Source organism: Psittacula echo, assembly GCF_963264785.1.
Source record: "Psittacula echo genome assembly, chromosome: 6".
In the NCBI taxonomy this organism is placed as follows: domain Eukaryota; kingdom Metazoa; phylum Chordata; class Aves; order Psittaciformes; family Psittacidae; genus Psittacula; species Psittacula echo.
The window spans coordinates 19,061,997-19,134,085 of record NC_137743.1 but is presented as its reverse complement, the minus strand read 5'-3'; the positions used below and the strand labels follow the sequence as shown (position 1 = coordinate 19,134,085).

Below are 72,089 nucleotides of genomic sequence, written 5' to 3'. Positions count from 1 at the left end.
GTGTTCAAGGCCAGGTTGGACAAGAGCCTTGGGTGGCATGGTTTATTGTGAGGTGTCCCTGCCCATGGCAGGGGGGTTGTAACTAGATGATCTTATGGTCCTTTCCAACCCTAACTATTCTATGATTCTGTGATTCTATCTTCAACAGTGTGCAAATATAATCTCCAATTCTCTTCCTTGAAAAGAAATTTGAGGAATAATTTGAGTGAGCTGTTGAGATTTTTTTAAATCAGTGCATACTTCTGAGCTTGAGCAAATACTTAGACTTTTGAGTTCATTTAATTATATATTCCCTTGATTTATGTTCTTGAATTCCATAAATACCTGTCAGATAACTGCTATTTAAAAATTTGCACATATTTACAGCTTGTTCGCAGTTTGTTTTTCCAAATTAAAATCTGTAATAGCAAAACTTCTCAGTTTGAAGATAGGAGTTTGGTTTCTTAAGAGAGAAGGGAACTGATTAACTGAATTTCTGAGATCACATTTTTTGTAGTGATCTTCACTCTATCATACAACTGATCAAAGGAACCATCCAGAAATTACAGTCTAAGCGCAGTCTGCTGTTTCTATGGCTCCAGGTGCTTAATTAAGCACAGGATAGTTTGCCAAAGAAAGAGAGAATCCTCATCGTTTGGGGTTTTTAAGAACAAGATTTGCAAAGACCTTTAGGAGAAAAAGGCAAGTAGAATTCATGCAATGGTTTCCTTGTGCTGCCTGCAATTCTGTAATTCTATGATGCAATCACTAATAGATCATTAGGAGTAGTTCAATAAAAATAAACCAGGTTTTGCATTGCATAGACAAGCATATATGCATTCCTTCTACAAATTACAATGAAAAAAATTGTAGTTTCTAAGCGATATTAGTAACTAGTTTGGTTTGGATTTTGATGGGGTTTTTTTGGTTTAGGTTTTTTGTTGTTGTTGTTTTTGTTTTCTTACAGCAAAAAGTACTGTGATTCCTTATTTCTTCAAACACTGAGCCCAAAAGTTCATACTGTAATCAGAACTAATACAGGCATTTGCAATTTTCTGTGAAGAAAAACTTCTTATCTAATAGTTTTTTCTTTCTGGTGAAATATTAGTAGAAATTGTTCTGGATTCATCAGATTTATAATGCATGAAAGACGTGAATTGATAGAGGTCATAATAGGCAACACAGAAAATTGTAAGAAAGATCAACATATAATACACATAATGACAGTCTTTATGGCAGTGTTCCCCCAATTTTTAGGATTTTTTCCCCTTTCTTTCAGCATCAGGGAGCATGCATAGCTGTGCTGGTGTGTTGGGTTTGTCCTTTAGACAGGCTGGCTCGCTCAGGAGGCTCTCTGTATTAGCAGCTGCTCCACTGAATCCAGATGCCTAGTGCTAGTGATCAACACCAATGGAATTTCATGCGTGGAGGCAGAAGGTCCAAGTGTAACATGCTTGTTAGTGTTTAAACTCTGCCCTTCAGTGCCTTTGTGCCATACAATGCCAAATGATATGATTCCTGGTACATAAAACCTAGAAGGTGAACTAGAAGCAGTCAGAAAGTATCTCCTTCGGTGTGTATCTTATGTGAGAAAATTAGCAACTCCACTTATTAGTACACTGAAGAATCCATTCGAAATAGCTTTTACTGAAAATCTATTCAAGTCATACCATAATATCTCTTAATTAATGTATGTAACCCACGTTATTGTTAGCAACCATAAGAAAATATACAGCTCAGTTGCAATGTAGAAATTGAGAAGAACTGAACCTATGTGCAGGATTTTACTGTGTAATCCAGAGAGGGAGATATATATATATATATATATATATATATATATATCTCATGTTTAATATGAAAGCCATGAAGGAAGGAAGAAAATGGCAGTTTTTGCCTTTTAAAATACAACAGACAGTAAAACTGGATGCTGGGAATGATTCAAGGCATGTGTTAGAGTATGGGGCAGGGGGGGAAGTCTGTAATTATGAGCAGATTGACAGTTGTGTGCACAGTAATTCCTTCCTGATAGATAGCCAAAGTGCTATACTGGCGAGCATACTTGAAGAAATATATGAAGAACAGACCAAGGAAACCTTTTCCTGGATCTGATCCCTGTAACCAAACAAGCTTTGTGAGTTGCTTCCTATAATTAAAGCATTCACAGATACATTTTTTCTCTCCAATGGTTCTAGATTGGTTTCATTGCTTTTAAAATTAATTAATTAGTCTTTTCTAATATAAATTTTGTGGTTAATTTTTAAAATATATCCTATAAAATATACAGAGATGAACTTTCAAGGATCATGAATTGCTGGGCCAGAATTGGCAACACTGAAATATAGTTCTTCCATTTGGCCACAAAAATCTTTATATTCTAGTTGTCATCAGTTTAAAGAGATGATTTAAAAGCAGTCAATTGGCCTTTAAATGCCTTCAGAGATCCCACATAATTACACAGATGCCAACATCTACCCACAGGCAATCTGCAAAATTTCCTAATGCTCATAAATTTCCTCCATCTAGACTAAAAAAGAAACTATTATTCTTGTTAATGTATCTGATTTTAAAATTACCTAAATCTCATAATAAATCAATTTTAACTTCCCTTCCTTGTTAATCTTTAAAATAATAAAATTTATAGGATATTTAAGATCTTAAATTAAAAGCATTTATCCATTAAGATAATTTATTAAGAATGGAAGTCAATATTACATTATAGGTGTCTCTTTATCAGTTGAGAAGTACTTCTTGGTCAATGAGGAGGGCAGTTACAGACTTCATCAGCTTTGTACAGAACAGAGAGCTTTTCTATTTCAGGAATATCTGAGAAGAGTGTTATGAAGTATCCTGTAAGAACACTTAGTCTAAATTTCCTATGTCTTGTTTTGATCCCATCCTATCTGCTTGCTTTGTAAGATGCATGGGTCATATGTTGTCACGTTTACTGTTATTTTACAAGTGTCATCTCTTATCCTCAGCTTAAATGAGTGACTGCCCTTGACAGCCTGGGGGGTTTAAAGGATGCAGACGTATAGCTGATTAGTAAAGAGTGAAGCTTGATCCTCATCTCCAAAGCACACAGGACTGAAAACGGAAATAGAGAAGGTATTTGACACAGTGCATGGGAAGTGCTGAAAAGGCTTTTGCACTAGTATAAATACAGAAGCACAGAAATACGTATGCAGTTTCAAATACTAAATATTTAATATCATGGCTGTGGAAAAGAAGGCTCCATCTAGACACTATAGTCACATTTTCCACATGTGAATGTATCTGGCTTGCTAAACAACTCTGTATTGTATACATTTAAAGTAGCACTAGCACAAATCATACCACACCTATCTAATTTGTCAAGTTAAATAAAAACATTAGAGGACTGCGTATTATTTGCAGAGCTTTGGGTTTTTAGTTTCTTTTCCCAAATGATGTGTTGGTTTTGCATTTGTTGGGTTTTGAAAATGAAAGAAACCACAAAATTGATCTGAAGGAAATCCCAAAACAAAAAGCAGGGTTAAATATGCAGATGATCATTGATCAGAAAATGCAGAATATTTGGAAACATGGCAAAGAAGCTGACCCTCCGAGTCATCAGGTAGCATGCACACTAGGACTCTCAGTAGTTCAATTTCTAATTTGTAGAAGTAAATTTAAGTTGTGGATCTTTACATCACATCCTACATTAAAACAATCTCGGACAACATGTGTTTATCTTAATTCAGGAGCCAGACGAATCCTACTTTTCTGGGTTTATGATGCTACTTTTACATTTAAAAAGGCCAAGTTGACATGCCTGTGAAACCAGAGCTGTCTTCTCAACTACCTCTGAGGTTTCAGCTAACCTCCTTCTGAGGTCAGCAGTTTGTGAATAAGTGGTAGCTTGCTGCTGCTACTATGTGTCATTACTGAAGAACCCAAATCTCTGGCTAACAGCCTTGACTATTTCACCACATAGCTAAACAGTAAAATTAAGATTACAACTTGCTCCATAACACTCTGAAAGAAAAAAGCTATTTATCAGTTGTACCATTTAGAAGAAATGAAACATAAACACACTTTTTAAAGTTGTAACAATGCTATTATCTTAAACTTACAAGAACAGGAGGGAAAAATGCTAAAGAACAGTAGTAACTCAAAGTGGGAATAAAAGAGATCTTGCAAATAAGAGGTGAAAAGGCACCACTTATTTATAATGATTTCAGGGTATAGGTATAGTACATTTTGTAAGAGAACAGGAAGGGAAAATAGTCACTATATGTTTGTTCAGCTGAGAATTGCAAGTTCTTAAAGAGAATAATGTGGCTAATATACTCTTTCATAAATCTAAACCAGAATAAGATTTTTTCAGCACTTCACTATTTTTAAAAATTCTCTCATGATAATTTTTAAATGTTCTCTTGTATCCACTTCTTCACTGTGGGATTTATTTATACACTTATTTATATGTAAGATTAAAAGACCTGAGAATTATATACTGAAGGTAACGCTCAATAACCCCTTGTTTATGCTTTTTTTTTGGTGATCTTTTTACCAAGGGCTGGACTCTCTGGACAGCCTGTAAGACTGTCAGCCAGGCAGGCATTCAGATCAACGTGTTCTGGCTGATTGTCAAGAGCTGTGTTAAGGCTCTGCTGATTCACAGGCCCTCAAACGGTTTGCATTTGGGAAAAAACAGAGCTGCTCTTTAAGTTTAGGGGTTTGGATTTGTTTGGTGGATTTTCTGTGTCTAAGAATGTATGCCCACTCCTCCCTGACAAGTGGATATAATCTCCAACTCAGCAGTGTGGCAAGTCTCAGGGCCACAGCAAAACTATTCTGCACATTCATCCGAAGTTGCTCTATACTGATCTTTGCATTAGGCTAAATGAGTTTTCTCGGGTCCAGTCTTTCACCTAAAAGTGAAATTTCAGCCTGGTGAATCACCATGATTACAGCCATGAGTCAAGGAGTCTCAGTGCCCAGTCTGTTACCAGCCTGAAAGAGAAACCTCTCATTTCTCCTTTCTCCTTTCCTTCGGGTTGTCTACATGAGTCCTTCTTAGGACATCTGATTGACAAAACCTGTGGTTTTGGAAGCAACATGAGTACTTTCAGTGCAACATTTCTGTAGTTTGCAGGAAACAAATCTTGGATTTGTACCTTATGACGCTCCTCAGCCACAGAATAAATAAAGACAGTAAAATGTTCTGCAATTTATGTGATGCAATGCTACTAATCTTGCCCCATGCCTCCAAAAGTACAGGCAGTCAAGAGATGGAAACAAACTCCAAATTATTTTCTGAGTTGACATGGTCTCATGAGCTACTATTATAAAACAGCAAACCTGGAATTTGAAACAGTCTAAGATGTCTGCTTCTGGGATAGCTCTGTTCATTTTCTTGACTTGCTTTAGCAAAAAGGCATTCTTATTTTCTGATCTTATGGTTCTAAACTGTGTAGGCTGCCAACTCAAGTTGCAGTAGGAAGATCACCTATTAATCTGCATTAGTCAGAGGCTCTCTGTCAGCCAAAGGGAAAATTCTATCAGGGAAAACCGATAGAACTTCCAAGAGTCAGGGTGAATTTGCAAATCAGACACAAAAATGTAGAAAAAAGAGGGAAATATGTGATTTAGGATTGTTTTGAAAGACCTGAATGTTGATGATGTGTAATATTGTTACAGATTAGCATTTCTGCAGTTCTCTCCCACATGGAATGATTGCTTGAGCCTATTCCTGTAAATAGTTCTTTAAGCTCAGCTTAAAATAACATTTTTGCAATTTCTTACATAAATTTATAGTTTCCTCTTTTGCTGCTGCCCACAAGAACATCTGACTATTGGTGTTCGCAGCAATCTCTGTGGGAATAAAATCGCAACTAGCATTGTGCTCTGTCTGAGCTCATTCACTTGATTACTGTTTTTGACTTCTGATTGCTAATGAGCTTGTAACAATAAAGCCATACAAAAGAAATGAGAAAAATGTCAGGGCCAGATCAACCAGTCCCACCTGAGGCCTGCAGGATTGACAGAAATACCCAATACAGCTGATGAAATGAGAAAAATGCCTTGTCTTTGAGCTCTGAGCTATAAACCTTCCTACTCAGCTGAGCTCACATTTAGCAGGATTGTTTGTTAAAGCATCCTCTGTTTCTGTGCTGCCTCTCAAATGCAGCTTAATCGCATTTATTTTCTTTATATTTTAGAAAGATAAGTTCTTAACATTAGGGAAAACTGGTACGTTGGGTTTTATTTGACGGTTTAGTATATTGCAAAGGACATGGCATTTCATGGAAAGCTGACCTGGGGACATCAATGAGTGGTTCTGAGTGCCAATTTTAAGCTTCCGAGCTTCTCTGTAAGTGAAACTTTTCTAGCACAGTTTCAATTCAATAGCAGTTCCAGCTAGCATCTCATCTATGTCCACTTCCCAAATCAAATTGCCTTACAATTTTTTGCTTAATTTTTGCAATGTTTTAAGTGTCCAATGTGATTTTCAGCTGCTGTAAATCTTCCTACACACCGTTCTCAAAAAATGCCTTAATGTTCACTGACGGAATTGGGCTTCTCTCAAAATAATACTAATAATAATAGCTTCTCCCTTCTTGACTCTTTACTGCAAAATCCATTAACGTGGCTTTTAGAGAACTTCAATGTAGGAAAGAGAACTTCAGTTATCAAATCCAAGAGAATTAAACTCCCTTCTTCCAGCCTACAGGAAGATTGTTCAGGTCATATACTGTAGTTAGAGTGGGAGCACCTCCCTTCTCCACTTTCATCTGTTCTCCTGTGTAGAAAATGATTCAATGGACTGAAAGTGCAGTCAAGTCAGATCAGATTATTATAGACCAGTAGTTAAGGCATTTAGCCTGGAGAAAAGAGTCCATGGTTCCAGTTCCTTTAAGTACTTTTTAAGAAATTAAATGAAATATTTCTTGAAGAGAAACCATAAACTAGCTTCAGAGCTTCAAAGTATTTGACCCTGGCTAGACTCTGGCTAAAAGGCATTTCCTACTTTCCAGTGAATAAGGGAGTCAAAGTTAATGCTCATGCTTGCCATCATTTTCTGGTTTCACAAAGACAGGCAACAAAGCATATCAAGGTTTCCATAACTGGAAAACAGAGTAAGATGAACTGGTTAAAACTCTGTTTAGGTACTGCATGTGGATTTGTATTAAGGCAATTTAAATTCTCAAGCGCAGTTACAATGTATGTCTTCTGTGGAGACAGGATTAAGCTGGAAATACCATTATGATAAATGATAATAACAACAGTAAAGAATGGTGCTTCTGATATCTAAACACTTTTTTTTTTTTTTCTCCTTATGACTTCACTTTTCAGTTTTACAGACAGAGAAGTTATTGCAGAGGGGTTACGGATTATTTCTGAAAGCATTTATTTTGAAAGTCAATTATTTTCAGTGCTAGCTTCTTAGGTTCCACAGATCAGGATTTAGATAAAAAGCTTCTTGTCTTGCCAGGGAATTTGTGTGTTTTGAGAGGTAGTACTCATCCATAAACACTGCTTCTATTTGGCTTTACAGGCAAGATACTTTTAAGGGTATTCTGAGGTGCTGCAATTTTAGGTTAGAGTTGTAGAATTGTTAGACCTTCTCTGCTGTCATGGTTTAAGCCCAGCTGGTAACCCAGAACCATGCATCTGCTTGCTCACTCCCAGCCTTCTTCCTCCTCCTGCTTCAGGAGGGATAGGGAGGAGAATCGAAAGAATGTAACTCCCATGGGTTGAGATAAGAGCAGTCCAGTAACTAAGGTATAACACAAACCACCGCTGCTACCACCAATAGTAATAATGATAAAGGGAATAACAAGAGGAGAGAATACAACTGCTCACCGCCCGCCAATCGATATCCAGCCCGATCCGAGCAGTGATCTAGCCCTGCCGGGTAACTGCCCCCAGTTCTACATCCTGGGCATGATGTGCTGTGGTATGGAATACCTCTTTGGTTAGTTTGGGTCAGGTGTCCTGTCTCTGCTTTCTCCCAGATTCCCCTCCTCCCTGGCAGAGCATGAGACTCAGAAAGTCCTTGGTCAGAGTAAACATTACTGAGCAACAACTAAAACCATCGGTGTTATCAGCACTGTTCCCAGGCTGAAAGTCAAAACCACAGCACTGCACCAGCTACTAAGGAGGAGAAAAATGACTGCTGCTGCTGAACCCAGGACATCTACTAAAGAAACATAGCCTTGTAATACTGATCTAAGAAATGGTCACACATTTTGAGTAGAACATCTGAGTTTTTTGGATTTCGTTTTTGGTGGGGTTTTTTTTAATTATTATTATTATTGTTTGCTGAAATGAAAAAATTTCCATCCAAAGAAGGTTGCTTGGTAAACATTTTTGCAAGCATTTAAAAATTGATTAATTTGGTATAATGCATTCCATAATCTATGTTTTGGAGGCAAAAAGATGATGAGCACATCTGTAGAAATAGGAAGACAGTTTCTTATATAGGCTTTCATTTTTTGCGCAGACATTCCTGAAGCTTCTAACTCTCATTTTGTCCCATTAATGTTTTATCTTGATAACGTGTGTTATTTTGGTTTGTCCTGAGGCCAAAGTTGAAGTAGTCACCTGGGCAAACGACTCTAGGGGTGATTTAAAAACCTTTACAAAATCATACTTATTGCAGAATGATAAATTGGTAAAGATCCTCAGCATTTGTTCACTTGGAATAATTCCCAGATAATAAAATTAAGTAAAATGGGTCATTTTACTAGAATAATTTTATTTTGCTGAGCATAAAAATTGAACATAGCTGTTTAGTGCTGAAGCATCTCTAACATAATAGAGTAGGTCACTGTGAATCCTGTAAATAAGCTTTGTTTTGACAGTTTGGAGATTTACAGGCAACATTTGAAGTCAGTCTTTCTGCAGAGACCGGAGCTCTACAGCTTACTATAGGTGTGTACACTACTCACAGGCTATATAGTGGTTCACATTTTATACATAAGTACTAGTCATAACAGACAAGCACAAAAGGAAAACAAATTATTCAATTGCAGCATTTTCATATTAATTCTGATTGCTATTGTTAACAATTTATTCATTCATCTAGTGACATATATGCAACTAGAGGTGGGCTTTAGAATTACAAATACTCAGAAGGAATACGCTTGCTTAAGCGATCAGACTTAATCTAAATTTCCCAAGTATGAAGGAGCTGAAGTAAAGTCCAAACTACTTAGATCCTCTAGGCTTGAGCATTTCCTGGTTAAATATAGCAATGCAAGATCTGCTGTTAGTCTTCTTTAAATGGCCCATTGTCATACTTCTCTGTTCTGTGAGGCAAAAAAAGAAACCAGTTGCAGCTCCCTTGCTGTGGATCCCTACATAGTACAAAGGGGACCCCTAGGAAGAGGAAAGTTATTTCTGTGTAGAGCTGGTCAAACATATCTTTAACTGTGCTTTTCTGGCTTTTTTCCTTCACAAGTTCTTTGTATTGTATATGTAAAAGGCTCCTCTGATTCTGAAGTGTGCTGAGGTAACACCTTGTAGGAGTTCTATTTTATTTTGCTCGTGTCTAAGTTTATTTATGGCACATGTAATAGACAAATGCTTTGATGGGCATTCCCAGATGTGTCATGCTTCCCTCACAATGTGCATGGAAACATAACCTGCATAAAGACTTAGTATACCCGAGATAAGAGCAGAAGGCACACAGCTGTGTTACTGACAAGGTACCACAGCATTTGAAGGTACCACTTCAAATATTTGAAGAAGCAGAAGACAGCTCTTATTTCTTCCTGTCAGGCTTGGCATATATCACTAGTTCTCCTTGCACTTTGATTATGAAAAGAAGCTGGGTGGATAAATGGAGCAGAGCTTGTCTGTGCTCGTGTGGTTGATAGGTGATGGAGAGGTTGTTTTTTTGCACTAACTTAATCTGGAACTGCGTTACACAGAAAGATGTGTTTGTTACCTGTCCTCTGCTGTGCTGACAGGAGCTTGGGGCATTGGAATACTTGACCCTGGTTTCAGAATGAGCTGCTGGGAAAAAGCTGTAAAGGGGAAATCTTTGCATCTGTGGACTGTTGTAATGCATGTGGTGGGTTTTTAAAGTTATTTAATTTAATGTACATTCTCTATTTTTTTCCTCAGATGGAATATGCAGTAAGAGCAAAGTTAATTACTTCTGCCTTTGAAACTTTCTCCCATGAGTCATTCTCTCTATTTTTGCCTTTCTTTTCCAGAATTATAATTATTTTGCAACTGGATTGTTTTCCCAGTTGTATTTCTCTGCATGTTATATCATAGCTTTGCGGTGTAGTGCTAATATTAAACAAATGTATGTTCTAAACATTGTGTTAAAGCTTGGTGTGAGTACCTAACAAATAATCAACATTTGTTATATCTTATATGGATCTAAGATGAAGGGGTAGCCATGTAATTCTCTGGCACTGGCTTTTCCAGCTAATTTTCACCTCCCAAAGCAGCAGTTATTATGGCTGGCTGAACAGAGCAGGACAGAACTAGTATTTGGTATGTCTCAAATTTACCAATTGTTTCATTTGTACCAGAAAAATTGATGAGTTGGCAACAGAAGTACTCCTCTGCTTTCAAAATCAAAACTGTAGCATGTTACATAGTTGTAGGCTTAATAGCACACCTTCAGCAGATGGAAGCCAGCAGTGTGTTCTGCTCTGAAATACCATAGTTTACCCACTTCAATCACATTGCACCAGAGTCAGATTATGCCTGAAAGTGCTTTCCAGTCAAAAGAGCCAGGATGATTTTAAATAAAGCCTTATATTCTTCTGAAAGCTGTGTCAGCATCAGAATAGCAACAGTTGGGCTCTTTCCATCTGTACTTTCTGTCGCTGGATTAATTTTAGATTTACTACATATGGATTATGCATAATTTCCTGGTTTCGTTGCTGCTGCAACTAGCTCCACAGTAAGTAACTCTTCTGGGAATGTCATGGTCCAGAATGCAGGCCTGCTACCCTAGGAACAGGGAAGGAATACATGCATTGAAACCTAAAAAGTAACTATGCATTGAAAATCAGCATTTGTGGTCCTAAAGATACCTGTGTCTGTGAACAGGAGAAGCAGCCACCAGATTGCATCTGTCATGACCAAGTTGATTTCTGTGTTTTGTTGAGAGCTGGATGTTTAGTGATGTCCTGGGCATCCCCTTGTTCAACTGGGGAGCTCATGAAATTATCACTCTCTGGAACTCAATTTAATTAAGATGCAAATAACAAATCTAGTTTAATTTACTTTAGTTTCTCTCTCCAATATTTTCTAGCAACTTTTTCAATGATAATAGAAACAGAAACTGATGGTTACATGACAAAAATACACCCCTCTGGTAACTATGTCCCAGTTTTACTACATAGATTGCCTCTATTTTACAGCCGCTGATTGTTTAAATAGTAATGCTCTGTTTATTGCCATTTACATTAGTCAATAATTCCTTTATCACTGAAAATACACCTAACACAGGGAAATAGGACTTTTGTTTTCTTTTAATTGAAAAAGTCAAAATCTTACTTTAGAAAGATAAGCACCCTTTGGTGATAATGTTCACAGAAAGTTGTGTAAATGAAGCCAAAGAAGGCAGTGTAGCCTCTTAAACTTGGAACCTTCCGTAGCACTGCACCCTTTTTGTGAAATATGTACCCATGAAGAATAAATAATACTGATTTTTTTAAGGCACTTAATTAAACTTTTTTTATGCATGGCCATTTTTATTTTTAAAATAAAATTTACTGAATGCAACAAGAATGAACAATTTAAAGAGGTTATTTAGTCAGTTGACTAATATTAGTGTTAAAAATCTCTTTGAATTGCAGCTGCACCCAGCTGCAGTTGCTGGATGTGATTTTTCCGATGCTGACAGTGTGCTGTGTCCTTCTCTTACGCACCATTATGGGTGTTGTACTCTTACTATGTTTCTGAAACACAACAATAGAGTACACAGAATAGAGTTTTTCCTTGAAAAATTACAATGTCCTTTGCTCCAACTGATGGAACTCGAAGACAATGGGTTCAGGGTCCAGGCTCTCCCCTCTTTTAATCCAAGATAGAAGAAGTGATGACTTATTCCAATACTACTTTCTAAATGATTAGACAATGTTTTCTGCGCATGCCACAGCAAAGCTGCAGCAAACCAACTGGAATGGAGAGCAGACCCACAAATGAGGTTATCATCACTGACTTTTTGTGGTGGAAGAGAGACATAGTGTTTCACTGTCATTGTAGGCACAGGCAATGGAGGTGGGCAATGGAGGTGTACACCTACAGCATTTTAGGGGAGGGTGTTTGAAGCATTTCATCAGCAATAGTTAATAATTTATAAAGTTAAGATAGGGAGCAGTTCAGAGTAAAAAACATGAGAATGAATGCAGCATAGAAATGTTTGCTCTAGAGTTGTGTGAGATGGTGTGAGCTGATCTCCTGGTGGAAGGGAGTCTTTAGACCATGCTAGATCCTGCACTGAAACAGTTGCGGCCCAGTGGTGTGCCATCACCTTCTCTCGGACAGCCACACACAGAGGCAGGCTCTTTCTTCAGGCTAGACCACTCTTGGTTAGCTGCTGCTGCCACTTGCAGCAAGCTCCAGCAAGTGCTGGAGGGTGGCCATAGCGCAGGATAGGCTCTGCCCAAGAGAGGCGGGAGGGAAACCTCCCACTCCGGCTGTGAGGAGCTCTTGAATTAGCTCAGCCATCTCTTATAACTTCTTTATAAGCTTCACTTAGCCTCTTAAAATAGAGAAATGACAGTATTGCTTTTAGACAACTAATTCCTGGTCAGAGTTTAAGGGGTGGTTGATTCGCTAGATATTGCTGCTATCCACATATAGAAGGACCAAATGAAGAGGGCTTCATTTTTCCCATGAGCAACACAAATTTCCCTAATAAGAGAATCTTGTTCATACAAGTTTATGAACCAAGGGAAAAAAATCCACAAAGGTTTGTAAAATAATGTATACATCTTTTCCTTAATTGGTAGCCTGTGACTACAGATCTTTCTTACTTCTCCCCCTTTGAAATAAGTAGGTAGGTAGGTAGGTAGGTTGGTAGGTAGGTAGGTAGGTAGATTAGATAGATAGATAGATAGATAGATAGATAGATAGATAGATAGATAGATAGATAGATAATCTTCGAGTCTTCTTCCAGACCTTTGCGTCCATTCAACATCACATCCATTGCAGGCACACTTTATTTTTCTACTTATGCTTCTCAGTATTTTGGTGTGGTCAATACCGGCATTTCAGCATAAGTCTTTAGCATAGAATGGAAGATTCACAAGTAGGAGTTAAGTTTTAGTACACCTGATAACACTTTTATTCTGCGCAACTTTTTCTCCGTATCTAGATTTCTTATTTCAAATCTAAATTCTAATTAAACTTTGTAAAAAGAACTTAAAGCCTGCTTTGTAAGGTAACTATGCACTGCGCTGAATAACAGTGACAGGAGATAAACATTAAAGCAGTCATTCTTTAGTGTTTCCTATTAATGAACGCTAATGCATCTTTTCAGACACTGTAGCATCTGCAGTTGCCTTTATGTGCCTTTTTGGGGCAAAATACACATCAAAGTGATAGTTACATGTCAAATGGCAGGTGGAATAGTAATATATAGTTATCATTTGCTTTCTATACAATTTTGTAAAAGAAAATAAAGTTTTATTTTATGCAAATTGTAAAGTAAAGCTTCTGTCCTCGTAATGACTCTTCCACTACTGCTTGTATAGAATGTAGAATGCAGCTCTTCCTCTTGTGCTCTCTGGCCACTTTGTTAAACAAAAGGGCTGTTTGTGTGAGGTTGTTGGAAATTTAGACCCCACAGATTTTGGCTTATGGAGGCTGAGATGAATGATGTATGAACAATGTATTCAATGTATGAACAATGTGGTCCCTAAAATATTGAGAGTAGCTAAAAGTTTGGCTAGAAATCCTCATTGCTCATGTTTGTAATATTAAAAGTGGGTTTATAGTATAATGCTGAATATATTCGCCATATGACATTGCAAATGCCGTAACTTTATAGGTTGTATTTTTCATAACAAGAATCCCATATATTATAGCTTATTTACCTACAAGTGCTGAATGCCAATTGGTCACATAAGGAATATTAGTTTATGTTGGGAAACAGCCAGAATTTCCTGGATATGTCAGATTTTATTAGTAGGATTAATTTAGAGTGGATATAACATTAATGTCCAGAAGTACGATTTGAGAAAGAATGTTGGTTATGTAGGAGAGCATGCCCTTAGATGTCTGCTTAGTATGCAAAAGACTTAGGGAAAATAGAAACTGCTGTCTTAGATAATTAGACTAATTCAGGTAGAAAATCAGGAATACACATTGATGAAAAGTGAGCTAATGAAGATTAACAGCTTTGTTCTTCCTCCAGTTATTTTCTTCTGTCACACTAAAATTATTTTCCCACCTCTTTGCTCTCCTCCCTAGGATGCAACCTGGGCTGTTCTGTGATTCAGTGATATTGCTGCTCCAGTTTAAAGGCCACCAGTTCACCCTCTGCATTGGGGCAGCACAGTGAGTGTTTTGGCACTAGATTTTTTTGACCTTTAAAGGAGCATCAGAGCTATTTCTTCAAAAGTGGGCACAGAGTCCCTGGAGGAAGAAAATGAGTTACAGTTTTCACCTAGCATGTTTCATGGTTGTGCTTTCCCACATGAGATCAATATAACAACCCCATCTTCTTGTTAAGTAGTAAACGATGGGGTTTCATCTCTACAGTGTGTAGGTGAACTAAGTATAAGAGACTGTTAGGGATGTTTTTGAGGGTGCTCTTAAACAGAAAAAATGTCAGCAAAAAAGTCATAAAGTTTCTCCTATGAGAGAAGCTGAGTGGTGAAGCTGATGGGCAGTTTAATAAAGACAAAGGATGATGGAGTGGTGATGTTAGAGATGACCATCACAATGGGATTATCAATTACAATTTGGATGCGCTAAATCATAAAAGGAATTAGTGGGCAATGAGAAGACTTGCAGGGACAAAAGGGCAACCTGCACAATGAAGGAGCATAGAGGATCCACAAAAGTTGTTTCGGTGACATTGTATTGAATAGAGAAGAAAAAGTTGCTAGAGTCAAGGTTTTAAAAAGGTGAAGTTAAGCATCTTATGTTGAAGGTCTGGAAATGTGTATGGAATGACAGAAGGGATGATGCAGTCATTCAAGACCTGTAGGTAAAGAAAACCAGCAAAACCTGAAGAAAAACTAATAGTGCAGATCCAGAGGTATTGTGGAAATAATGTATTAAATGGAGAGTAACTTAAAAATTCCAGGACTATTATAAAATATATATGACAAAATGGTCATATAGGCTGTTTAACTGAACTAATCACCTATCAGTGAAATATCATTAAAACTGCTGTGAAAAGAGCAGGCTGTAGCTGTAGTTTACAAAATCAAACAAAAAACCAGTTTATCTGAAATACTTTTCTCAGGCTATTTAATTTCAGAGCATACAAGCTGACTTCAAGCATATCTAATAGTAAAATGTTTTCGGCAGAGTTATGATAGTAATGCATCACCTTGCCACCTTGTTAGAAATTATTTCTCTGCAGAAAAGCTTACCTAGGAGAAATGCAAAAATCAGTTTCCCAGCCATGGTTATCTCTTCCTGACAGCAAGAGCTATCAGTGCAAAGTAAGTTATGTTACCTGATGGTCACTCCTGCCTAAATGGCTAAATGACATGTGGACTTCTTTGCTTTTATGATTTCCTTTACATTTTCCTGGTTGTATATCCATTATTCTCAGATATCCACAAAATATTTAAGACTATCACCTTGGTTATAATTATGCTTTTATGGTTAATTAATTATGATTAATTTCATCTTTTTTAACACTGTATTGTATTTAAGTATATTTTTAAAATAATTTAACCTGCATTTAAACTATGTACAGGAATGTTACACCTCAGTGTGAATAATTTAACAGTTTAAATTACATAAGGAAGCTTCTCTAGAGAGAACTGATATATGAAAAATTGTAACAGAGAAAGGAAAAAAATAATTATATAAATAATTTTTTATTTTTTATATTTTTTTTGAAGTTGCTTCCTAAAAATCCATTGATCTAGGATAAAAGCTCAGTGTATCACTAAACTGGAGTTCACCCTCTTTCTCCATCTTCCATCAATACCTGTGCTACAGACCACTAGATACCAGAAGTGCTTCATGGATCAGTAAAAGCTGCTGAGTTGGTTTTTGCTGTGTAATGCAGAGAGAACCCCACAGTTATGGTCTCACAGAGATGTTCTTATATCTAATTATGCCTTGAAAATAAAATCCTCAAAGAAAATATTAGACAAACAGAAGTTGCCTTAGATACAACCACGTTAATTCTCCTCTCTCTCCTCATTTTTGCCTAATGGGGTTCTGTTTCATCAGATCACTTGAGCTCCACTTTAGCCTTATTTGATTTCAATGAGACTGACACATGATTAAATGCATGTTTATATGCTTTGCTTACTAATGAGGGAATTAAATGTATGCTTAAGCAGTTTAGTGAAGCAGAACAATGCTCTTTGCTTGCCTTTTAATTGTGAGAGTTTATCTATATATTCATAGCTACAAATATCAGAACTAGATGATCTTAAGGTCCTTTCCAACCCTAACTATTCTATGATTCTATGATATGAAGCATATACAGGCACAATACCATCCAGGTGCCTAGCCAGCAGAGCAATAAACACATTCAGAAGTTTCCCAGAGCCAAGCTGTTTCATGACTGGAGTTAGACCTCGCCAGACCTTTGCAGCACAGACCTTTGCACTATGTAAAAGTGATGCATGCCAGACCCTCTGGAGAGGAGACTTTCATAAGATTTCCTCTCTCAGTCAAACCTGACACCAATATACAGTGGGTTCCATTGTTGCCAAGATTTTGTAGGAGCTGGAAGGGACTGTAATAATGGTGTCAAACATGCTTGATGTGGTGATCAGATCTCATCTCTTCTTCAGGTGGATTTATTTGATGCTCAATACCAAAAGGCATTCAATAGTCCTGAGAAAATATAGGAGAGTTCCCTGGTAAGCCTGCTGTCTCTGTTTTGGAAAGGGCTGTAATTTTATTTCAGATGTTTTCTCACCTCTAAATTGCTAGGTTCCTGGTACTCTGCATCAATCTTCATACCCTTTATATTATTAATTTTGCCATTCTTGTTTCACTAAGTGCTCTTATTTTTCAGCCATGTTTATCTTTTAGCATCTCTTTTTCATTCAAACTGCATTTGTTTCCTTGCTTCCATCATGAGTTATACTCTTCTGTGCACATTCTTTAATTTCAAGCCTCGTTTACTTTATCCCATTGATCAGTCATTTACGGTACTTAAAGTACAAGTTGTAGCATATATCTAGCCATCTGTAGGGCCCTATAGCATTCATATTCAAGGATTTATTACACCTTGTAGTCTACGCTATTAACTAAATGAAGGAGGTGAATGGGATATTCAACTTATGCCACATTCTCTTATTCCATTTCACTCCAGGTGTTGCTTGATTTTCAACAGTCCTTCGAAGTTAAGGGATCTGACAGATCTGTTTTGCTCAGATTATGTCTGTGTGGACACAGCACTGTGTATATATAACTCCCAAGTACCTACATGCAGCAACTCAGTAGAAAGAAAAAAGCGCTGTTCAGCCTAGCTGAGAAGGAGGCTGAAGCTGTCTGGAATGAGCACTGGCTGGTGCTACCATGGTGGGTGAGCATGCTGGCACAGCTTTATCACGCTACTAGTATATGCCTTGCTGTACAGGAATGTCAAGTTTGAACTTTAATTGCCCAGTGATGTGTGTTGTGAGCATCTTCACAATGAACTCATTTTATTTCACTCAGACTCTCTTAAAGAAAAGCTCTTCTATAAGTTACTTGCTGTTTGCAACCTCTACCTTTACCTGCTTTTCCTGGTCTGACTCATTCTGCATCTTTAGCCGACGGGAGGCATTGCACTTAGGCTGATGGTGAATTTGGAATCTGGGATGCCAGGACAAAATTCCCAAGAATGTGCTAAACTGAAGTACCAACAGCCAAACCCACAATGAACTCAATACAAGAGAGTGAACAAGGATTTTGTTTTATGATACTGTACTAGAAAAGCACTTGATGTAACCACAGTTTTGATGAGAGAACTCTTTATGACTGTAAGAAAAAAGACTAAATAATTATGCTTGGAGACGCAAGTGGGTTGATAATTAACCTGTAGATGTTAAATTATCTGTGCTGACTGGAAATTGAAGTACCAGTTAATAATATTACATCCTGAACCTTTAGAAAAAATAACAAATAACTACTCTTTATTGAAAAATAGTTTCATAATGAGATATAAACCACTGTGGAGTCAGGGAAACAGCAAATGCATGTGTTAACAAACTAACCCTTTCAAAAGAGTTTTTTTCAGAATGCAGTTCCTTCCCAAAGGGAATAATTAAGTCGCTTGCAGAAAATTCAATTTGGTGTCATCCTTCAAAGTAACTTATGCTATTATTACATGCCTCCATTCAAGATCCTGCATTGTTGCTGACATAAGTTAGAAAGCTTAAGCATAAGGCCAGAGGATCCTAGCCTCTGCAATATAGTCTTATCAGTCTATATGGCTCTGTATTTTACTTTCAGCAACAGTGGAGAGTACTGAGGCAGGTTTAGATTTATCTCTGAATTTTCTCAGTTCTACTGATTTATGCAAGAATTCCCAATTTTCCCTGGTATTATAAATGTGTGGTTTTTTGCCCAGCCAGTGGATGTTTCATGCAGACAACTGAGTTTAGATTGAACATAGCTCTCATTCTCAAACTACTACATCCTTTGCAGTATATAACATGAGTCTGTTAAATAAGGAGATTCATTTATTGCAGCTGTGTGGCAAAAAACTCTAAGGTAATCTAGCTATCAGCCTCAACAATCTATGAAGGTCTTCTGATACTGTTATCAGTGCAGAGTCAGATCTGATATATCCTAAACAGTTCCTGAAACAGAAGAATGTTGATGGAGTGAATCCTTTGCCTGAAACCTACAGTGTTAGATAGGAACATGTATTTGGTAAGAACATTCCTTTAAAATTAAAGAAATTACTATTTTTTCAGTAACAGCCTGTGGTATGAGTTTGCTGCCACTTTGTATTACAGGGGGTCATACTATTTAGTTGAAGTCTCCAACTGCAAGTCTAACACCACAGTGTTTTTAACTGCCAGGCCAGATTTCGTTAAATATGATCTTGGACAAGATGCCCTCTTTTGAGTGTTCTCAGTTTAATTCACTGTAAAACCAGGAAAGCTTCTTTTTCTCTTTGAATCTATGGATAAAATGTGCAATTAATTGTTACCAGTGAGTTCTGAAACACTAAAGGACAGAAGGACCCGGAAAAAATTAAGTCAGCTCATTAAGTACGGATCCTATTACCATAGGTTAATAAATGAGTCAGGTTTTGAAGTGCAAAACGCTTATAATCCTTTCTCCTTTCAGTCAATTATAAAATGGTGTTTTCCTTCAAATTCATTAAATTTGAGTTTCTATTATAAAACAGTTTGACATACAAAATCAGTTAAGACAGCTCTAATCTGTAGCTCAGATCTGTTAATATTTAATTAGAAATGTAAATCACCTGTTACAAAACTTAAAATTTAAGATACTGAATACACATATATTAAACCATATAACTCCCACCATCTACATCATATCCATTTGGTCAGCAAAGGCAAGTTTCAGATCTAAAGTAAAGGCTATATTTATCTGTGAATCTGTGTATGTCAATAATTTCTAATTTATGAGACTTAATCACTCCTTTTAAAAGATAGCAGAAAGTGCAAATGCAAAGACTAAAACTCATCCTTTAATCCAAGATTTCTTTTGCTTGCTGGTTTAAATCTTAAATAAAAAAGACAATATAAGAATTTCAGTTTAACAGTATTGCACAAGCACTAGAAGTTGGTTTAACGCTAAATTTTTAGAATCATTTTGAAGAGAAAGTGATCTTTTGAAAGTGTAATTTTTTTGTGCTGAATCATCATCATGGCAGATCAAAGGAAATATAGTCTGGTCCTTTGTGACCTTTCATAGCCAGTACAAACTAGAAATTAGTAATGGCTGTTAATTTGGTGAACAGGATACAGGGATGGAAATAGATGCACCCAGGCACACCTATGCAACCCATAGCATATTTTATCAGTCACAAGCCCATCATTCTGAGCTACTTATGTGTTGACAAGAAACCCATAACAAAAAAATTGTGTGCTCTGGTTGTCTCTTCCTATAAGAGGGAGAAAATTAATCCTATGTAGTAAAACATTCTAGTAAAACACTGAAACAAATTTGTTTCATGGGTCCTCACAGGTGCAAATTATCCAGCCAGCAGACATATTTGTATGTCCCTAGCAAAAGGCAAAGCAGTTTGTTTCTGCTATAATCCACAAAAGGGTTGATGTGCTTCAGTTTCTTTCAAAGCCTTTGCTAGCCAAGAAGTAAAATTCTGTACTTCAAATTAAAAAGATTGAAATATTTATCAAAATATTCCAGATGAAATACTTATCCAAAAGGTGGAGGACAAAGATACCCATATGAGTTCGTATCCCAAATAATCTCAGGACCATTTACTTAAATAGAAGCTTAAACCTTCTCTGTGTTTTATCAAAACCAGTCAGTCTTTTCTACCTTGTTCACAAAATTACAGTTTAGACCCTACAGGCTGTGTCTTGCAAATTACAGTTTGAAGTCAAAATGGAAAAAGGTATATCTGAGTGAGCTGCAGTTTATGGAACTATAGCAGATAAAAAGAAATACGGTTTTGGAGCTCATTCAGCTTTTCTGCTAGGTATGCATTTTACAACCTGCTGCACTGTTTAACCAGCTAATTAGGTAGGCCAATTCACGGAAATGGGAAAGATTTGATCTATTTACAGCCTCTTCTATGTCGTAATGAAACTAGACAATGTTTTTTCACCCTGTCAATTATCTGGGACAGTTCTAAGGGAGCAATTTTACAGGCTATAGTGTTCCTTTGCGGCAACAGAATGTTTTTGAATAACATTTTAAAACTTACTTTGATACATAAGCTTTTATGCTTAACATCTGATGATCTTTCACCCAGAAAAGTTATATTGGAGAAGAAAAATAAGAGGCTGCATGTTGTAAAACTTGCTGCCAATTTTTACGTTTTCAGTATTGTATTCTGATATTTTTGGAGCTGTTGCCTAGGCTTACCCAGCCAAATCCAAATTTATACTATATAAAATATTAATATATGATATGAAGCAGTTATTTTGTTAGCTTCATTATGCTCTGCTTAAGTATTTCTGAACTTTTATGGATAGCTAGGAATCAGGGATAAATTCACTAGGCCAAATCCAAATAACAGAGCTTGCCCAATTTCTGTCATGAATTCCAAATGCTGAATGTTAGGATGCAGAACATTCTTCATAAGGTCTAGCTGAAGTGAGTAATATCACATCATTATTAATGTAATGGTTGAATAAGTGCCTCTACTCCGAAGCCCTCCCTGTAAGTTATATTTTTCAGGTTGTGCTTAACGCATATTAATAGCACCTTCTCAGTTTTTAATTAATGGGAAAAATATCAGTGTTTTCTTATTAGTCTTGTGAAGTTTCATGCATCACTGAGATGTGAGGAAAATTCACTTTTGTATTTTGAGAGTATATTTTTAAATCATATCACAGACTTACTCTGTACCAAACAATCAGAGGACAACGATGATGTCTCAGCCCTCTCTAAAACGGTCTTCCTCTCTGGGCTCCCTCTTTGGGTTTATCTGCCTTCCTTCCTCCTTGCAGACCTTGCTACAGCAAATTCACTTCCCCTTTGGGTTTTTCTTAGGGTTTCTAGGTTGTTTGGTTTGTTTTTTAGTAAAATCAGCTGTTCCGCATTTTCCTAAAGCATATAATGAAGAGATCCTAGTACTGTTGAGGTAAAATCGAAGTACTAAATAATCTTACACAACATCTTTAAAACAACCTTTAAAATAAATGCATGGTTACTTTTGCATGGCAAATATCAACTGCTGATCAAGGCCAAAGACGTAGTGATTGAACTGTGGTGTAAGGGTATATATCCCAGCTTATAGGCTCTGCCATTATAGTGGCAAGGTCATAATGGGTATTTGGGTTGGTCTGGCAAAGAGAACCTTGGGGATGCAAGGAGAACTTAGAAGTAAAGTGTAGCCGCAAACTTAGACAAAGGATTTTCAGGAGAGTCCTAAGTGGCAGGAGAATTTCATAAGAAACGTCCATATTTTACAGGGCTTGAAAATAAACTTGCATTGAGAAACACTATGAGGAAACGACCTGTTAAGACAGTCAGTTTTCTGAGTGGAGTATATGCATACATGTAGCACGAAATTGCAGAAGGGAAGCCATTCATTACAGCCTGTCGGCATTCTCTGAGAAGCAAAGTGAAGTGTGTAGCAGGAAAGAGCTGATGGTGATCTCATCATGACTTTGAATAAATCCATTTTCTCAGGTTTTAAGTGAATAATCAATAATGGATCAAAATATCCATAATGAATTTTTTTTTTTTTGTATCCAGTGAGCACTTTATGTGAAGAGCTAGTGATGTGCAGCACTAAAGACTCTGAAAAGTAAATATGAATCAGTAATTCAAGCAGCAAGAACACAGAATTCAAAGTTTTAGAGGAATTACTTGAATATACATATCAGTTGATTTTGATTTGCATCTTACAGAAGTTCACTATTTATATACAAATTATAAGTAACACTGGTGATTATTCTTATTTACCATAACTTCAAAATGCATCATAACAAAGGAATTACTACTGTTGCTAGTAGAAATATGTATTCAAATACACACAATGAAAAGTTGCAAATGAAGGTTTAAGTTGCTCTCTGGTAATTATATTAATGAATATAATCATTCACGTTTTTATTCCTGTGCTAGCCGTGGAGTGCCTCTACAGACTTAATAATTTTCATTGTATCTTAGTTGATCCTCAGAGAAAACAGTTTATGTTTTCTTTTAGTTAATTGAAGCTGGTAATATAATATCCATGACTTCATCCTCATGTTTATGCCAGCATACTTTGAAAATAATTGTATCAAATCCATTGTAGGACTTAACTTCTTAAGCGCCTGATGCCCAAAATGAAATGCCAGTTCCTATGTTAGGTATATAAGCTATTCCTGCACTGTCTGAAGAGGGCTGGGAGCCCAAGGGTAGAACCTGAAAGCATTAACGCCTCCTTCAACTGCTGTGTTATATTTGAAACTAATTTCTGGATCTAGGATATACCTATTATTTTGAGGGCTCATTCCTGGAGAAGGGCATCTATGCACTTTTCTTTCAAAGATGCTCTCAGTGAAGCTCCCTATTTTTGTTGAAAGCACAATTATATTGTGGGCATCTTATAGAAACGCATGCTATGAACTGTGATTCTGACCCTAAGAAAGCTGATCCTCAGCTGTTGCTCAAAGCACCAAATTACCTAGGTCTTCAGGCTTGGTGATGGAATGGTTTCCCTTTCTGCTACTGAGGAAATGCTCTTTCATGGGGAAAAACATTTATTTCTGGGCTAAACAGAGTCTCCAGAGTCTTGATTCTGTGGGATAGAGTGATGAAGTTCATCTGGGAAAGAGTAAACTTTGGGTCCCAGTTTCTGCTCCCAGGTTGTTTTTTTTTTTCCACAACAATATGTCCACTGGATAAAAAGTAAATTAACGTCTTAAGTAGTATGCTATGGAGTCAGTTCTGTTTTGGTCCAATTAACATTGAATTGTTTTCTGCAAGGGTTTTTACCAGAAGAGACAACAATGCTTCTGTCATTCTGAATAGCCTGCTGGCTGGAGCACTCAGGGGATAAGGAGTTTGTGGATTAGATCTGAGCCTTGATGCCAGATTTTCCATGTGCTGTGTAAGTGCTCTGACCACTTTGTAAGAAACATCAATACTACAAGCTATCACCGTGATCTCTAAAAGCAGGTGACTGGATCTTTGACATGTAGAGCTCTGCTTCTGGTTGGTGCACAGTTCATGTTCTCAGTCTGTGCTCGTTGGATTGGCAACTTGAGCAGAGGATTTCCTGTCCATATGAGCTGGCTCTGCAGTCCTCTGGCTCAGGAGCAAACCTCTGTGCTTGCAATCAAACAGAGGAGTAGCTGCTTAGAGATGTCCATGATGCAGTGGCAGGCACGTGTGGATTTATTGGATTACAGTTCTAGAAACACTTCGTTCAGTCCCACAAAGGGACTGAAATAAGATTGTATTATATATACCATATTGCTGTTCAAAAATTACTATTCTTAGTCATACGCATGGCAAAACTAAAGCTTGGTTTCACTTTGTTATCACACTCAATTTTGAAAGCAAGCTTTTCCAGTGTGGGAGGTCTTAGTGATTTGAAAAAGGCAGCAGCTTTTCTACAGTTCTTCTCTTTCATATTGCATTTGCTGCCCTTTTCAAGAAACTGATCATGCTCCGTATCTTGTTCTTCGTAATGTTTCAGATGAGAAAGAAGCTTGTGGCTGGGCATTTTTCTCCAATGATTCATCTATAAATCATAATAATGAATAAAATAATTTTATTTAGCTAATTGCTATCCAGTTGTAAGTTGTTATTAAAATCTAGTTTCCTACCAGTAGTTACTCCTCAGAAATCATAATTTAATCAATCTGTAAATCTGCTGCACCATTCATAGTGCTATTATACCTGTGACATCGTAATAGCAAGAGTGAAAATCAAATCAACATTCTACTGACAGAATAAGAGCAGTAAATGTCAAACTAATGAATATAGAGTGGGCATATGTAAATGGCCTAGGAGAGCAGATTGTTTCTTGGCATTTCTTCTTTTAAACATAGATCAACCTAAGTTTCGCCATGTGAAAGAAGCTTACACAGTTCATCTGCCCCGGCTGTACCTTCATCAGAAATCATTTAAGAAGGGTTTCATTAGTGATTAATAGATGTCTAGCTTGGCAAGAATGAATTAAGAACTGGGATAGCAAAAGATTCCATTCAGTGAAATGACGGTCAGAAGGATTGGAACTGGAAAGTTGAGGCTTTTGGGCTCTGTCCCATTCCCACCTACTACCTCCTCAGAGGAATCTGGATGAGACCATTCACAGGGGACGCCTCTCAAAGAAGAGAGGGCTAATTGTGACCAAGTGTGCCCTGGGAAATAGTTTGGTGACTTGACTTTGGATATGTAGGTCTATCTGAGCTCCTTGGCAGTTTTTGATTTAGAGTGCAGACATGCTCTGTGGCGTGCTCCAGAGCTGACCTGAGCAGAAGACATGTTGACAGTGCCTCATCTTGCTCAGTGCCCATGCACTGTGCTCCCCTTCTCTGATGTGATTTCCTATCATGGTTTGTGTTTTTGTCTTTCATCTTTTCTGAGTCTGGAGTAATTGAAACTACAAAGGGATGTGGTTTGCTCAGAACTACTCAAATGGTTGCACATAAAAATTATTTCTGAGAGCAGTTTCTGAAAACTATGGCTTCTAAAAATCTCTTTTATGATAAGCTGAAAAAAAGCAATCAAATGATCTAATGTGGCAGTTTCTTGATTTGTTCATTTTGATTCAACTGGAAATCATCTCTGCTTATTTGAGAAAATACCCAACTTAGAGGGTATTTTAATGGAATTTTTGTCTTCTTTGCAGCAGTGCTTGTGCTGAACAAGCCAAACAACCCTTTCATGAGGAGAATCATTGAAATTTCCCCTCTCTCATTCTTTCAGTTCCGTGCTATCCAACAAGTGTAGGTACCTTTCTTTAACATTTATTTTGATACAGTAAGGATTTTTAATGAGTCAAGCTGAAAACAATCAGACTTTCTTGTCACTGAGAATGTCTTCCATGAATCTAAATTAAAATAATTTAAACAAATACATTCTCTATTTTCTGTAGCATTAGTTCAGAGAAAGCACATGACACAGGGTTTAGTATTCACTAGACTTCCCATTTTATTGTATAAAAGTAATTACCTTTTAAATACTATCCAAATTAACATTTTAATATCCCACTGGGCTTATACATTTTAAAAGCATAATGTAAGTCAGTACCTAACACAGAAGAACCCTGTTTCCTTTTCTACTAAATTAGTCTGCTGTATGAATCTTCATAATCTGAAATGCAAGTGGCAGCAATTGGTTTTTTCAGCAGATAAGTCTCGTATTACAACCAAAGATACTCAATATTTTCAGCACAAGCTACTTACAACTTGAAGAGCTTAATTTCCTTGTATTTCTATTACTTGGTAAGCTATTTGTAGGAAACAGTGTCTTAAGTTAACCATTTTCATGTTTTATTTTATCTCATCAAGGAAAAAATATATGACTTAAAATACGCAGAGTTCCAACTCTCTGATGACTTGTGTATATTAGAAGTCACAGCTGACTGAAATAATATAGAAAATTCACTTTTATCTATTAAAATTATGAAGAAAATTTGGCTGTTTTCAGATTGTACATAGATATGTTTCATGTTTTCATGTAGCTTTTTCAACAATGCATCTTGTGATAATAAAAATAATTTTTTTCTTTTATTATCATATTTATTTTTTGCTCAGGTCTAAAGCAAATTAACCACTTTTTCCTATGAATAAAACTAGCTCATTTGTCAAGAACTTTATACTAAAATCAGGAAGGTGGCTAGGAAAAGGCTTTAAGTTTGTAAAGAACAGATCAACCTGGACAAAATACAGATAATAAGGGAAGAACAGGAGAGACATAATACAGATATAATAGTCTGGTCCACCAAATGTCTCAGCTGTCTGTTGACCCCAAGAACACATATGGAGAGCAAGACAGGCTGGGATGCATAGTAAAAGATCAGGAGGGTTGCAAAACTGTAGGGAAATTTATTTATTAAAATTGACAAATGCGGTTATAACTATCACAAGGCAAGCATGTGAAAATGCCAACTCCTTACTGTTGTATCCTAGAACAGGTTTGGTGACAGAGCTAGAAAGGCATCTTCTATAGATCCAGAGCTGTGAGTCTGAGCCTTGTTTCTGGCATTATTCACTCTGCTAGTTTTATAGCTGCGTTTCAAGGACTTGGATTAATTAAGTGTGAGGCAGGTCTATGTGCTGCTTTTGTACTACAGACACTATTTAAAGCTCAACTCATTGTCCCAGTAGGCCATCTAATCTCTTGACTTCATCACACTACTTTTTCTCTAATCCTCTAAAATACCGTATGCATTATTTGCTAGTCTTGAACATGCACTTAGCCTTTAGTGACTCTTCTAGTTACTGTGTGGGTTTGTGCGTTGGTTTGAGAGAGGTGACAGACCTGACAGTTACATGAGGAAAAAAATGAGCTTCATTTTGTATGACAAATATCGTTATGCTGTAGTTCCCAAAGTTCTTTGTGTTGTTTATGCTTCTAAAAACTCCTGGATGAAAAACTCTCTATGAAAAAATCAGGCAGAACTGCAACTTTACAGATCTATGATGCCACAAATAATTCTAAAACACTCACATAATTTCTGCAAGATTCTGGGAATTTAATAGATGTTAAAATACACAAATATTTATTAGGTTATAATATATTTGTTGCTTTTTTTCCATGAGGCATTATCATTCTAAACCATGAGGAATGGATGTGCCTATTATATATATATATATATACATATATCTATCTAGAATTGTAAATCCCCAAAACTAAAAACTTTCTGATTCTTTTGCCGTCCATTATATTTATCCTAAAACATACATTTTCGCTTAAGCTTAAAATAACAGCATTAAAAAAACCCCATGAATATTCACAGAAAGGTGTCATTGGTAGTGTTTATTTGTTGGGGGTTTTCTAATCATGTAAGTTATTCATATGATGTATAATTTTTTCATTCCACTTGAAGTCAAGGATTTGACACAATATCATGAACAAAGATAGAAAGAGTCTAATTCACCTGAGTAAAACTGTTCCATTGCTTTTGTGAAATGAACATTCAAGTGAGATCATAAAGCTTAAAAATCAGTTTCAGAGTATGACCACTGCCCTTAATTTTAAGGTTTGTTTTATTAAGAGAAGAAACAGGCCTTTTTAAAAATTTTACTGTTATATTTATGATCTATCATCTCCTTTTCTCATGAGGTCGAGTTATAATATTATTTGTCAGAATAATTTTGACTTCAGCTGAGTATCTCTGAATGTATTCTCATGTAATTCAACCAGAACTGGTTCATTTGGCATTGACAATAACTGTCCCATTTCCTATTAATTACTTACATCTAACCAAGTAAAAAGCATTGCTGTGTGGTTCCATCTTGGAATAAAGCAAATTATAAGACTCATTTTATTTCAAATGCAGAGTTCACAGTGATTAGTTTTAAAAGCAAACTACTGAAAAAAGTCTCGCTGGCCTAGAAGAGTGAAAATGTGTAACTAAAGGAGTTAGCTGTGGTATAGGATAAGGAGCAGAAGATGTGTTAGGCTCTCTATCCTAGGTTTACATAGGCTTAACATGGATTGATTTGCATTTCATATTTATCTCTTGCTGATAAGTAATGAATTGGCCTGTATTGGTATGCCTGGCTCCTTATTTAGATAACTCCTGTGAACTTGTATGTTAATTAAAGCAAAGGAAATCAAAGCTCTAATAACGTGTGTAGACAGTGGATAATTTACCAGCAGCATTTTTATTAAACTGTAAGTAGAAGACTGTTATCACAAATCAGAACTAAGACAAGTGCTTGTCTTTAAAAAAGATCATGCAATCATAGAACCATAGAATAGTTTGGGTTGGAAGGGACCTTCAAAGGCCATATAGCCCAGACTCCCTGCAATGAGCAGGGGCATCTTCAGCTAGATCAGGCAGATAGCTTTTATGAATAGTATATTCTGCCGCATTGTGGATAGTCTAACCACACATAGTTTAGAAACTCTGAAGGGAAATTAATATGACAAGCTCAAAGACATTTTTAAGGAATGATCCCTTGAATCAGTTTTCCCTGGAAGAAATGGTCATTAACACTTGCTTATTTAATTTTTGTCAACTCAAAGTGGTTTATTTTAATTATAACCAAACATTGGCAGAAATAACACTTCTTAAACACATTTAAAAAACTAACAAATGTAATTCTCAGTCCAGTCTGACTAACCAGTAAGGCAAAAAGCAAAATGCTGCAGAAATTCTCCAGCCTTTCATAGTTATTGACTTTTTTATATATATAAATTGGCAGATCTCAAAAATAACATTAAAGCAAAGCAATCATATTTGTAAATTAATTGTGGTGTAATACCTGTGCATTCTAAGCTTGTCCATTAACTTTTGTCAAAGCGTAACTGAAGGCAGCTTTTTAAAAGGTTAGGAGAAGCAAACCATGTGTATGTTTACAAATAAACAGACATTTACTTAGTATGCTAGAATGCTTTAACAAAAATCGGTCTTTTATTGTTGCCTTTCTCAGTCCCATTCCAGGTGCATAGCATCTCTTAAACACTAGCCCTGAAAACATCCACAGATCCACCATTTGCTTGAAAACCTCTTTTGTAGGACAAGAAAATACATTCAGTATCACTGATGATCCCCAAATATTAATACCAATGTTACAATCCACAAGCATAGTAAACACAAATGAATGCTATTCTGCATTGTTTAATGTGGTGAAAATCTGTACAGCGTTTTATCTTTGAGCTTTAGTCGCACTTTTTTCCCCACCCCGTGTGCCAAACTCTTATTGCTGAAACTGTTTGGCTTTCTCAAGCAGAAAACTATTTTCGTTTGTATATAGCAGCACTTTTCTCTGTAACAAACAAGATGTGACTAGTTCCAATAGAAATGTATTAAATGTAATGTATTGAGCTCATCGAGTATTTTTAGCACACTCCCATCAAAGGAAGATGAAGTGTACATTTCATTAATCTATCCAGTTCTTTAGAAGCCAACTCTTCATTTTTGTTCTCCCAGTTCTGGCTTGGCTTTTTTAAGCTGCTTTGATGCACATTTGGTCATGACTCTTTTTGCCTGGAGAAATCAGAACTTCTCCTGTTTTTAAAGAAGTGGATGAATTAGATGAGAAATGTCCTGGAGCAACTAAAAGTCCTGATCCAGATACCACTGAAATAAACGGAAACATTTCTTAAAAGGCTACTAAAACTTGGCTAATGAGATAATTCTCAGAGGTCCTGCATAAAGGAGGAAGCTAGGAGAAAGCAGAGGATTCTGGTGATTTTCAAGTTCTTTGTACTTACCACATTTTGTCTTGCTGTGAGAACTGAGGAAGTTCCCAGTTCATTTTACACAATCTAGTGGCAGAAGCCCAAAATTACTTCAGATAATGCAGCTGGTTTTACTGAGAGGCCCACATCTGGTCTAGCTTCAAGCCTCTGATCGCAACACAAGCCTACATGTCTTACTGCTCACAGAGACCTCCCACGTTCAAGAGCAGGAGAAAGGAGCCAGAGCAATAGTGACAACTTCTCCCTCAGTTTCATGAAATCCTTTATAGACAAATAATTACTGCAGAAGCTTTGCACTGATTATACATCTTAGCTGCAATGATATTGTATTTTATCCTATCTGTAACGTCATCACTCTATTAGGGCAAATTTCTCCCTCTCTCCTCAAGTTTGATGAAGGGAAGAACCAATCCTTTACAGTAACCATGCTGAAATGTTGTAGCAGAAGTATCTGTAAAGTTACAAGACAGGTTTTCAGGGCATCCCAGCCCCAGTCCTGCCTGGCCATAGCATGCAGCAACGTACTTCTTTGTCACATTACAGCCTCCCTGATGAAATCATTAAATTATTCACACCAGTAAATGTACCCAGATCAGGCAGTTCTATAGGCTAACTTGCATTCTCACTTACTTCAATATTGTATTACAGGAAAAGGCATCTTGGCAAAAATGGATCCAAATTAAAGGCAGGCACGCAGGTAGGAACTTTTGAGAACTGACCAGGTAATTATATCCACATTCAATACTACATATAAATGAAAGCAAGATTTTTTAAAAATGTTATGTTTTAGCTAATTATAGGTGTTTTAAAAAGCCAGAATAAAATTCTGAATTATATTTAATTTGTCTTCGGAAATGGTTTATTTCTGTTCCTATGTTGCATTAATCAGAGGAAAAACTTCAAAGAAAATAAATGGACAGAAGCTGTTGAGTTATTTCATTATTATGGCTAAAAGTTTGTAATTCCAAACCATTTCAGTGCTGAGGATCTTGGTTGTTTTCTGCCTGACAGAGGATTATTTTGGGAAGAGAAGACTAATCTTTAAAAAATCTTAAAAAAAAAAAAAAGTTATTTTACAGCATTAATTTGATCTGTCTAATTGAACAATTTTGTATTTACAAGTTAAAGGTCCTTGATAAGATTTTCACTTGCTGTATTTACTGCTTTGTTTGAAAAGTAATATAATCTACGGAATTGTCAAAAATACTTACTGTATACAAATTAAGAAAAATTACAAGTATTCTGTAAGGAACAGATGGTCTATCAGCATGTTCAAAATGAAATATCCAACTGGTTTCAAGTTCTCTGTGCTTGTTTGGTTCCCATGTTACTTTTCCATTTTTTTTTGTTATTTCTTCTCTACCAGGATAAATATTTGGGCTTCTTTAATGCCCTTAGCTTGGAGAGACAATAGGTGCCTTGAATAGGTCCTCGATAGTGCATTAATATACAGAAGGTGCACATCCTCCTTAGCTGTGCTTGCTGTAAGGTACAATTACTTTACTAGACTGCAAAACCACAGCAACTTGCTCCAGCATTCCTCAGTGAATGTCTCCATTAATTAAATACACAAGGGAAACAGTATCCAACATTGCTGGTAAGTAGCTCTTACTCAGTTTGGAAACACATAACATTAAGGTATTAATTTCTGTATTTCTGTGAAGCAACTGTAATAATTTGTTATTGTGCTGTTCAGGTGTTGAGATTACAGAAGTATCATCGTTTTTACCTATTGGGTGGGGTTTTTTTGCTTTTGTGACTGGAGTTGGGAAGTAAAAGTTCATTTCATTTGTCTAGTTTTATCTTTTCCTTGCAGCCATCTTCAGGATGGTAGATTCGACTGAAAAGCCTCTGCTGAAATAAATGTACTACAGTGGCTTTCTTTCACTTCTCTCACAGAAAGTAAAAATTAGTATACTGTAAACACAATTTTCTGGAACTATCGAGACCACACAAGTACTGAATTAATGAAATATTATTGGTTTTGACTGTGTAGATAGAAAACTAAAAGCAAAATATTTATTCAGTCTGGTATGTTGGTTTATGAAAGTGCATTGGTCTGTTCGGGAAATCTTCATGCATCTGTATGCATTTTTTTGCCGAAGTAACTGGACTGTTTTTATGTGAAAGATCACAAATGACAGAAATAATAATTCCAATCAGTAAAGCCACAAAGTTATAAATAAGCAAAATATTATCCCTTACAGTAACCGCATATTTATGTCTTTAAGAAAATACAATGTCTTAGGGAATTTTTTCCTTGCAGCAGAGATGAATCTGTGAATCTTAAGTACCTTTCAGTTTTCAGTAAGTGAAAGCCATTCTGCCCTATTGGCAATATAGCTGCACAAGGAGGAGTTTGGCAATGCAGCAAGGCAGCTGAAACGGCTGCCAAAATAGCGACTATGGGAAATGACAGGCCTATTTGGCAAAATGCTTAGAAAATGGGTATACAAAACAGTATTAATTCACTTCAAACTCATGCTGAACCCACTCTTTAGTGGCAGTAGCTACTTAAGAGATTACAATCTGTAAGGATGGATATAAATCTGTGTTTCTTACACATTACAAAAATTGCTCTTCTAATACAGCTTTTCTGAGGCTATTTTTGCATTTATTTACTTGAGCCCTCATTAAAAAAAAAAAAAAAATCCATTCTTCACCATTCCTACCTCACCATTTTTCAAAATAAGGGGTGAGTGTCCTCTTTTTCCAGGGTGTTAATGATTCTGCACCTTAAGACTATTTTTCATGTCTCTGAATTTTCTCTTTTCTCTCTCAGTGCGTCTTCCTGAGAAACATTGTTTTAAAAGGCAAGAACTGGTTCCTAAGCAAACAGAGAACAGGATTGGATGATACATTGATCTTGCACATTTTCTGAGAATATTATACTTTGAATAGTTTTTTCTGAAAGATAAGAAAAGTAGTATGGAAAGCTAAGCTGATAGCTAAGGGAAAGCAGCAAAAAAAAATGGCATTGCTTCAAAACACTTTTCAGTTTTGTACGTACAGCATCTTGGCCAGTGATCCCCAAACTTACCTCAGTAATGTTCTTCTAATGCTGCTGCACTGACCTCAGTATCTGGAGCAGGGGCTGCCTGGAAATTCACTTTCCTGCCATAAAGCAGCAGGGAGGAGGGGTGTGAATGGATCCTGTCTGCGTTATTTATAGTATTAATTTGATAAATAATTCCCTTCTCTGTGTCTCATTGTAGTAGATTTATTTCCCATTGTTTGACATATCTTTCTGCAGGTGGTGTTAGCTGGTAAATCATCTGAAGAGAGCATGAAAAATATCGGTTTTCATAAAACTGAAGGATGAAGCAATAGACATAGAATAATGAGATGTTATCATAAATTTACTTTTTGTACCCTGCTATTTCTATTATTACCCAGTAAGACTCCTGCTAAACAGAGGAGTTTGGTAGGTGCCAATACTGTGTTCAACCTACAGGCTGGTAGATGGCGGAGCTGGGATAAAATGTTAGGAATGAGGCTTCTACCAAAGAGATTTTCCTTCAAAAAAGTACTACTACATGAGGAAGGGAAGTGCAGTTTTCACAATGTAACAAGACTGCAACAAACCCTTGAATTTTATTTGTATGAGAAGGAAAAATACAATGAGGATTGTTATATTTTGTTACTGCCTGGTTCTACTGCAGAAAAACTGCTATTGTGAAATGGGAGAGTGGAAATAGGTGAGAAGTACATTTACAAAGGCAGTTGTCAGCAGGAATGGCAATGAAGAAATATGGTCATATGTGATACTTGAGAACCTCTGAGCAAGTTACTGATTAGACTCTGGTCAACTAACTCAATAGGAAGAAACTGAGATAGGAGTGTGCACAGTGGGCAGGGAAAGCTGCAAAACCAGCCAAAATAAACTCTTCACAAAAGCACTATCTCAAATTCCACTCCAAGGGTATTGCTTACACAGAGGAGAGTTGTTCAGCCTAAGTCTATTCATCTAAAGCCCTTATTATAAGCTGCTTTGTGTCCTTTTTACTGCAGAAAAATTACACAAATGGTGCATCTGAGCAGGGTAAGACTAGAAGGATGAAAGGGGCTTCCTGGTAAAGTACAACCTGTACATTGGCTGCTATTACTTGCATGAGGTATGCTATGCAAAGACCATTTCAAGTAAAGGAGGTCCATCCAGTACCCCTCACCTGGGATCCATGTACATCTAGTGTTACCTTTATGGATAAATTATAGATAGGGTATTGCTAATACTATATAGTGAGCTGTGTAAGGGGAGGGGAAGCAGCATTTAGAGCTTTGCTCTTTGGCTTTTATTTTGGCCACAGCTGATATTTATCTCAGGTAAAATGTGCTAGTGATACTGAAAAGGTGGGCTCAGGGAAGGATCTCTGGCATAGCTGTGACTAAAACTCCTTTTAGTTAACTGCCTCACACAATGGCTGCTTTCAAGGACCTCTACATACACTTTAGAGGTGAACAAAGAATCATGTAATGTAAAGAAAGTCTGACCAGTATCTCCCTGTGTTGATATCTAAACAATTATGGCAGCAACTGAAGATCTCAGGCTGCCGGTGAAGACTGTGACTGAGTGGCTGCTTGTGCTGTCGGAAGAGGTGATCTAGATGCTGTCAGCAGTTGCACAGCTGCTTTCTGATTTCCTCAGCCCCTAGCACAGACTGTGGCAATCACTCTGAAATTACTGCCTAAGCATTTCACAGTATCACCTTGTTTTTCCTGGTGCTTAGGCAACGGGTAGCTGAGCCAGCATAGCCAGCTACACTTCTGCAGAAACACCAACCAGAAAGCGAAAAAATGCGTTAATCTAAAAATGCATTGTGGTGTCTCCTTCCCTCCCTGAATAAGGAGAGGTAAATTCCCACTTGAGAGCTATAGAGGAAGCAAAAAAGCTAAACAGCTTCATGAGATCCTGGAAAGCAAATGCAAGTCCAATGTGTGCATGAACTAAGCGCAGCTGTTTCAAAAACCTGTCAGTCTAGTAAGGCAATTGATCCCAATTTCAGAACTGCTGGCTGCTAGTATTATGGCCATACAGCAATATGATTGAGCTTTCTAACTGGAAATACTGCATATGAGTACTGTAGCTAATAAAAAATGCTGCATTGAGTTTCCTCAGACAAAAAATCCAGCTGGGGCAAGGCCAGTTCTGCACTACAGTTAATGGGTAATAATATTGTTCTCTAGGATGGCTTTTTGCACTCTTATTTGTTAGCTAGACTGAGCTGCACTGTGCACCTAAGGACCTATTCCAGCCTTTCCTGTCAAGCACTTGAACATTGCACAAAATGACAGCTACCTTCATAGAAAGCCTGAGATTATCCAGTATTTCATGTCTTTCACACTCTGTAGTTACCATGGGACTTCTCACATCTCACACTGTGATGAGATAGCTGAAACCTTCCAAACGTCTCAGGGGTGGGGTATAGAGTTAGCTGTCACCATCATCCACATCACTCTGTGACTACGGTCTATGGATTTAGATAACTGTTTCTTAAAAAAAAAAAAAAAAAAAGATTGCTTATATTTCATTGCTTTTACATCTCAACAGATCTTACCTAAGGTCAAGATTCACTTCATGTTGCAATCATTTTTTAAAACACCAGGCTTTTATTAAACCCAGAGCAATGCTGACCTGCAGATCCCAGCTTCCCTTTAAGCAATAAGGTAGTGACAGTCTTTTCAGTGGGACTGCACAAGCGTATTTTAGAAAGGTTTGCATCTTTAGCTTCAAAATCTTCGACATGTACCCTTGTTGCCTCTACATTTTTTGCATGTTTTCCCAAAAGTGACTATCCAGTCACAAGTCTGAAATTTAGAACTGCTTCTGCATCCTGCTTCTGACACTGCATTTCTTTTTCTCTGTCCTTGTTCAGTTAGTGCTATGCTAGCCTCCCTATGATCTGGGTTATTCTGGGAGGGTTTTTATTAACTTTTTTTTTCCCACAACCCCATCTATGTGATTTGCCCCCTTTGATTTCTCCTAGAAACCTCTGAAAAGACACATAGACTAAGAGAGCAATCTTTTCTAGGGTTTGGTATTAGCATGTACCAGGCTGCACACATGATGATGTAGACACATTCACACATTCAGGTTACCTGTTGGCAGATGAGTAGTGAATTATCTAATTTAAAGACAAAAAAAACCCAAACCAACCTACTGCTGCAGTTAGGCATTTTTTATGCAGTTTTATTTATTTATCTTTAAAAACAAAGTCCTGTTCTTGACCCAAGCAGTTATTTCCTTGTGCTTCTTATCTAAGCCTCTTCAGTTAGAATTCTGTCTGAAAGCTTTCTCCTCTTCTCAACCCTGTGTTACCCCTGTGCTTGAATAATGGGGCATTCTTCTAATATCAACATTTCTTTCAAATACAGCTCCATCTAACAACAGCTTCCCTTTGCCACACAGCTCTGGTTCTGTTTTGGCTGCATGAAGAAACTGGGTTGTTCGGGGTTTTTTTCTTTTCTTTCCCAACACATCCAGAGATGACAGGTGGCTCTTTATCTCCAAATACTTCAAGGATTGACACACAGCCCGTAACAACTCTTGCTCATTCCTGGGTTCTCATTACCTGAAACAGATGGTAGAGGAGAGCTGGAGTCCTGAAGGATGCTTTCCCTAAAGAAAGCAATTGCCTTTAGTGACAGCTGGGTAAATGTTAATTTCTGACTCGTAAGACATTTATTTCATTTAAAAGAACAAAAAAAATATTTGGAGGAAACACAACTTCTCACTTCCCTGCAGAATAAAAAAGGCTGAAACTTCTGGCCAGAATTCTAAAATCAGCTTCAGAGTTTCACAAGTCCACTTGGAATCTTCACAGATACATTTATTTGTATATTCTCCTATATATTCTCACATAGGGGAAAAAAAATATCAATTACAGAAGGCCTGTGAAAATTCCTTTCATGTTAGGAACTCAAAAAATGCTACTCTGATAGGTAACAGTTAGAAACATGTCAAATATAGAAAGTATGCTTGAGTTGAGTTCTGCTCCATATTACAGAACTTGCAGGTATTCTGGACCACAATCTCTTCTCGTCCTACTGTGCATAGTACTTTTGGAATATCTAAAAGAAATTGGACTGTTCCAAACCAATGTGAAACTTCCTCAGACAACTTTTTGGAAGCTGGGATATGGCCTGTCTCTTACTATTACAAAACTATGATCCTTCTCTAAAAACGAGGCCAAACATACTTCCTACTGCATGTATCCTAGTGTATAAATCCATTTAAAATGGCTTAAGTCTTTTTCAGTACACGTAGCTCAGCACATCAATCCAGATCTTGTGTATCTGCCACTTAGAAGATCAAGTGTTTGCAATGATGCCTGTATGATTTGAACAAGGAGTCTGGCCAAACTTCTCATCCCTTAGTTGAAAGAAACATTACTAAATTCATTTAAGTAATTTTGGCTTTATACTTGAGAAAGCGGGGGTAGAAGTTATCCTGAAGTGTGATTTGTTGCTGAGGCAATTAGATAATGAACATGTCTCTTCATCAGTGTCCTTATATCTGAAAAAGTAGATTGAGTTCTGAAACATACTTCGTTCACTTCATTCACCTGTGCTTCATCTGGAACATGGTGTGCAGTGCCAACTTGGTCCAGGAAAAGCATCTTGTTCTTATGAGATGTTTTATTATTATTTGAGGTTGCTACAGTAATCTATTACATAATCAGTGCATTTTATATTAAGACATTACTAGTAATATATTAATATAATTAATGCATTTACTCAATTTAAAATATAAATCTTGTTATAATATTTGACCCTGCTCCACTGACGGAAGAGCTTTGTTACCAAAGTCAGGAGAAGTAGAATCAAATACTTCAGTGAGCTGCAGTGGTGGGGGAAACAACTTGAATTAGAAAGAGTAAAGTATTTTGATTCTTACACAAGGCAAGGATTTAAACAATCTTACACCAAAGTGATGACCAAAATCAGGCTTATAAAGCCTTAGATTTCTCCAACAGTCAAAGTCTTAAGTTTATTTTTTCCTTACTGACTTCAGAAAGAAATCCCAAGAAGCTAGAAAAGCTTTTAAATAGACAATAAATTAACTACTGAAGTGGAACAAGGACTAGCCATATATCAACAGAAATGACCTGAGCACAGATAGAGTGTCCATCTAGATTAGAGAAGAGCCCAACTGATAAAGCCAAGAGATTTAAAGAAAGAAAAGATGAGCAAAGACCAGTCAGTTCCTGAAATAAACTGTAATCAGGCACATTTGTTATGTTATGTTAGAAATATAAGACAAATCTTTACAGGGCATAATGGGCATAGCAACACTGCACCTAATTGTGCTGCATGACTGCATGCAGCAGCAGTAGATGTTGGTCCATGTGACTTTACTCATACTCTTATATTCACATTGGAAGTGTAACATTCTTTCAGTGCCATAGTTGCTGTGCAAAAGCAACATTAAATTTCACGAAGTACTTTATTTTCAGACAATCCAGTAAATTAACATTTAATGGACATACGTTCTTTTATAATGAAGAATATTTCTAAGCAATAGAAGTTCTTTTATCGAGCTTCTTATGAAATGGTTTGTTTTTATAATAACAAAGTGGAAAGCAATTAATTATACTGAACTTCTCACCATTCTCAGGTCTTTATTACAACAAAAAATCTCTAGGATAGAAAATGCATCCAACATTCAGACCTTCTCAATTTGGGGCTAAGGGCCAAACAAATGGGTTAGACAAACTGGTCTTTCCTCACTAGCGACTCAAACATTCTGCAGCCTCCCCTTTTCTGGTATTCCTCTTACACCCAAATTCTTGTTTCTCCAGGCTCACTAGGACTGGCGGGCTGTACAAGAACTAACCTTTCTACCTGCCAGTTTCTTGATGACTGCCTTAAATGTGCTCAATAAGCCTGGTTCTTCCCACAACTCTTCTTTCAAATCTGTGGGGAAAAGCTGATGTGGTAAAACAATAAATTATCATAATAAAGGATGAATGACCTTACAGAACAAATTCTGGCTTTTCTGCAAGCTTCAGAGCCTCATGCATCCCTGCAGCTGATAGCTTCCGGTTGATATTCCTGTATCTGCATTGCAGGAGGTTGCGATAAGTTGTCCTCAGGTCCCGATTGAAGAAGGCATATATAAAAGGGTTAATGAGAGAGTTTGCATAACCCAACCATAGAAATGTTCTCTCAACCCACAGTGGGATACAGCTGCATGTTGTACCGCAGATGAAAGGCCTGGCAGTTGAGAGGAGGAAGAAGGGCAGCCAGCAGACAGTGAAAGCCCCAACAATAATTCCAAGTGTAGTGGCAGCTTTCTGTTCTCTTTTAAAGATGGAAATGTTTTTCTTGTCATGCTTTAGGAGTCGTGAAAAATTAGCACATTCTTCAGATTCCTTGTGCAGTTTTACAACTCCATTCATAGAAATCCCTTCTATTTTTTCCAGACGGGGAAAACCAGCAAACTTGTGTTTAGCAGCACTCCTCTTGGCAGCTTTGTAAATCTGATAGTACATGAAAAGCATCACTGACATTGGAATATAAAATGCAACTGCTGTGGAGTAAATGGTGTAGCCAAAGTCTTGACTGATCAAACAAACCTTTTCATCATTTACATTTTGGGCCCAACCAAAGAGTGGCGGTATAGTGATAGAGGCCGATAAGAGCCACACACACAGGATCATTTTTGCCATACACTTCCCATTCTGCCTTACAGGATACGTAAGAGGTCTCGTTATTCCCAGGTACCTAGAATGATAATGTAGAGTTACTATATAGTGCAGTGGTTAACTGATAAGTTGTTTCATGTAGACTGCCCTAAAATAAAACATCTTTGGCTAAGGTTTCTATTTTACATTTTTCAATCCTCTCTTTGCAAGTATTTCAAACTAGTAAAATCATGTGGTTTTCATGTTAAGATTTATAATTCTATTCTGTATAGTGATATCCTGCATATAAGGTCTTTTATCCTAGGAGGAAATCTCCCACTGGCCATAACACGCTGTTATTTTAATGAATTTGTACAATCTTCATGCAGATAACTCTTTTTTTTTTTTTTTTTGCTTTTAAAGAAATTCTGAAACCTAAATTTTATTTGGCTAACATATGAAATCTTGGGAGTATAGACGAATGCTTCCTCCACAAAGCCTTACCACTTTTTGTATTGAATACATGGTTAAGTTAAAACAAGCATGCATTCATCTTCATTTTTCTTACCTGTTCTACAGTTATGAAGATCCCTGCCACTAAACTGAGATGACTAGTTGTCTGTCTTACCTTTATGTTTCGGATGGGAACATCAAACTGCAAACTTGTGAAAAGAGTAGATCATTTCAAGACTACAATAATTATTTTTATCATCATATTATTAGAAAGGAATTATATTTATTCAGTGTTCAAACTTTTACTGAAAAAATAACAATCTACTACATTGTCGGTTCAAGAAGTCCTTGAAAATGGGGAAAATACATAGTTTTCTCAGGAGCTAACTTTTGGGTGGTAAATTGTAAAAAGGCAAGAAATACGTTTAAAAGGTGTCAAGTTTTAATGGGGGGGGAAATCAGTTCACAGCATCTAGATTTCCCAAGCTGTGATAGCTTAAACTATGTGGGTTTTCTAATTAAAAACTAAAAAGTGCTATGGCCCTATATAGCTGAACAGCAATATTCTAAGTTTGTGCTTACTCTCACTTACAGAAAATGTCTTTAATGCTTCTCTAGCTATGGGAGGTTTCTCCTAGATGGAATTAGAGATGCTTTTTTTTCTTACACCTAACATTTTTACTTTGAAATTTGGTTTCTGATCAGCTGGAATTTACGTACGAGTTAGTGTTAACTTCTCAAATTGTTCTTTCTTTCCTCTCCTCAAAAGAAAGAATTTTGAGAAAAATCAGTGCAATTCCCTTTGTTACTTGTAAAAGAAATGGTTTCAAATTATGTTTCAGGACTAAATTTTGGTTTCAAGAGCTACCAGTGATTAGTTACACAGTGAAGGTTTAGAAGGGTTACAAACAAGAAATATAGTAACGTGATTAAAATATTTTTTTGACCATTTTTTCCCTATTCACCTAGCAAATCAAATATGAGTATTTGCCTGGCTCTGCAGAATGCTGCCTTGTTGATTTTACTGCAATGCAGTAAATTATGGCCAGTGCTGCTGCTTTATACAAGCCTCCAGGTATGCTACAGTTCTGGAAGTAGGGAGAAGCATCATTTCATGATCTGTTCTGATGGGTAACAGCAATCTCTCTCAAAAACATAATTGATTTTATATTAGCGCTATGGCAAGTGTCACACAGAGGTCAGAACTGGTTTATTATAGAATCATAGAATAGTTAGGCTTGGAAAGAACCTTAAGATCATCTAGTTCCAACCCCCCTGCCATGGGCAGGGACACCTCATAGTAAACCATGCCACATGGCCAGAATTTTGCCAGTGAAGCTGTGCCTAGTGGGGCCATAAGCTAAAAACAAGTATTAAAGTCATCTCACTTTAGAGCAGTGCAATACATGGACCACTCTACTATAGAAGGCTGCTTCTTGTGCCCCTCACCATCAGCATAAGAATATAGTCATTGGAACAGCTCCGCAGACTGTGGGCACTCTGTAGGGTCCACGGAAATTTCTGGTTTGCAGCATCACAGCTGAAACCATTTGTGCTTCTAAGGAGCTGTTTTCCAAGGCACTTCGATATGTAGAAGAGCAGTTTCAGAGTCTGACTACCTAAGGGCTACATTGTACTGCTTTAAGTAATCTAACTATAGCAAGGGTAAGTTATTAGCTGCAGTCCTTCTGGGACAAGAGTTGCACGCATTTGTCTGAGAACACCACAATTTAGCTAGAAAACAATTGAACTTCTTTTGTGCAGGAAGATTACTTGTAACTTACAATGTGTTATTTTCAAAAAAATCTTTAAAAAGTTGCCTGCCTTCCTGAAGTATGTATTTTTCTAGCAATTACCCGATTAGTCATTAAAAATAACGTGAGTTAAGCTTTATTGCTTAGCTAAAAAAGTTAAACTGGATTTCTGTAAAAAACAGTTCTGTGCATGCTCTGAATATCTGCTGATGCATTGTAATGCATCAGAATATAACAAAAAAATCATGAAATCAGAAGTATACTGAAAAGAATTGAAATTCATTAGTTTTGCCTTGGCACCACTTTTTTGGAAGCTATCTGAGCTTCAAAAATGCTATTTGAAATTAAAATACATTAATTAGCATAAAAATACACCAGCATCCTTTCTGCCTTATCCATTTTGTTAAATGTAGTATGATAGAGCAAAGAAGTCAGCAGGCATAAATGAAGGAGCGTTATCTTTTTACGCACAAAACCCATTGCCTTTGAAAACTTACTTGCAACTTCAAAATAATGTAAATCACTACTGCTGTCTAATACACTAGAGTGTCCAAGATTTAATAGATTAATGAACTTCAAAAGTATTATGTCAAATTCATTGCAAAAAATATGATTGTAATGCTTAATCTGTAATTACTGCCTTCCGAAAAAATTACTAAAGGTGAATCTATCTCAGCTTAAGATATCATTCAAAAATATGTAACACCTTAAGACCTTATTGCTGTGAACAAATGAGGTCAAATTCCCTAAAAAGACTTCCTGGTGTATCTCAGCTATCCCCCGCAAGAAAGAAGTGTCTCAGACTTGTTATTCCGAGATTTGTTTCTTTTATATGCCACGGATGTTCATTTTGATCTTGGTGGGAAAGAAACCGTGCCTCAGTTCTCACTTGCAAAAGAAGGGCAATGCTACTTCCTATTCCTCCTCCTCTGAGTTTCTTGAGTATATGATTCTGCTAGACAAGGCATCTCTCCATGTTACACCCACCACAGCAGAGACCACATCTAGGTTACTCTCCGAAAGCACAGTATTGCAGATGCACAGCCCTAATTTTCTTATAAACTGGTAATGGCATTCCTCATTCAGCATTGCCTGATGCTGTAGGCTGAACACCAAAGTGCAGGATCCTACAGCATGTCAGGCAACACTATGGGAAGCACAACGCATACTCTAGTCATGGTCCTGCTGCCATTCCAAGACAAAAGGCTGCAGGGTGACTGGAGAAAAATGAGAAGGGAGAACCTGGCACAGGTATCTGGTGGTACTACAACAACAAAAAGATGATGGGAAATTTTTTGTACTACATCACTGAAATCTGGAAAACAGGCTCTTACTCAAAGAGCTCGAAACAAGAGCAGACAACACGAATTGAAAAAGCCAGCAAATGGCAAGGGACAGAGTACATTTCTTTTTAAACACATGTTTGAACACACAAGTATACCCCATTCTGGGTTGGTTTCTTATGATTTCTTCAGTGTCTTCTCTGCTGGGGGATCAGAAACTGCCCCCTTTGCCTCAGTTCCATTCAGGTGTGAGGTGCACAAAGGATGTTCAACTCTAGGAAGGAAAAATTATCCCTTGCCCTCCTCCTTCTGGAGCTTTCTTCACATGTAGGTGGTAGGTAAAGAGCTCTCCCCTTGGCAGGGTGCTATCATCAGCTATTATACACAATTGCCATTTGCCACATTCACCCAGCGAACACCAACAATGGAAAAGATAAAAGAACAAGTCCTTTCTTTCCTTTTGCTTGATAAAAATCTGGCTCTCCTGTGATCCAGTATTCTTTCCCAGTACCTCTAAATTGTCACCATTTAATGACAAGCAATTGTATAAGCAATTTAATATAAAACCATTATAACCATATAGGGCTGCTCCTGAGATCATTCAGTTTGTAGGTTTTTTCATTCGGACTTTTTTTATACTGATGCTTTAGCTTTAGAGCGACCACACAGAATAGTTTTTATCCAAAAGGGCTAAAAAAAGTCTCCATTGTCACTTGAACTGTAGATCACAGAGGCATTTCTTAATACAGTCTGCTTAATACATTAAATGTTACAGCAAGCGTTAAGATGTAATATATACGGAAAGCAGAATGGTATATGGCAGAATGAACCAGCGTCCACCAACCCTGCTGTTTCTGGCACAGCATTATATCTCTTTGTGACTCTTTGTATTCCCTCTTCCCAATTATGTTTGTCTTAACTATCTGCTTGTTGTGATAGCTGTTACTGCTTGAACAGTGATTATCAAAGTAGAAACTGGACCACCACTGTGTCCCACTAGATGTTGCTGTATTTAAAGAATATGAAAGATTCAATACCGTTTCTTTTCTTCTAAATATATTCACTTGATTCTTTAAGCTAGGAAATTGTGATCAGTAGTTTATTTTGTCTGTGCTAGAGCGAAGAGTGTTCATATAGCCAGTTATTTATCAACTTCTAGAAGAACTTTTCAGGAAGATTCTTCATGTTGCTGAATTGATTAGTAATTCTATAGATGTAGAAGAAGATACCAAAAAGGAAAAAAAAAAACCAGCAGTGCCAGGCATGGTTGTGTTTCAGGCTAGCTAGGCAAGACTTTTCTCTGTGTGCATGCCATGAACCTGATATTTTTTCAACAATAGAATAGCTCTTTTCCTTTTCTTTGTGGGTTTTGTTTTTTTTTTTTTTCTGAAGAAGCTAAACATAGCTGCAATATTTAAGCTGTAAAAATGGTGAATTGTTCATAGCTACATTGGAAACTTTGACATAGGTCTAGTCCTTGCACCTTTTGAAATATCCAGGAAGTTAACTGAGACTTAACAGCAGCAACTTCAACAATAGAAAGAAAATAGCAATAGCAGGGTCCAATTTTGGATCCTGTGTCCAAAATCTTTCTTTACAATCTCTGTTATATGGCTGAAAGATAAAGAAGTGAAACAACTTGCAGCTTACTGTGATCAAAGTCACAAAGCAATAGAAAACCTAACAGCTAAAAGCAGTAAAACTGTTTTGATGCCTCTTGTCCCACCCAGTAACAAATTGAATGCACCATGACATCAGTGTTACTCGTGCCACTTTTGAAGCACACACATGTAATTCTTTTGTCTCTGGTCTCCGCATACTTGATAGGCAGATAGAATTCTGTTCTAATTAGTCCGCATTAGTTTCTCAGAATTCACTGACCTGATTTAGCAATTATTTCAGAATCAGATTAGCATCTTTCACTCTCTGCTTTTATGAAACAGATTATGGAACAGAAACATTGTACTGGAAATGATACAGATGTGTATTATAGCTAATTCTACCAGGAACCTCAACATGCTGTTACCGCTTACCATCTGTCTAGGAGTTGCACTTAACCTCAGGTTCTTTCAGTTCTTCCTATTTTTGTATTTTAAAATAATCATAAAGCTGTTTTATTTCAAAGATACACAAATGTTTACTTAGTTGCTTTTGTGCTCTTTTTTCTAATAGAGCAGCTTTCTGGATTCAGTACATATCTCCTTGTATTAGTTTCTTTGCCAACCCACATATGTAGAATCCTGTCTAATGATTCACCTGCAATAATAACTTACTCTGAAGAACAAGATATTCCTTCTGTGGCTTTGATTCTCTCATGATCTTTCAGAATTTTTCTGTTTAACTCAGTGCAACATTAAGAGACGCTCCACAAGAATAGGAGCACGATGCCATTCCTAAAAGCTATCCAGCATTCAGAAATATGCTCCCTAGTATAGTGATTGACCCAGGCTGATTTTATTTCTTATACTCTGATATATTAAACAATAGATTCAATGTAAATGTAACAAGTTGAAACAGTGATTACATCTGTTATTTCTGGTACGATTACATGAAACCACCTAACAGAAATTTAGAGAACAGAACTGTTCTCTTCTTTACAAAGATATTGTGTTTACACTAAGCACAAGATGCTCTGTCCCACAGACATGCTTTTAAATAGAATAAGGTATATAAGCTGATCAGAGAAATACTATTCCCATTCCATATATAAGTAACTGACATGGAAGTAAAGGGATAGAAATATTAAAAAAAAAAAAAAAACAAAAAAAAAAAAAAACAAAAACAAAAAAAAAACACAAAAAAAAAAAAAAAACAAAAAAAACAAAGACTTAAGTGCTGAGACATGAGCATTACAGTGTACGACTGCGGTGCTGTAATGTGACAAGTAATCTTGTTAATCATTGCATGACAGTACTGACACTTGCCTTTCTACAATACAGACTGGACTCATAATTACATTGTGATAACTGCCAGTTTATCGTCTGAGAAGAGAGGATATTTCAGAGGCAGTAAAATATTTTTTCTCCTTCTCAGAAGTGAACAAAGTTACTGATTTCATTGCATATATGACATCTTTCAGAATATGAATTAGGTCACTTCAAAACCTAACCATTAAATATTGTGCAATGTTTGAATGAGAAAGCAAAACTGACAAAATCAAACCCTTATTCAGTGGAGAAAAAAATACTTTGTTCAACTAGGTTTGTGCTCCATCTAGTTAAATGTTGCATCTTTTCTATGTGGTGAATCAGTACAAAGTTTATAAAAAGTCCTAGCAAAGTGGCTGGCTTCCACATCTTAACTGCATTTGCTAGAAATGGTTAAAGCTCTAGTTCACCCTTCTCAGTTGATGGTGAATGCAGTATCATGGAAGATCTTAAATGTGTGGTTTGATATCTATTGTTTTATGTGCTTATGCTTCACATTTCATTCAATTTTGACATTATTCTTATTATTGAAACAGCCATAATTTAATTTTAATACTTGGAAGAATTAGAATGAAATATTTGTTTTGCTTTCAGTAAGGTTAACACTTTCCATTACCCCCCTTCTTGCTTTCAATTAAACATACTTCCTTAAATTCTTTTTACAAGTGGAAGACATTTGTTCCCACTGTTCTAGTTGGTATATATTGAATACAGTACTATACTTTTATTGCACATAGTAAAAGTTCTGACTTGATTCTTCTTTTTCTCAAAAATCATTGTAGGGGTTTATTTTTGATGGAGCTCAAAAAGTGTAGGCTTTCCTGGCAGTGGGGGAGGATTGAGTCAATCAAAATTAAATATCTGTTCATCTAAAAGAATGTAATTTGCATAGTAGAATTTTATGTTCTCCTCTTTTACGTTTCTTTTGGTTTCTCTGTATTTTTTCCTCTCAGATTGCATAACTTCACAACTTCATATTTTTCTAATTTATTTAGCTCATTTTTCATTCTTTTAGTTCACTCATTCTATTTTTATTTCACTTTCTTGTCCTGCCTTATTTCTATTTCTCTCTTAGCTCTTTATTTTTCCTCTTCATTTTTGCTTACTTATCTAAGACATCCATCCTATAGATGGGGAGATGTATTCTACTTTCATTCTAAAAAATACGTAACAAATGTATTACCAGAAAGAGATGTGCAATGCCTTTCCACTCCACTTCCATTATCTTAGTTGTAATTTCTGAAACCATATTCCTCTTTCCTTTCAGACCTTAGCAAATTTATTTTACCTGTCCTCATGCTTTGCCTTTTATTTTTCCATTGCATGACTGCTGAAGTATTTGTCACCAGTCACTACCTTGTTCTTAGCTTTCTGACAAAACTGTTCAGTAGCCTTTGGTTTTCCACTACAAATAATATGCTGTTCGGAAGAAAAGGTCCTAATATGTAATTGCTGATCTGTATCTTGCAACACTGCCTCAATGTTAGTCATTATTCTGCAGTTACCCAAACAAATACTTTGCGTTACAAACTAAAAGCTCTGATTAGCTGTCTTTGAAGAAAACAGTGCCTGTATATTTCCCATCTTCTATCTTCACCATAAATGATGTAAAAGTAGGTAACATTAGAAGGGAAATAGATTTCAGTCCATTGCATCCTTCACCAGCTTCCTAGAATATAGATGCATCTGAAAATTGAAAAGGTTTGTCAGTGAAGTACTTAGAATTAAATTGCACGCTGTAATGGAAAACTCTCTATTTTAAAAATCTTTCAAAATGTCTGAACTCCATCTTTGTGGATTTCTTCATCTCTGGTTTCCTGTATATAATTGTGGTTTGTTTACTGAGTGCAATAGGATTAATTATAGGCCAAGCTCAAAAGTGCTTTTCAGCCCACTTCTTGATGGATAATCTGTATCACTTCAAAAGCCCTCTAAATCTCAGCAAGTCACACATAGGAAGAATCTATTTTCTTTACGTTGTTCAACAATGTGCAAGGTCAAGGGAAAATGAAAAACAATTTAATGCTTTCTAAAATAAAATTTATTACTGTGTCAGGGGACACACTACCCACTTCTGGCCTTTCATACCCCCTTCTCTAGATTATCTGCAAGCTCCCTTTATCTAGCATTGATACAAGGAGGGGGGGAAGGGGAGGGAGGAATGAGAAGAGAGCCAAAAGGCTTTTTGTAAATTCTTCTTTCTTTTCAAAAGCAAAAACTGTATTAGTCAAAATATAAGATGAAGTACAATCCACAACACATATCACTACATTTCAGGAATATTCCCTAGAGAAGGGCTTCTCTTGTTTTTTTTAAGCAAGAGGTCAATTTTTTACTGAAAAATTCTTCATGGAATTCATCATAGTATACATAGAAACTTCTCGAGTGCAGGCCAGACCCTCATAAACTATTACAGCTTCATAACCTTTGGTTTAACTTACACTCATATACCATATAGCTGTCAAGTAGTTTCATCAGTCAAGGAGAAAAAGGAGAAGCAAAAAATGGTTGTTCGTTGCTATATTCAATATAGTGATTTTTATCAGAAAACACTATTTTGCTTAAAATTCACATTTCAGTTTATTCCATATTGAGCATCTTTTTATTATTCCAAAATACTTTAGACTCATAGAAACAAATTTACATCGTGTCAACTGTTGTACCCATCTGAATATCTAGTTACATGTCACATGTAATTAGACATTCAGGTGTCTGTCTTATGTGACTATTTTTTCATCTTTATGTGTATGATGCAGTATCTCATTTTATTGTTGCTACAAGATGCCTGGCCCCTTTTTGAGGGTGCAAAGAAGACAGTTTAACCTTCTGATACTATTTGAGAAGACTAAAATAGGAAAAGCTTTATTTTAGAAGAGAATTAAAGAGAAAACACAGTCTCATTTATTTCTGTCTAGTTGTGATGCAATGTTCATTTGAGATTGGGTGTGCAGTAAGAAAGTTCATGTTGGTAAGGCACTGGTGGAAAATGCCATACCTCTATCCTTTCTTCTTTTTAATAACAAAACTGGGGAGGAATGCTTTAGCACAGGAAGTCATTTTTATGGTTACCTTAGTTCCTGAAGCGTTAATCTCATGTTCTGATCCTTATTCACAAGCGTTTCTACCTGCTGCACAATAAACCTCACAGTCTTTCTGGCAATTACAGTCTGTCAGAAGACTGGTATTAACTATGGTCTTCAGCTGAATGCTGATGTTTTTAAAGGATATAAAGCCTTAGATGATTCATTTGCTCATTGGCTTGAGCCACCTATACAACTGAAGATAAGTCCCTGAACTTAATTTGATCCTATGGGCTAACCAGTACAGAAAAATATGGGAGTTGGATGTCATAAGGATAACCCAAATTGCCCAGCTGATAAGCAGAAGCACTCCAGAGTTGATACTTGCTTAAAGGAATAGCTTTGCCTTTCCTGTGGGGGAGAGTAACTTAAAGCAAAGACATGGTTTCTTGAAGCACCAGCTGGGATGAAATTCCTACTCTGATAGGCAGTTCCTGAGCAAAAGAAAATAGAGGAATGGAGAAGAATACATTTTGCAGGTTAAGAACTGGAAAATTCATGTTTTCCTCTTTTGGTTTCTCCCATCTTACCCCTCTTGTCTCTCATTCCAGGGGTATTGTTAAGGCCAATGCAGATTTCAGGGTTTTGTCAGAGTCTGCAGCACTTCTACCATATCCCTCCCCGAGCTCTTTACTGCCTTCAGAAGGGGGGCTAGTTCTCAAACTCACACCTTAATTGCAGATCTCAGATCTCTTGCCCTCCCATATCCTGACTGGTGTTTTCCTGTGGCAAAGACAAGTGTTTGTGATTCCAGGCCAGCCTGCTGACTTCAGCCAGGCCAAAGCAGACATGCCAGGAGACAACCACCAGACATACCTCAGTCTTGGGATCATCCTGTGCTGTGCAAGCATTCAAATAGGCTGTAATAAAAATTGCAGTGTGTTTTCTCTCAGTTCTGTACTCTGCCAGACACCAGCATGAGCATCCCTTAGGTGAGCAATGAGGCAGGCTGGTAACCCACAGGATCTGTGCCTGTATTTTGGCCAATGTATCAGTCTACAACCTTCTCCCATGTGTGTGGAGGCACATATACACACACAAGATGACCCTTTGTAACTGGCAGCAAGGTGGATCCCAGGATGTATATCCTACAAAGAAGCTGAAGCATGAGCAGGCTCTAGGAAGACCTTCAGAGAGGGCACTGAAATGCTGGCAGACGCCCGGCAGACACCCGTGGGAGGATGTCTGCATGGATGCAGCTGAGGCAGCCTAGAGAGTTTCTCAGAACGACTGGTGGAGACTCATGTTGGAGGTGGGACAACAGGCTTTTAGATGGCTGCACGCAAAGAGTTGTGGTCAATGGCTCGATGTCCGGCTGGAGACCGGTAACGAGTGGTGTCCCTCAGGGATCGGTGTTGGGACCGGTCTTGTTCAACATCTTTGTCGGTGACATGGACAGTGGGATTGAGTGTGCCCTCAGCAAGTTTGCCGATGACACCAAGCTGTGTGGTTCGGTTGATACGCTGGAGGGAAGGGATGCCATCCAGAGGGACCTCGACACGCTTGTGAGGTGGGCTGATGCCAACCTTATGAAGTTTAACCATGCCAAGTGCAAGGTCCTACACCTGGGCCGGAGCAATCCCAGGCACGGCTACACGTTGGGCAAAGAAGAGATTCAGAGCAGCCCTGTGGAGAAGGACTTGGGGTATTGGTCGATGAAAAAATGACCATGAGCCAGCTTCAGTGTGCACTCACAGCCCAGAAAGCCAACCGTATCCTGGGCTGCATTAAAAGGAGCGTGACCAGCAGGTTGAAGGAGGTGATCCTGCCCCTCTGCTCTCATGAGACCTCACTTGGAGTATTGTGTGCAGTTCTGGTGTCCTCAACATAAAAAGGACATGGAACTGTGGAACAAGTCCAGAGGAGAGCCACGAGGATGATCAGGGGAGTGGAGCACCTCCCGTATGAAGACAGGCTGAGAAAGTTGGGGCTGTTCAGCCTGGAGAAGAGAAGGCTGCGTGGAGACCTCATAGCAGCCTTCCAGTATCCGAAGGGGGCCTATAAGGATGCTGGGAAGGGACTCTTCATCAGGGACTGTAGTGACAGGACAAGGGGTAACGGGTTCAAACTTAAACAGGGGAAGTTTAGGTTGGATATAAGGAAGAAATTCTTTACTGAGAGGGTGGTGAGGCACTGGAATGGGTTGCCCAGGGAGGTTGTGAATGCTCCATCCTTGGTGGTGTTCAAGGCCAGGTTGGATGAGGCCTTGGGTGGCATGGCTTAGTGTGAGGTGTTGATGCCCATGGCAGGGGGGTTGGAACTAGATGATCTTAAGGTCCTTTCTAACCCTAACTATTCTATGATTCTATGGTCCTCAGGAGGAGAAAGTTGACAAAGCAGTACAGGGATGTGCAGAACTCCCAATTCCTTGCACCCAGCTGAGCACCCTGGCTGTTCCCTGGCTCCATTCTGGCATAAGACCCAGGCCTCCTGTGACCCTCGCTTTTTGCAGAAGAAACCCTAAACACACTAGGAGCTGCAGATAGCTCTGCAGATAGCTCTGCAGCTCCCTCCGTGATCAGGGAACCTGAATATCTGTGTTTGCTGTGAACATACCAGGCTGTCACTTTAGATACAGCTTAAGTGGCCTGCCCAGAAGCACAAAATAAGCCTACAGACCCTGACCACTGGGTCATTACAAGCCAAGGTTGGCGCTTTAGTTGCATAACGAGGCTTCTTTTTTTGTGCTGCTTAAGCTATGTTAACAGATACCTTCAGCTAAAATGTGTGGGGGCTTGATTTCAGAGCTATGAAAAGCTGCCTTTTTTAAAATGAAAACTCTCGTCAGACTCCAACAACGTAGAAATGGCTAAGGTGATTTTCTCCAACTTTACTACATGAGTCACGCTTGGATTGACACTAAACATCAGCCTAAAAGGAATTATTTTGAAAGTTATAATGGTGTTTCAAAATGAAAGCCTCCTACAACTTTAACTAGAAAATTATGACTGATGTCTTTAGTACAATTAAATGAAGCATTTCAGAAACTTCCATAGTATGAGCGATGAATGAAATGAAAAAGCACAGCTCATTGAACTGATAATACCACTATATTAAAACAAAGTATCTTCGGGGAGTAGCTATTTAAATGTGGTGATATTTATGTCCCCTCACTTCCTTCCTTGAATACAAACAATTTAGACACAATATCTTCAGAAAAAAACACCTAAGGAACAAGCCCCTCTAGAATACTTCTCCCTCCTCCCCCTTCTTTCACTTCCTTTGTCTGAAGAGACAGGAAAAATACTGGAAAGACCTGGTCCAAACACTTCTCTGCCCATCACAGCAATTTTGCAAGAGCCCTAAGGAACACCTATATCGTCATTATGGGTGAATCTCAATACAGAACTAACACCTGGACATTTTTGGCTTTGTCCATAACTGTACTGGCCTAAAAGCGGATCTGAATTTGTCAAAAATCACACAAACATTTTGCTATGTTCTGCTGCGTTGGATATGAAAAAATAGTAAATACTGCTTGACCAACCTCATATCCTTTTATGAGGAAATAACACGGTGGATGGATGATGGCAGAGCGGTGGATGTGGTCTACCTTGACTTCAGCAAAGCATTTGACACAGTCTCCCACAGCATCCTCATAGCTAAACTGAGGAAGTGTGGTCTGAATGATCAGGTAGTGAGGTGGACCGCGAACTGGCTGAAGGACAGAAGCCAGAGAGTTGTAGTCTATGGGGCGGAGTCTAGTTGGAGGCCTGTATCTAGTGGAGTGCCTCAAGGGTCAGTATTGGGACCAGTATTATTTAATATATTCATCAATGATTTAGATGAGGGAATTGAGTGTACTGTCAGCAAGTTTGCTGATAACACTAAGCTGGGAGGAGTGGCTGACACGCCAGAAGGCTGTGCTGCCATCCAGCGTGACCTGGACAGGCTGGAGAGTTGGGCAGGGAGAAACTTGATGAAATATAACAAGGGAAAGTGTAGAGTCCTGCATCTGGGCAGGAACAACCCCAGGTTCCAGTATAGGTTGGGGAACGACCTGTTAGAGAGTAGAGTAGGGGAGAGGGACCTGGGGGTCCTGGTGGACAGCAGGATGACCATGACCCAACACTGTGCCCTTGTGGCCAAGAAGGCCAATGGCATCCTGGGGTGTATTAGAAGGGGGGTGGTCAGTAGGTCGAGAGAGGTCCTCCTTCCCCCTCTACTCTGCCCTGGTGAGACCACATCTGGAATATTGTGTCCAGTTCTGGGCCCCTCAGTTCAAGAAGGACAGGGACCTGCTGGAGAGAGTCCAGTGCAGGGCAACTAAGATGATTCAGGGAGTGGAGCATCTCCCTTATGAGGAAAGGCTGAGGGAGCTGGGTCTCTATAGTTTGGAGAAGAGGAGACTGAGGGGTGACCTTGTTAGTGTATATAAATATATAAAGGGGGAGTGTCACGAGGATGGAGCCAGGCTCTTCTCAATGGCAAACAATGATAGGACAAGGGGTAATGGGTACAAACTGGAACACAAGAGGTTCCACTTAAACTTGAGAAGAAACTTCTTCTCAGTGAGGGTGACAGAACACTGGAACAGGCTGCCCAGGGAGGTTGTGGAGTCTCCTCCTCTGGAGACATTCAAAACCCGCCTGGACACATTCCTGTGTAACCTCATCTAGGTGTTCCTGCTCTGGCAGGGGGATTGGACTAGATGATCTTTTGAGGTCCCTTCCAATCTCTAACATACTGTGATACTGTGATACTGTGAAGTTGTAATTTTTTTCTCAAGCTTAGCAGAAAAAAAACCCAAACCACTGGAGTATATCAATAAACTGTGTTCGATACACAGGAAAATCAAAGTCTAAAGCAGGTTTATTAGAAATCTTACTTCCAAAACATTGGGATGTACAAAGCATCTTGTATAGAGTCAGTATAGAGTCTGGGTTTTCTGTATATTACCTGTGGAAATGTCAGACAGAGGTACCTACTGTTCCTAGAAAATGAGCACTGTGGGGTTCACTTTGACTTCTTTCCTGAAAAATGCTTTTAAAACATTGTTGTTGTAGTTCATCATAAAATACCACTTTCACTAGCATGATCGTTTCACAAAGGAACTCTCAATGCAAATAGGTATGAAAGCAAGAAGAAAACCCACAAACAGAATAAAAGTGGGATATGACAACTTAGGGTTTTAACTAAGGTACTAAAGCAGCCAAAGCATGTAAGTCATTCTGTTTCATAAAGAAGTCTGAGATGAAAAAGGACCCTGTATCTCCTCAAACACCAATATATTCTGACTAACTTAGATAAGTGATGTTTTACTTGAAAATAGCAGCAAACAAAGAAAAGAATTTTTGTAAGGCTAAGTCAATTGGAAAAAAACCCCAAACAACCAAACAACAGCCAACCAAACTGTCTAAAACATAACTCAGGGAGTCTGTGATAAATTTCCAGAGTACAAGTAACTAAGTATAACCGTAGTCAAAGCATGACAAAAATAAGCTACCTCTGCTTGTAGTCACATACTGACAGGTATGTAGCAGTGCTGTGTTTCAGGAAAGTTTTCAAATTGGCCTTCATTCTAAAATTTATGAAGAAAAAATCTGAAGGTTGTTTTTTATCATGAATTGACTGGTTAGAAACACAAAGGTACACTGAACCCTGCTGTTCACATGCAAGCAAATGAACTGAACCAGCTTGTTCTGAAGTATCGAAAGACGACATCACCAGAAAATAACTCTGTGTTACTTTAAAAAAAAATAAAATCTAGCAAAATCATCTCAATTTCATAAAATATTTTAATAACAGAACATTCCATTCTGATCCCCTGGAATATCAGTAGTTTTTTTAAAGTTGCAGACTCTGGAGTGGCCTGTTGTCTATGGAAGTAAAAGCTTATCTTGCTTCCTAATATGAATAGGTCCTATCATAGGAAGAAATCATAACCTGGTTTGGAAGGAGAGGCAGTGGACTGGAGAGAGCAAAGCATGAGGGGAAGTGATCAAGGAAGGAAGCCAGGAGGTTAGATCAGACCACCTTTTAGAAAAATGTTATTCACAGCCCTCTCCAACAAAGACTTCTACAACAGGGACGCATCAAAAGCTATTAAGGTGATTCCTTCCCTGTAACCTATAAAAACAGCTATTTGTTTGCTTTATCTTGATATTTTAGCAGTATGTTGTTTATCATGTCTTATCATCTTTCATGTCAGTGACTGTCAGGTCTACTGTAGCCACCACAGCTCTCAACCATATGTCATATATTTCCTTGGTACTCATTTTAACTAACATACTTATTTACAGCATACTTATACTCCAGGTTCCAAGTTATCTTTTCCTATGTAATCCTCCTGCCTGCTGTCATTTTCTAAGGAAAATGTCTTATTCAGTGATATTTTGTAACTTAATTTCAATAAATAAATTGTTCAGATTAAGGTCTCCTCTATAAACCGGAAATAGAAAATTGGTAGGAATTTAATACTACTTTACAAATATTTCTTCCCCTTGCAATCTCTCAGAACACTTAAATACACAGCCCAAGGTGTCCTTCAACTGAAAGAAAAGGTTGAAGGGGAGAAATATCCACTTCAGGATGAAAAATAACTGCAGCAAACCCCAAACTGCAGTGGGTAAAACTTGTATGTTCAGCCATTCACAACCACAGTATTTAATAGTTCATTTGTCATAATATTTATTGATTTTTACCAGCAGGTTTGGGAATGAAGAAGTAATGGGCAAATGGTCACTACTTCTTTCTAGCTAACTAGTCCTGTAGTCTAATGAACTTTGAACCTCTTGGGTTTTGCTCAAACCTGCCAGGCTGCAATTCCGTGTAGCTGGATTTTTCCAGCTCACTGCTTCAGCAAGATTTAATCCACATCTAGAAGTCCATACACCCCATTTCAGATATCACCAGGTCTATTTTTGCAAAGCCAGCTCCAAGTAAGCTTTGAGATCCCTAGACCAGTAAACCTGAAAAAAGATTAGCCAGGATAATGTGTCCTCTTGTTGAACGAGGACCTGCCTGCAATAGGTTTCCACTACAGTAAAATCTTCTCCTTCAGAAACATATTTCATAATTTTCCTTCTTTATAAAATCATGCAAAATCTGCAACAATAAATATTTTTTAAATATAGAACAAATTTCAACACAACACAAACTGCTACCGCCAACTTCACAGGCACAAAAACATAGTACATCCAATCCACAGAAACAATCTTTTGCTTTTCTCCTGCCAGGAAAGGAGTCTCTGGCCCTCTTTCACTGAGCTTTCTGTACAGAATGACAAAATTTGAGGCCAGATTCAGCTACTGGTTATCCACAAATGGCCATTTGTCCAGCTCAGTGTGTGTGGGGGGGGCGATTCTTTTACAATGCCTTTTCATGTTCCCCAGAATTTAGTTATACCTTTGTGTTAAAACAGAAATAGCTACAGCTGATGATAGACTGTCTCCTCCTTCAAAGTCTTTAAAGATAGCAGGATATGGAGATTATCAAGAATCCCAAATCTCTTTTCTCTGTTCAGTTTACAGTGCTATAGCACAAATGAAAGCAGTGAAATAAGTGGCATTTGTGGAAGGAAGCTCTTCTTCTCGTCTCTCAGTATGTCTTTGCTTTTCTCATCAGCAAATTAGCAACTCTAAGGATGTTCTAAGATGTGGTGCCATCAACTTTGTGTAGATAAAGACTGAAATATTTAAGGTTTGTTGCTGTGCCTACAGCTTCCAATAATATCAGTTCGTATTGCCAGGCTGACAACTTCAAACGTGCATTTGAATTTAGGAGCAGAACTTTGGCATCAATGTGGGATGAATCACCAGAGCTAGCTCATGGACAGCTCAGGGAGCTTACTGCAAACTGCAGGTGTTTCAGATATTTGATAAGATGCTCCCTTCATTTCAACACTAAGGCAGAAATGCAGAAGTTTTCTGTTAAGTAACAGCCTTTGGAAATGTTAAACTCCAATTCACAAGCAAACATCCACTATGCTATTCTAATTCCAGTTATTTCTGAAAAAATTAAGATCATGTTCTGCCAAACTCATGTAGTAAAAATAGCTTTTTAATATGACACAATGCACTCTTGAGAGATTACAATTAGTATTGTTGCTGAAACTGCTTGTGCTGAGAAGTGGGTCTCCAAACACAGAGTTTTTAAGGTAAAAGGAAAACTGCAGTACATAAAAATGCAAAAATTAAGTCTTTAAAGCCAAAGCTGTACTATTTTTAGCATCAAAACATCTTACTAGACTATTAAAGAAAAGCTTTACATCTTGTCAGCAGCTGGTTTGGGTCATGGATATAAATATTTCCAAGTAATTTGTGGCAAGACAAACTCTTTGTTCATCGATTTAGAATTTTGACTATTTGTTAAACGTCAACTTACAGCAAATAAACAAAATTTAACAACCCACATGGAGAAATGCTACAAAAAAATTATTCTGGCAAATGGTACTGTTTATCTGAAATATTTCATGACAATCACAACACATTTTTATGGGTTTTATTCATGATGACATTTATGTTGCACCCTATAGAACAAATAGCTCCCAATGTGAAAAAAAGTATTGCCTTACATATGGCTCTACCTCCACTTTCCACAATCTCCTCAATGGAACATAAAAAACTGTAAAAAAAATTAATAACCAAATTTCCTTGTGGTTATATAACTTACACTTCCAGAAGCTAAAAAACTTGATTTCAAGTTTTTGACAGTACCAGAAAACCACCCATTTCCTCAATATATCTGAGGAAAAAACTCTGCTGCCAGCTTTTTCATCAAGACACAATGTACCTCTAAGAATAGACTTCACCCTAGTTTCTCCTTACTTTAAGAAGGTTATTTTTGTAATTTTCCTCCTTGTTTTTATGGTTTGGGTTCTTTTTTTAAAGCAATCATGATCCTTTTGTGGCCAAATAGCTGTCCACGATGATGTTAACCCCTTCAGTGGTCTCTTGTGTTGGCTTACAATTTGATAGCAAAGAGCAGACAGAAAGAATATGGTCTGACTTGATTTCCCTGCACATCTCAGTTCTGCGTGTTATTAGAACTGGCACTATTAGAAAATGTCTGTACATTACCCAGAAAACTTATTTACTGTTAGAGGTGAATCACTATCTAATCAGCATACATGCTGATACGCACAGAACTGCACATATGTATCAGATAATCTGGATGTTCTATATAAAGCCTCCTAAGTAAACAGGAAGGTGCAAGAAGAAATTCAAAGCTGCCACACTTTAATTTCGTTATGTTAGTTCAAACAGAATAGAAACAAATTTTCCCTATGACATACTTAATTACTGGAGACTTTTGGAATGGAAAACTTAATCTTTGTAGTAAGAGTTCACTTGAAAACTTTCATCTGTTTTTTCTATCTTCAGTGTACATAGGAATAGCTATCCTATGAATCAGTCCTTTAGAAATAGTTGGCTATTTAGTACAACATGAAAAACTAAAACTTATTAGCTTTCCAGCTGAAAGAAACTACCCTTACCTTACAAACAGCAGTGATTATTAGGACAAAACCACACTGAGCATTGCTTTATGATTCTCATGCTTAGTACAGCCAGATACCAGAACTTGTGATTTTGATCCCCAGTCTTTCTTGTCTGAGTCTGCACCTTGGCAGAGTCAATAATTTCTCATCCAAGACCTTCAGTGGCCAGCTCTTTCTTTAGATTTCCTAGTCCACAGGGGAAGGACCAGATCTTTGTGTGATATACTGAGAGAAAAAAAGAGAGGCATTTGTAGCTGAAAGGCAGAGCTAAATGTATAATATCAACTGCAGATGAAATGGGATGTTCTGTTTCAAAAGTTGCCACAAACATGTCTGATAAAATGTTTAAAACTCTACCACAATGTTAAAAATAATACTGGATTTATTTTAAAGAAATAAGATATTTTACATATACAATTTACAAGAATCTTTATAAATAAGTTTCAGAGAAAATTATTCTAGAAAAGTCAGAGAGCATTCCTTGTTTCATTTCTGTTCCTCTAGAAGATTGTGAGAGTGTGCTACCAGTGATATAGTAATGTTGTTTCAAACATGGTATAATGACTACAGATTCTTTCTTGATTTGTTCCATGATACTCATGCAGCTCAAGAAGAACACTCTGGGAAAATACAGTTTGATGCCAGTGTACACAGGTTACACTACGCCATTGTGCCATTATGATATGTATTTGTCTGTTTGTGATTTATCTTAGGATATATGTCTGAAAGCTCCTTTCTAAAACTAAGAGCAGTGCTTCTAGAACTATGTTTTTCCCATGAATCTTGAAACAGATCCCACCTCACTTACAGAAATTATTTTTGTGATCTTGACAGGAAAAAAAACACTTTTAAAATGTCTCCAGAATGCCTTGCTTGGCAAAAATGTGAATTAATGTTCCCTTACCTCTGACTTATCAGGCTCCTTTGAAATGTCTGGATGAACCCCCAAGAATTAGAGACCCCAAAATCACTTCTGAAAACTCATCCAGTGTTAAACCCTGGTAGGAGCAAACAGAAGATAGTTTCAAATGCGGGGGGAAAGTGCAACATACGATTTCAAGAAAAGGCATTCATGTAAATGTGGGGTTAACTGCAAATCTCCTGGTACTGACTGAACCGTAATTCCTCATTCATGCATATCTTGGAACATTACCAATCACCTTTTCACTGCCATCTCTAGATTATCTTGCATCTCCTGTAACACTACTGAAAAGCATCCAGTATGTAACAGCAGTAGAATAATCAATCTACAGATTTTTTCTAGAACATCTTCTAGCTTCCAAATTTTGTCAGCCTCCACTACAGCAGCCATGAGACACACCAAACTTCAGATCTTATGTCTGCTCCCGCTCCAGAAGGACAAAACTTCCGCTTGTTTTGATGGTAAAGGAACCCTCTTAACTCACAAGTTATTAAGGCTTCACAAAATAGTCCGTCTGTTTGATAAAATAAATCTTTTATTTGCTACCTCCCATCTTATTTACTGCGCATCTGGCAGTCTAGTCATGAAGCATTGTTTTGCTACGTCTGTACCAGGTTACAGTATAAGTAACTGCACATCTTGAAGGCTGCCTATGTGACATGAAGAAGATAACTGCAGATGCCACAGAAAGGTACCTAAAGAAGTGTGATCATGTTAGTACAGCAAAACCGCCCAATTTCATGTATTCTTTTGGAGCTGTGAAATATACATTACACTGCCTTATAATATTTAAAAAATGCAACTTCCAATTCAACTTCTTCCTTTCAGGATTCGGGAGCAAAAATTTATGTAGTATCTCTTAAATATAAATAATAAAATGGAGACTGAAAAAGTGTTTGGCAAGAAATTCTCTGCAAAAAGAATCTACAACAACTTGAGGAATATTCTTTAGATGGACTAAATTAGAAAAACTACATGGAAAGGAATAAAACCAAATCTTTTTTTCCACTGTAGTGTATCGATGCTGTCTGTATCTTTCATAGTTAGACAAGTTATTTACAGACTCCAAAAGAGTACATTTGCTTATTGGGAGGAGCAATGGAAAGAATGGCTCTTGTGATGTTGGTGGTGATCAGGAATTAGCTGCCACATTGACCCCAAAACTTCCTTCTGCAATATAGACCTGAATTTCAGTAACTCCATCACACATTTACCTGTGATTTGTTTTAGATTTTTCCCGATTCCTCAGTTATTTCTGTGCAAATATATATACTGAATAAAATCTCATGGGGGGGTGTTGCTGGTGGGTGCCCATTTTATTTATAGATCCAAAATACATTACATACAGGATTTTCTCATGTCTGTCTCTACATATATATCCTACCTGTATCTCCTGAGGTAACTGAGCAGGGCTGGAAAAACAGACTGCAGGCTTTTCCACCCATGGCCTGAAGGCAGAAGAAGAGTTTCACAGCTAATGGGAAGCCACGCAGGGCTCTTAGGTGTCATTAGGCTTAGGAAATCATTGGCAGGGTTTTCAGGTCACATTATCAGTTTTAGATGTAGGCAGAATTTAGGCACCTGTGTTCTACTGAAAGTGCTTAAGTCTTTATTTAAATTCAGCCCCAAGTTCTTCCTGTTAGGCACCCTGAGGCCTCCTCAGTTCCCAGGCATGCACCAAGAACACTGGAAATGAGTGAGTGTTTAGGGACTGACATATTCTAAGGTGAAGCATAAGTACTCATACTTACTTAGAGTACAGCAAAAGGTACCAAACGGGGAGGGAGAGAGAACTGATCCTCATGTATAAAAATCTCAGGATCAACAAAGATACTTTGGTATCATTTGCATACAAATTCTAAACCCTCATCAATTTAATGAAAGTCTGGAATACTTGTGAATTGTTGGCTAAGATACAGACTGGAAAGGTTCCCCAAAATGTGTTTCATTACTTGTGTGGGTGTGGAGAAAGTGTTATAATTCGTCAACTGTGTCTGAGTAGTTATGTTACTTTATCACTTTCTAAGCCAAAGAGCTATTTTTAAATTGAATTAAAAATTGCTACTCATGCAGTTATCCAATGGACACTCTCCAAAAAGGATTTCTGTAGCTATCTTGGGTCAGAAGAACATGATGAATCAGCATGCAAACACCACCAGTTTAAATTCAATTAATTCCCTTTATATGTTCACTCACCCACTAAGATGTGGTTTGCATTCATCCCTCATAATTAATTCCCAATTACTCGCTCACTCTTAAATGTAAAGGAATCTAAATGTGATATAATTTATGTAATTTAGAACCAGAAAAGTGAAGCCTTGAGAGAAAAAAACCCAAAGACACTAATAAGAAATGCTTAAAGAAGGCTACTATTCACTGGTGCACAATTATCCTGCCAAATCCTCTGTTAACTCCTGTCTTTTTCCAGAGCCACACACCTCATATCATAGGTGGTGAGTATAGCGAGGGTAATATTGATTGTCTGGGTAGCGAGCCTGTTACATCCTTACAAAATTTGAAAAGGACGAAATACTCTGCTTCTCCGTCACATCTGTTTTAGTTCTGACAGACCTGCTTGTAAGCAGATAGCCTTCTTCCAAAGAAGAGGCTTACATAAGGTAAAGATACCTCAGAAATAACATGCTCATCTCAGGCCACTCTGATTTATGGGGATTTTCATGTTGTGAAATAAAAGGAAAGATATGATCTGAAGAAGAGCATAATAGTGCAAATCCTGGTATTGTTATGGACATTATCTCATGATCTTCATAAATTTGGTTCTTTGTGGATAATAAAAAGATCTTTTCAAATTGGCTTCTTTCTTCTGAACCCTCTACAAAGTTAGAGAACCCCACAATAGCATACTAACATCTACTTTGCAGCCTTAACATTTATACAGTTTAAGAGTAGGAACAACTTAAAAAGTATGAGAAGTGCTGACTAGGAAAAAAAGATCTTTTTTATTTTATTTTATTTTTTTTTGTCAACAGAATGAAACCAGCCTGTTGTAGATTCCATGCTAGTCTGCATCTTTCAGAGCTTTCTAACTGATAAATTCAGCTGGAAAACACATCCGCAACCAAGGGCTGTGTAGCAAAATATCTCTACATGCAATAGGCCTGCCAGCTGCTGGCATTTCAGGGCTGTCAGTGGCATGAGCTGAGAAGCACATGTTTGTGCAAGAGAAACAAATCAAAAAGCCTCTTCAATTTACCTATTTTACCCTGTTTGGAAAGGCCTCAAAGCCTCTTTTTTTACCAACTATGTTTGCTTGTTTAATAAAAAATAGCAGTATTAATATTAATAAAAATATTAATATTATATTGTATATTCATAAAATATATTAACTTTCCATAAAAACTTTGCCTAAGAGTTTTTAACAAACTTGTTAAAAAAAAAAAGATTAATTCAATAGTAATATTCCTTCAGCTGTTTACCTTCAACTGATTCTCATATCTGTTTCATTAAGAACTTAGAAGTTAACAACGAAAATTTTTAAATATCCAACTTAATTGCTGTCTCTGCATTGCCTGCAACAGCCTCAGTATCTTTCCCTTCAGGAGAGACTTTACTGGATCATAACAAAGGCTTCCTAAACTGTCCTAAAGAGAAGGGTGTCAGTGCAATTCATAATTCTTCAAAAATGTTCCTTTTTGCCCTATATTAACCCTTCTCCCTAAACAAATGTCTTGTGCTAACTGTATCCAAAAGGCACCGAGAATAGCAGCCAGGTTGAAGAACGGTGAATTTCATTCACTCCTTCCCTGCTTTCCTGATTCCTGGTTCACCTTAGTTTTGTACTCCTCGGACTCAGATAATAAGGGCTCTATCATCAGAGATCTCCTCCTCCTAGATAATATGTATATATGCATGCAAGTGTTACCATCAAAACCATGGGAAAATGACCCTCTAAAGTACTACACACATTGTGATTTGCAAGCTCCTGTACTACACACAACACTTCCCCCAGAGATAAATCATCCCCACTGATCATTCAAGACTTTCATACTGCATAAGTGTAAGAACCACTGCTGGTAAGTTAGCACCATTAAAATCAGTGCTACACTGGCAACATTTTACCGTTCACATTTAATTTTCATCACTTCTCCCTGGTTTGCGTATTTGGTGCATATTCACTATTCAAAGACTAGTTACATCCCAAGCTAGTCTTTGGCCTGACCGAGCAGTGTTACAACAGTGTAAGATTATTTATTTTTAAATGGGATTACAAATCATGGAGATTTTTTAATTTTTTTTTATTGCCATGTGGTAGAAACATTTTGCTAATGAATTGCTGGCTTTCCTACTTTATTTATGACATCACCTATCTTAACTATATAATGGATTTGGGTAACAGAGGTTAAGGCATCGTAATTCACAGAATTTTGATTTCAAGTAGGGAGTAGACAGCAGTATAATGAATTATGAAAAGATCATGTTCAATAAAAATTCAGTGATAGAAGTAGGAATGTAAAGACAAGAGGAGAATAACTCAGTTTTAAACTAGCACTTGTCAACAAAAATCAATCATTCAAAATAGGTTATATTTTTATCTAAATACATAACTATATCTCTTTTTAGTATTCTGGAGGGAGAGGAAAGTGAAGAGAGAGAATGGAAAGATTACAGCAAGAAATGCAATTATCATTGTGACCAGTTCAGTCAAAGCCCCTGTTCAATACACAGCAGTGACCTCAAATGCTAAGCTAAGAAAAGAAAAAAGAGTAAAACTAAATTACCCCAGTGCTACAGTGTGAATCAGACACACATTCTTTCTTGGGTAAGGAAGCTTAACTATGTTAGCCTGTCTTCAAAAGGCTATTAGAGATGGAGGTACAGAGCTCAGAGATGGACATCAAGATCAAAGAAGGGGAATACTTGGTGTTGAGAGACTGGAAAAATGAAATCGCCTATCTTAAAAATAGGTAGGATAGAAAATGAGAGAATAACATTGGGAAGGTAGATAAGCTAGATAAGTTAAAAAACAGCAAATTTCAAGGGAACAACAATAAAAATCCACCACCCTTTGATATTCAAAGTCTGCATGTGGTTTTCACTGCTACAAGATGCTTTGCAGCATTCAGATAACTTCTAGCCATTAAACAAGCGATGAAATAGCACTGCAGCAGGAGATGCTTATGCAAAAGTTTAAGTTTGGAATTTAGTATAAACCATGATCCTCCTTGGCATGAAAGAATCTCCAGTTACTGTGGGAAGTTCTTTTGAAAGACTTTCTTTGCAGAAATCTAACACAGAGTTCTTTCGAAAAACTTTCTGAAGTAGACAAGGGTAGTGTTGGATATCAGACTTGAACTACTACAGTTTAGGAAAAACTGGAAGTGCTTCAATTCTGCTAGGTGTGTTGAGTTATAAAGAAAACAGTCTCTCTCTAGACACTAAAACTGTTGGCATGGGATTTAGGCTGTGGAAGAGGAAAGTTAGAGGCTGCAACTTACTTTAGAAATGGGACCTGCAGGAATAAAGCAATCTGTTAGCCTTCCTTTGCAGAGGAGAACTTAGACATGGACAAATGTGAGATCTTAGGTATGGCCTTAACATCGGAAGTACATGTCTAAGATCCTCTTCTGCAGTCTGTATACACCTCCTTATTGCTTCACTGCTTTTATCTTTTGGAAGAAGATAAATTTCAATGAGTATAGCTTGGGTTTTAACAGGGCAGAAATTTTTTGTTTTTAAAGCAAACATTTGAAAGCAATTTTTCCTTCAAACAAAACGTTATTTGTCAAAAAATGGTTTTGTTAGTTGAAATGGAGCTATTGTGGGATTGTCCTAGAATAATGATATAATCCTAACAGGTATAATTTCTGCATCTTCTCTGATCTGATAAAACTCCACTGAGCTCAATGAGGTTACACTGTCATCAACTTTGGAAGAACCAGCTCAAATCTAGCTGGGATATAAAGCAGCTTAAACACATGTTGCAAATTTTAAAGCAACTACAAATGCCTCGTTATTTGTACAGAGCCACAGTAAACGTGTAAAGGTTAGCTCCAGGTTTGTTCTGACGCGTTGACCCTAATCCTGGCAGGCAAATTGCCCAGCGGGATAACCAGTTAACCTGGGCTCGCGGGAGTACGCATTGCTCCGGCGGGCTCCTTCAAACAGGAGGGCCCGCAAGGCTTGCTCTCGCCTCCCTCCGTGCTTTTAACATATCTGCAACTAATTTCCAAGGGACCCGGGGAGAGGCAAACAAGAGCCCTGTTGGAACCGCTCCTGGCAGGTCCCATCCTTGCTGCCCGGGGGCCGGCGGGTGCCGATCCCCCCGGGTGCGGGGCAGGGCGGGCTGCGATCCGCCGGGTGTCTCACCTGTCGATACTTATCACGCAGAGAGTCATAATAGAGGCCGTGCAGCACATGACATCCATGGCGATGAAAACATTGCAGAAGAGGGTGCCGAAGATCCACTCGCCGCCGATGAGGTCGGTCACGCTGACGAAGGGCATGACAGCCAGGGCCACCGAGAGGTCTGCTAGGGCCAGCGAGACGATGAGATAGTTGGAGGGCTGCCGCAGCTTCTTCACGAAGCAGACGGAGATGACCACCAGGCAGTTGCCGGCGATGGTCAGCAAGGTGATGAGAGAGAGGACGGCCCCGATGACAACTTTCTCCACGTTACCGTAGCTGAGGATCTGCTCCCCGCACTGAGAATCATTGGCGGGGAGGGGGCTCGCCGTGGGCAGCGCCGAAGGGGAGGGCGACGGGCCGAGCTTCGTCAGGCTGCGCGGGGGCCAGGATCCGGTGGCGATCATCCTGCCGCCGCCCAGCGCCCGCGCGTCCCCCAGGACCATGGGCCGGAGGTTACCGTAGAGGTGGCTGCCGTTGAGGGCGAGGACCATGCTGGCGGGAGCTGCCCATGAAGCCCCACTGCCCGCTCGCCGGCTCTCCACGCCGCCCGGGATGCTCGGGCTCCTCCTCGGGCACCAGGCGCCGCCCGCCCCCTCGCAGCCAGCGGCCCGACCCGCGGGGGGGCCCAGATTTCAACTTCTCCCGGAGGGGCTGCGCTTGCCCGCGGCGCTCCCCGGGGGGCCAGGGTTTGAGCACGAAGCCATCGCCCCCAGCCCGCGGGGCACGGGCGAGGCGGGGGGGAGATTGCGGCCGCTCCCCGCCTACCCGCTCCCACCGCCCTCTCCCACCCGCTGCTGCTTCCCTCCGACGGCGGCGGGGACCAGGGTGGGAGCTGCTCCGCCCCCCACTCCCTCCTCCCGCTCTGAGCGGGGGAAAGGGGGGTGCGCTTCTTCACCGCAGCACCTCCGCGCTGCTGCCGCGGGCGGCAGTTTCTCCTCCTGCTTCTCCTCCGCGGCAGCCGCAAGTGGGGGGAGCTTCGCGAACCCCTCTGTATGTGTATATATATATGTGTGTTTGTATAAATATATGTATACACGCACGCACACACACACACACATATATGTGGCACCCGAGAAGCTGCGGGCGAGGAGAAGCGACCGCAGGATGAGCGGTTCCGGTGAAACCGGGTAGTAGCCCCTCGCCGTGTTTGCCCCGTGAAGCTTCAGCAGGGCCTCTCTCCCTGCTACCTAAACGTGTGCGTTGGAAGAGAGTCGGGTCCGGCAGGAGCCTGGCTGCTGCCTGGAGAGTTAACAGCGGCTGCTCTTGTAAGATCTAAACCCAACAACGTGTTCCTATCTGAAGTACTTTGTATCTTCAAGGTTACAGATTCTCCCTCCTACTAAATCATTGTGACTCCCATTACCTATATTTCCTCTTTTATTAATATTTTTATAGCATTATCTTAAATTTATTCACTGTTGCATGTCTAATCCTTTCAGTAAAGTTTAAACCAACAAAATCCCATTGCTTTGAATTACCTGGTTTTCCTGCAGGTTCCTAGAACTCCTGGATACTAGCCCTTTTCTGGCATTCATTGACTTTCTCTGTTCTTTCAGTCATATTCTTGCTTCCCGGTGGGGTGAAAACTGTTTGAATTGGCAGTTACTCATGGGGTGTCATCAGATCACACCTCTTGGTGTAGTAACATGCTAGACAGTAAGGATTTAAAACAGGAAACACCTGCCTCTGAGAGTGCTCTTGTATTTTCAGCAACAGACAGAAGCCAGATGAGCTAAAGAAAGAGAGGAAATGATAGTTGAGCTCAGATGGATCAGTATCCATTGACCAATGTCAGAGATGTTTGAATGAGAGGAGGTCTTGCAGGCAACATCATGATGGCAAGCTTTGTTCAAGTGTGTGCCAGACAGAGGGAAGCACTGTGTTTGTGGCCCAGCAGTAAGAAAGGCTGCAGTATGAGCTCATGTCACACAGACTTAAAAATCTGCTTTGGAAAAAGACCTAACAAGTACCCAGGTATCTGGAAAAAAATTCATCTAACACTCATAGGCACTACTGAAACATAAATCCATAGCAACTGGGGCTTCCATGCCTTGGCTCATGGGATGTCTTGGTTTTAATGAAATCTTCCATTCTGCTGGCATCACCCATTCTTGAAAGCAGGCTTTCCATTGTATGTGACTCTGCACTGGCTCAGCTCAGTCATCAGCACATACGGGACTTGAGGGGCTGGGGGCAGATGTGGCATAAAATCTGAGCACAGGCAGAGTCTCCGGTGGCCAGAAACACAGCAGGCAGTGAGCAGAGTTTGGGAGTACAGTTGCTTGCTTTCCCTTTTCCCTTTTTGATTCAGCTGAGAAAATAAAATAGGCAAGTCTCACATGGTAAGAATGAAATCTAGTTGGGCAGCTCTTTGACCATTATCAAGCTGAAACTGTTTTCCTATTCAGTCGCATATTTTCATACACTTTGTTAGCTGCCTCACTATGTCTATTCCCTATAGCAATAGGACAAGGGGAAATGAGGTCAAACTTAAACAGGGGAAGTTCAGGTTAGATATAAGGAAGAAGTTCTTTACTGTGAGGGTGGTGAGGCACTGGAACCCGTTGCCTAAAGAAGTGGTGAATGCTCCATCCCTGGCAGCATTCAGGGTGAGGTTGGACAGAGTCTTGGGGGACATGGTCTAGTGTGAGGCGTTCCTGTCCATGGAAGGGGGTTTGGAACTAGATGATCATAAGGTCCTTTCCAACCCTAACTATTCTATGATTCTATTTAACCACCCAGAATGTGTTCATGAGCCTTGAGCCTCAAGTGGCTTACCCCTCCAAAGTGATAAAGCAGGTCCTTTGTCCTCCTCCTCAGACAAGCAAATATCAGGAAGAAAAGGATCTTTAGAAGTGAAAGGGTATATCAAAACAAGTTAAAGCATTCAGGCAAAATGTGAAGAAAGGAGAATATTTCCTTGTGTGAATAAGTTTTTTAAAAATAGTGTCTCAAGTACAGCTAAGGAGATGGGGAGCGGGTAAATTTTGTTCAAAATAGCTTTGTATCATAAAAACTGATAACATTGTACAGTTTAATACTCACTGTAAAAGCAATTTTTCAGTTATTTAAAATGTCACTAAGGCAGAGCAAATTATAAGCCGGTGCTTCCTGCAAATGTATTGACACAATTCATTAAATCAGTCATTCTTCTTGACAGCTTTTAATATACTCCTGGAACGTGACTCTCTAAGTGTACTCAGTGGATGATGTGCAGGATCATTTCCATGTTACTCTTACCCATTCCAACCTGAAAGGAGTATTTTAGCCTCATGTTTTGTTCTGTACCTTAAATTGCCATGCAGTTCATTGAACTTAGCTGACTTCTTTCTTCTCAAAGGTCATATCTTCCTATTCTTTGTATTTACTCTCATAATCTTATCTTTGAAGAGACAAGCCACTTTGTCAATTTGCTTGCTGTTATAGGAAGGGATTTGCTTACTATTGCAGAGAAAACATGGAACCTTGGCAAGATGAAGTAGCTGATACCTCTTTAATTTTTTTCCTTGAAAGCTTTTCAGTAGGACACACCTAGAATAACATGCCAGTTTCCAGGACTGGGCTGCATTTGGTGAGGTGCTTTCCTTGAGGGTTTTAGAGGCTTTCACATCCGCAGTGTCTGGGAAAGCAGAGAGCGTCCATCACTCCATGATGCTACATCTGTTCTATGTATTTAAAATAATGCTACATGAAGGTAGGAGTTGATTCTTCCAAGTTTAGATCCTGCTTTTGTCTTCAGTGTCCCCATTTACAAATTCTAATCTGCTGTTCCAGATAGCATACAAAACTGAAACAAACAAAATGACTGGGTGGCAAGAATAACAATTTGACATTTGTTCTCCCCTTATTCCCCAAAATATTACTTTTTCATAGAATCATAGAATAATAGAATAGTTAGGGTTGGAAAGGACCTTAAGATCATCTAGTTCCAACCCCCCTACCATGGGCAGGGACACCTCACACTAAACCATGTCACCCAAGGTTTTGTCCAACCTGGCCTTGAACACCGCCAAGGATGGAGCATTCACAACCTCCCTGGGCAACCCATTCCAGTGCCTCACCACCCTTACAGTAAAGAATTTCTTCCTTACATCCAATCTAAACTTCCCCTGTTAAAGTTTTAACCCGTTATCCCTTGTCCTGTCACTACAGTCCCTAACGAATAGTCCACCCCCCACATCCCTATAGCCCCCCTGCAGATACTGGAAGGCTGCTATGAGGTCTCCACGCAGCCTTCTCTTCTCCAGGCCGAATAGCCCCAACTTTCTCAGCCTGTCTCCATACGGGAAGTGTTCCAGTCCCCTGATCATCCTCGTGGCCCTCCTCTGCACTTGTTCCACAGTTCCATGTCCTTTTTATGTTGAGGACACCAGAACTGCACACAATACTCCAAGTGAGGTCTCATGAGAGCAGAGTAGAGGGGCAGGATCACCTCCTTCGACCTGCTGGTCACGCTCCTTTTGATGCAGCCGAGGATACGGTTGGCTTTCTGGGCCGTGAGCGCACACTGAAGCCGGCTCATGTTCATTTTCTCATCGACCAATACCCCAAGTCCTTCTCTGCAGGGCTGCTCTGAATCTCTTCTTTGCCCAACCTGTAGCTGTGCCTGGGATTGCTCCGACCCAGGTGCAGGACCTTGCACTTGGCATGGTTAAACTTCATAAGGTTGGCATCAGCCCACCTCACAAGCGTGTCGAGGTCCCTCTGGATGGCATTCCTTCCCTCCGGCGTATCAACTGAACCACACAGCTTGGTGTCATCGGCAAACTTGCTGAGGGCGCACTCAATCCCACTGTCCATGTCACCGACAAAGATGTTGAACAAGACCGGTCCCAACACCGATCCCTGAGGGACACCACTCGTTACTGGTATCTAGCTGGACATTGAGCCATTGACTACAACTCTTTGCATGTGGCCATCCAGCCAGTTCTTTATCCACCGAGTGGTCCACCCATCAAATTGATGTCTCTCCAATTTAGAGACAAGGATGTTGTGTGGGACAGTGTCGAATGCTTTGCACAGGTCCACGTAGATGACATCAACTGCTCTACCCCTGTCCATGAGTTCCATAGCCCCATTATAGAAGGCCACCAAATTGGTCAGGCAGGATTTCCCCTTAGTGAAGCCATGCTGGCTGTCACCAAGCACCTTGTTGTTTTTCATGTGCCTTAGCATGCCTTCCAGGAGAATCTGCTCCAAGATTTTGCCAGGCATGGATGTGAGACTGACTGGTCTGAAATTCCCTGGGTCATCCATTTTCCCCTTCTTGAAAATGAAAACTTGAAAATTAAACCTTCCATTAGGCTTCAATAAATATCATCAAATCAGTTTTCTCTCTGGGTTTAGTAACATCTTGTCCTTTGAGTAATTTAGTCTCTCTTCATATTTCTGTATACCTCTGACTCTGTGCTAAAGCCCTTGTTCTTCCTTCTTCATGCACTTCTTGAAGTTAAGCTATTTTTTTCACACCTGATACTTTATTTGCAAATCTCTTCTTTGATATTTCATTTTTGTTATATAAAAATGTTCCAGATTTAAAAAAAAAAAAAAAAAAAAAGAGAAGACAAGGGAAGGGAAACTTTTTCTTTGAATTTATTTTCCTCTCAAAAATAATTAACTTTTTTAATTTTTTCCCCTCCTCCAGAAATAATGTTAGTCACATATCTTATGCATTTGTGATTCATACTTAGAGTAGATTATAACAGAGGCTTTTGGTATCAATTCTTGTTCCTGTGTTAGTGAAGAAAGGTAAGATAGACATCATCAGAGCTAGCTAAGAAATAAGGCCCCAGCACATGTTGACTTACTGAGGTCAGACTGTATCTATCAGGTTTTTTTTGTGTTGAAAGAGCTTGCACTAAACCCTGAATCCTTCCTCCCTCTCCAGAGGACTTAATGCTTGCAGAGTCTGTTGACACAGCAGGTCTTCACTAACTTGGAGCACTCTGACTGAAACGGGTCAAGGAGTGCAGCACAGGAACTTCACCAGTGGAGGAGAAAGCATTGACAGCCCGGTATGGTTACACTTTCCCCCATACTGCCACCTCTAGGAAACATCTTAACGTAAGAGCTTAAAGGCACTGCTACACTCCACTTCTTAAACCATTCCACTTTGGATGCATGGCAGGAAGGTAACACAACAGGAATAT

At 38.4% G+C, this 72,089-nt stretch overlaps 1 protein-coding gene across 1 annotated transcript; it reads right to left on the bottom strand.

Moving 5' to 3' along the window:
* Positions 1-39,065: 39,065 nt before the first annotated feature.
* Positions 39,066-66,431, bottom strand: HTR7 (5-hydroxytryptamine receptor 7; the record flags this gene model as incomplete). The annotated part of the gene is made up of 2 exons (XM_080621776.1): positions 39,066-39,816; positions 65,902-66,431. 2 exons carry the CDS (start codon positions 66,429-66,431, stop codon positions 39,066-39,068), a joined length of 1,281 nt encoding a protein of 426 aa, XP_080477902.1.
* Positions 66,432-72,089: the final 5,658 nt, after the last annotated feature.